This window comes from Schistocerca gregaria, chromosome 3 (genome assembly GCF_023897955.1).
Source record: "Schistocerca gregaria isolate iqSchGreg1 chromosome 3, iqSchGreg1.2, whole genome shotgun sequence".
Classification (NCBI taxonomy): domain Eukaryota; kingdom Metazoa; phylum Arthropoda; class Insecta; order Orthoptera; family Acrididae; genus Schistocerca; species Schistocerca gregaria.
The window spans coordinates 18,219,201-18,291,289 of NC_064922.1; the positions used below are offsets into that span (position 1 = coordinate 18,219,201).

General features: G+C 47.7%; 5 non-coding genes across 5 annotated transcripts; all 5 read left to right on the forward strand.

Moving 5' to 3' along the window:
- The first annotated feature begins 26,380 nt into the window (after nt 1-26,380).
- On the forward strand, nt 26,381-26,454 carry Trnas-aga (transfer RNA serine (anticodon AGA)). The gene has a single exon. It is a non-coding gene; the product is annotated as a tRNA-Ser (tRNA).
- A 4,667-nt stretch (nt 26,455-31,121) lies between these two features.
- Nucleotides 31,122-31,195, forward strand: Trnas-aga (transfer RNA serine (anticodon AGA)). Its single transcript has one exon. It is a non-coding gene; the product is annotated as a tRNA-Ser (tRNA).
- An 8,926-nt stretch (nt 31,196-40,121) lies between these two features.
- Trnaa-cgc (transfer RNA alanine (anticodon CGC)) lies at nt 40,122-40,194 on the forward strand. The gene has a single exon. It is a non-coding gene; the product is annotated as a tRNA-Ala (tRNA).
- A 19,898-nt stretch (nt 40,195-60,092) lies between these two features.
- Nucleotides 60,093-60,165, forward strand: Trnat-agu (transfer RNA threonine (anticodon AGU)). The gene has a single exon. It is a non-coding gene; the product is annotated as a tRNA-Thr (tRNA).
- Nucleotides 60,166-67,723: 7,558 nt separating this feature from the next.
- Nucleotides 67,724-67,796, forward strand: Trnaa-cgc (transfer RNA alanine (anticodon CGC)). Its single transcript has one exon. It is a non-coding gene; the product is annotated as a tRNA-Ala (tRNA).
- Nucleotides 67,797-72,089: the final 4,293 nt, after the last annotated feature.

Genomic DNA, 72,089 nt, shown 5'->3' on the forward strand with positions numbered 1-72,089 from the left:
ATCAATACCCAGTGCCTCCAGAATTTTTAACACACCTACATGCGCACCTTACCATGCAAGTGGAATAATTCTCAGCCTGCAGATGTGTCTAGGAAGATACAAGCGAATGATTAGCATCCAAAATTGGCAAACGTGCTGTTATTAGTGCGCGGGAAGCACCCTCCTCCCACGCCTACACTTTATTTAGAAACAGTACAAGTGTTCCCGTAAGATTCTCAAGCCTATGTCGGAAAGATCTGCCTTGCGCCGAGTTCACGTAATTCCCACTGCACATTCCTATTCTTTGCGTGCAGTCGGCTGCTACTGGTGTTGCTAGTTGTGACTGCTGATAACAGATGCCGTAGCAATCAATTCATGGAGTGAGTTGTATGTTTTGCGATAGTCTGTCTCTGACAAGCAAGCACAGGTGACATAGGTGCGAACACAGGAAGCTAGCAGACCCTCGCTGCCTGCAGACACCGAGCAGCCACACTAGGAGGGCGGCCTAAGCCGTAGGCGAAATGTGCTCATTCGCTTTGGCGCGACGTCGAACTATAAATAATGTTGTCACTAGCGTGAGCGTTGCGTGAGCGTCGTGGAAAGTCGGAAAAGTCGGCTGCGTGGGTGAGTGCCCAGTTTGGGGAGCGTTTTGTAGTATGCGCAGTGCAATGGAGACGCGAAACTTGTTGTGGCCTAGTGTTTTACAGTTGGACGACAAGATTGGTACACAGTGGTAAAGAGCGAGGCACTGAGTTGGCATGAATAATGGAGTGCACATTGGGGCTCGAGATGTGTTTGTTACCTCAGGTGCTGTATGATTGTCGACAAGGAGTGAAAACGGAGCAATTTGTGACGGCTCAATTTAAGACGTTAAAAACAGACGGAATTTGCATTTGTAATACCAGAGCATCGAAACTACTTGGAACTTTTGTGTATATGACCGGGTCCGCGCCTTTGTACTCTGCTCCCTTCACCGCTACAAACCAACCAACCATCGTGTCCGTGAGCATCAGAGTCGCAAAGAATAGGGAATATCGCAGTTTGGTCATGCATGTGGCGTAGCTCAGTTGGTAGAGCGTTCGCTTCGCATGTGAAAGGTGCAGGGTTCAAGCCGCGGCGCCTCCATTTTTTGTGGTCAGTGCATTGTAAGTGTTGGTCGCGGCGAACCTAAAGGCACGCAAGATGTTGCAAAGCCAGCGTCACAGACTGATATGATGTATACTGACGTAAGGAGAGCAAGATGTAAGTGTGGGGACCGGCTGTTATCGAGGTGTCATCGAGTGCAGATCTGTCTTAGGTATCACGGCTTAACCTCATTGAAGTCTAGAGGGTGGACAACACGTTCGTCTTACTCAGAGCGGTGTCCGAACTCTATTTTCAACGTTATACGTGCCACTTTCATTGTGGCCAACTACGATTCGATAGAGAATGCACGAAACCTGAAAGACACCCTAACGGATACATAGAGAGTAGTGTTTGTCTGCTGAATAATGGGAGTGCAAGGGTCTGTGTCGTCTATATTGCTGTATGTAGCACCATTAGTCTTCGGGGAGCGGGCGTAGCTCAGATGGTAGAGTGCTCGCTTAGAATGCGAGAGGTGCTGGGATCAGTGCCTCCAGAATTTTTTACACACCTACATGCGAACCTTGCCATGCAAGTGGAATAATTCTCAGCCTGCAGATGTGTCTAGGAGGATACAAGCGAATGATTAGCATCCAAAATTGGCAAGCGTGCTGTTATTAGTGCGCGGGAAGCACCCTCCTCCCACGCCTACACTTTATTTAGAAACAGTACAAGTGTTCCCGTAAGATTCTCAAGCCTATGTCGGAAAGATCTGCCTTGCGCCGAGTTCACGTAAATCCCACTGCACATTCCTATTCTTTGCGTGCAGTCGGCTGCTACTGGTGTTGCTAGTTGTGACTGCTGATAACAGATGCCGTAGCAATCAATTCATGGAGTGAGTTGTATGTTTTGCGATAGTCTGTCTCTGACAAGCAAGCACAGGTGACATAGGTGCGAACACAGGAAGCTAGCAGACCCTCGCTGCCTGCAGACACCGAGCAGCCACACTAGGAGGGCGGCCTAAGCCGTAGGCGAAATGTGCTCATTCGCTTTGGCGCGACGTCGAACTATAAATAATGTTGTCACTAGCGTGAGCGTTGCGTGAGCGTCGTGGAAAGTCGGAAAAGTCGGCTGCGTGGGTGAGTGCCAAGTTTGGGGAGCGTTTTGTAGTATGCGCAGTGCAATGGAGACGCGAAACTTGTTGTGGCCTAGTGTTTTACAGTTGGACGACAAGATTGGTACACAGTGGTAAAGAGCGAGGCACTGAGTTGGCATGAATAATGGAGTGCACAATGGGGCTCGAGATGTGTTTGTTACCTCAGGTGCTGTATGATTGTCGACAAGGAGTGAAAACGGAGCAATTTGTGACGGCTCTTTCAATTTAAGACGTTAAAAACAGACGGAATTTGCATTTGTAATACCAGAGCATCGAAACTACTTGGAACTTTTGTGTATATGACCGGGTCCGCGCCTTTGTACTCTGCTCCCTTCACCGCTACAAACCAACCAACCATCGTGTCCGTGAGCATCAGAGTCGCAAAGAATAGGGAATATCGCAGTTTGGTCATGCATGTGGCGTAGCTCAGTTGGTAGAGCGTTCGCTTCGCATGTGAAAGGTGCAGGGTTCAAGCCGCGGCGCCTCCATTTTTTGTGGTCAGTGCATTGTAAGTGTTGGTCGCGGCGAACCGAAAGGCACGCAAGATGTTGCAAAGCCAGCGTCACAGACTGATATGATGTATACTGACGTAAGGAGAGCAAGATGTAAGTGTGGGGACCGGCTGTTATCGAGGTGTCATCGAGTGCAGATCTGTCTTAGGTATCACGGCTTAACCTCATTGAAGTCTAGAGGGTGGACAACACGTTCGTCTTACTCAGAGCGGTGTCCGAACTCTATTTTCAACGTTATACGTGCCACTTTCATTGTGGCCAACTACGATTCGATAGAGAATGCACGAAACCTGAAAGACACCCTAACGGATACATAGAGAGTAGTGTTTGTCTGCTGAATAATGGGAGTGCAAGGGTCTGTGTCGTCTATATTGCTGTATGTAGCACCATTAGTCTTCGGGGAGCGGGCGTAGCTCAGATGGTAGAGTGCTCGCTTAGAATGCGAGAGGTGCTGGGATCAGTGCCTCCAGAATTTTTTACACACCTACATGCGAACCTTGCCATGCAAGTGGAATAATTCTCAGCCTGCAGATGTGTCTAGGAGGATACAAGCGAATGATTAGCATCCAAAATTGGCAAGCGTGCTGTTATTAGTGCGCGGGAAGCACCCTCCTCCCACGCCTACACTTTATTTAGAAACAGTACAAGTGTTCCCGTAAGATTCTCAAGCCTATGTCGGAAAGATCTGCCTTGCGCCGAGTTCACGTAAATCCCACTGCACATTCCTATTCTTTGCGTGCAGTCGGCTGCTACTGGTGTTGCTAGTTGTGACTGCTGATAACAGATGCCGTAGCAATCAATTCATGGAGTGAGTTGTATGTTTTGCGATAGTCTGTCTCTGACAAGCAAGCACAGGTGACATAGGTGCGAACACAGGAAGCTAGCAGACCCTCGCTGCCTGCAGACACCGAGCAGCCACACTAGGAGGGCGGCCTAAGCCGTAGGCGAAATGTGCTCATTCGCTTTAGCGTGACGTCGAACTATAAATAATGCTGTCACTAGCGTGAGCGTCGTGGAAAGTCGGAAAAGTCCGGTGCGTGGGTGAGTGCCAAGTTTGGGGAGCGTTTTGTAGTATGCGCAGTGCAATGGAGACGCGAAACTTGTTGTGGCCTAGTGTTTTGCAGTTGGACGACAAGATTGGTACACAGTGGTAAAGAGCGAGGCACTGAGTTGGCATGAATAATGGAGTGCACAATGGCGCTCGAGATGTGTTTGTTACCTCAGGTGCTGTATGATTGTCGACAAGGAGTGAAAACGGAGCAATTTGTGACGGCTCTTTCAATTTAAGACGTTAAAAACAGACGGAATTTGCATTTGTAATACCAGAGCATCGAAACTACTTGGAACTTTTGTGTATATGAACGTGTCCGCGCCTTTGTTCTCTGCTCCCTTCACCGCTACAAACCAACCAACCATCGTGTCCGTGAGCATCAGAGTCGCAAAGAATGGGGAAACTCGCAGTTTGGTCGTGCATGTGGCGTAGCTCAGTTGGTAGAGCGTTCGCTTCGCATGTGAAAGGTGCAGGGTTCAAGCCGCGGCGCCTCCATTTTTTGTGGTCAGTGCATTGTAAGTGTTGGTTGCGGCGAACCTAAAGGCACGCAAGATGTTGCAAAGCCAGCGTCACAGACTGATATGATGTATACTGACGTAAGGAGAGCAAGATGTAAGTGTGGGGACCGGCTGTTATCGAGGTGTCATCGAGTGCAGATCTGTCTTAGGTATCACGGCTTAACCTCATTGAAGTCTAGAGGGTGGACAACACGTTCGTCTTACTCAGAGCGGTGTCCGAACTCTATTTTCAACGTTATACGTGCCACTTTCATTGTGGCCAACTACGATTCGATACAGAATGCACGAAACCTGAAAGACACCCTAACGGATACATAGAGAGTAGTGTTTGTCTGCTGAATAATGGGAGTGCAAGGGTCTGTGTCGTCTATATTGCTGTATGTAGCACCATTAGTCTTCGGGGAGCGGGCGTAGCTCAGATGGTAGAGTGCTTGCTTAGAATGCGAGAGGTACTGGGATCAATACCCAGTGCCTCCAGAATTTTTAACACACCTACATGCGCACCTTACCATGCAAGTGGAATAATTCTCAGCCTGCAGATGTGTCTAGGAAGATACAAGCGAATGATTAGCATCCAAAATTGGCAAACGTGCTGTTATTAGTGCGCGGGAAGCACCCTCCTCCCACGCCTACACTTTATTTAGAAACAGTACAAGTGTTCCCGTAAGATTCTCAAGCCTATGTCGGAAAGATCTGCCTTGCGCCGAGTTCACGTAAATCCCACTGCACATTCCTATTCTTTGCGTGCAGTCGGCTGCTACTGGTGTTGCTAGTTGTGACTGCTGATAACAGATGCCGTAGCAATCAATTCATGGAGTGAGTTGTATGTTTTGCGATAGTCTGTCTCTGACAAGCAAGCACAGGTGACATAGGTGCGAACACAGGAAGCTAGCAGACCCTCGCTGCCTGCAGACACCGAGCAGCCACACTAGGAGGGCGGCCTAAGCCGTAGGCGAAATGTGCTCATTCGCTTTGGCGCGACGTCGAACTATAAATAATGCTGTCACTAGCGTGAGCGTCGTGGAAAGTCGGAAAAGTCCGGTGCGTGGGTGAGTGCCAAGTTTGGGGAGCGTTTTGTAGTATGCGCAGTGCAATGGAGACGCGAAACTTGTTGTGGCCTAGTGTTTTGCAGTTGGACTACAAGATTGGTACACAGTGGTAAAGAGCGAGGCACTGAGTTGGCATGAATAATGGAGTGCACAATGGCGCTCGAGATGTGTTTGTTACCTCAGGTGCTGTATGATTGTCGACAAGGAGTGAAAACGGAGCAATTTGTGACGGCTCTTTCAATTTAAGACGTTAAAAACAGACGGAATTTGCATTTGTAATACCAGAGCATCGAAACTACTTGGAACTTTTGTGTATATGAACGTGTCCGCGCCTTTGTTCTCTGCTCCCTTCACCGCTACAAACCAACCAACCATCGTGTCCGTGAGCATCAGAGTCGCAAAGAATGGGGAAACTCGCAGTTTGGTCGTGCATGTGGCGTAGCTCAGTTGGTAGAGCGTTCGCTTCGCATGTGAAAGGTGCAGGGTTCAAGCCGCGGCGCCTCCATTTTTTGTGGTCAGTGCATTGTAAGTGTTGGTTGCGGCGAACCTAATGGCACGCAAGATGTTGCAAAGCCAGCGTCACAGACTGATATGATGTATACTGACGTAAGGAGAGCAAGATGTAAGTGTGGGGACCGGCTGTTATCGAGGTGTCATCGAGTGCAGATCTGTCTTAGGTATCACGGCTTAACCTCATTGAAGTCTAGAGGGTGGACAACACGTTCGTCTTACTCAGAGCGGTGTCCGAACTCTATTTTCAACGTTATACGTGCCACTTTCATTGTGGCCAACTACGATTCGATACAGAATGCACGAAACCTGAAAGACACCCTAACGGATACATAGAGAGTAGTGTTTGTCTGCTGAATAATGGGAGTGCAAGGGTCTGTGTCGTCTATATTGCTGTATGTAGCACCATTAGTCTTCGGGGAGCGGGCGTAGCTCAGATGGTAGAGTGCTTGCTTAGAATGCGAGAGGTACTGGGATCAATACCCAGTGCCTCCAGAATTTTTAACACACCTACATGCGCACCTTACCATGCAAGTGGAATAATTCTCAGCCTGCAGATGTGTCTAGGAAGATACAAGCGAATGATTAGCATCCAAAATTGGCAAACGTGCTGTTATTAGTGCGCGGGAAGCACCCTCCTCCCACGCCTACACTTTATTTAGAAACAGTACAAGTGTTCCCGTAAGATTCTCAAGCCTATGTCGGAAAGATCTGCCTTGCGCCGAGTTCACGTAAATCCCACTGCACATTCCTATTCTTTGCGTGCAGTCGGCTGCTACTGGTGTTGCTAGTTGTGACTGCTGATAACAGATGCCGTAGCAATCAATTCATGGAGTGAGTTGTATGTTTTGCGATAGTCTGTCTCTGACAAGCAAGCACAGGTGACATAGGTGCGAACACAGGAAGCTAGCAGACCCTCGCTGCCTGCAGACACCGAGCAGCCACACTAGGAGGGCGGCCTAAGCCGTAGGCGAAATGTGCTCATTCGCTTTGGCGCGACGTCGAACTATAAATAATGTTGTCACTAGCGTGAGCGTTGCGTGAGCGTCGTGGAAAGTCGGAAAAGTCGGCTGCGTGGGTGAGTGCCCAGTTTGGGGAGCGTTTTGTAGTATGCGCAGTGCAATGGAGACGTGAAACTTGTTGTGGCCTAGTGTTTTACAGTTGGACGACAAGATTGGTACACAGTGGTAAAGAGCGAGGCACTGAGTTGGCATGAATAATGGAGTGCACAATGGGGCTCGAGATGTGTTTGTTACCTCAGGTGCTGTATGATTGTCGACAAGGAGTGAAAACGGAGCAATTTGTGACGGCTCTTTCAATTTAAGACGTTAAAAACAGACGGAATTTGCATTTGTAATACCAGAGCATCGAAACTACTTGGAACTTTTGTGTATATGACCGGGTCCGCGCCTTTGTATTCTGCTCCCTTCACCGCTACAAACCAACCAACCATCGTGTCCGTGAGCATCAGAGTCGCAAAGAATAGGGAATATCGCAGTTTGGTCATGCATGTGGCGTAGCTCAGTTGGTAGAGCGTTCGCTTCGCATGTGAAAGGTGCAGGGTTCAAGCCGCGGCGCCTTCATTTTTTGTGGTCAGTGCATTGTAAGTGTTGGTCGCGGCGAACCTAAAGGCACGCAAGATGTTGCAAAGCCAGCGTCACAGACTGATATGATGTATACTGACGTAAGGAGAGCAAGATGTAAGTGTGGGGACCGGCTGTTATCGAGGTGTCATCGAGTGCAGATCTGTCTTAGGTATCACGGCTTAACCTCATTGAAGTCTAGAGGGTGGACAACACGTTCGTCTTACTCAGAGCGGTGTCCGAACTCTATTTTCAACGTTATACGTGCCACTTTCATTGTGGCCAACTACGATTCGATAGAGAATGCACGAAACCTGAAAGACACCCTAACGGATACATAGAGAGTAGTGTTTGTCTGCTGAATAATGGGAGTGCAAGGGTCTGTGTCGTCTATATTGCTGTATGTAGCACCATTAGTCTTCGGGGAGCGGGCGTAGCTCAGATGGTAGAGTGCTCGCTTAGAATGCGAGAGGTGCTGGGATCAGTGCCTCCAGAATTTTTTACACACCTACATGCGAACCTTGCCATGCAAGTGGAATAATTCTCAGCCTGCAGATGTGTCTAGGAGGATACAAGCGAATGATTAGCATCCAAAATTGGCAAGCGTGCTGTTATTAGTGCGCGGGAAGCACCCTCCTCCCACGCCTACACTTTATTTAGAAACAGTACAAGTGTTCCCGTAAGATTCTCAAGCCTATGTCGGAAAGATCTGCCTTGCGCCGAGTTCACGTAAATCCCACTGCACATTCCTATTCTTTGCGTGCAGTCGGCTGCTACTGGTGTTGCTAGTTGTGACTGCTGATAACAGATGCCGTAGCAATCAATTCATGGAGTGAGTTGTATGTTTTGCGATAGTCTGTCTCTGACAAGCAAGCACAGGTGACATAGGTGCGAACACAGGAAGCTAGCAGACCCTCGCTGCCTGCAGACACCGAGCAGCCACACTAGGAGGGCGGCCTAAGCCGTAGGCGAAATGTGCTCATTCGCTTTGGCGCGACGTCGAACTATAAATAATGCTGTCACTAGCGTGAGCGTTGCGTGAGCGTCGTGGAAAGTCGGAAAAGTCGGCTGCGTGGGTGAGTGCCAAGTTTGGGGAGCGTTTTGTAGTATGCGCAGTGCAATGGAGACGCGAAACTTGTTGTGGCCTAGTGTTTTGCAGTTGGACGACAAGATTGGTACACAGTGGTAAAGAGCGAGGCACTGAGTTGGCATGAATAAAGGAGTGCACAATGGCGCTCGAGATGTGTTTGTTACCTCAGGTGCTGTATGATTGTCGACAAGGAGTGAAAACGGAGCAATTTGTGACGGCTCTTTCAATTTAAGACGTTAAAAACAGACGGAATTTGCATTTGTAATACCAGAGCATCGAAACTACTTGGAACTTTTGTGTATATGAACGTGTCCGCGCCTTTGTACTCTGCTCCCTTCACCGCTACAAACCAACCAACCATCGTGTCCGTGAGCATCAGAGTCGCAAAGAATGGGGAAACTCGCAGTTTGGTCGTGCATGTGGCGTAGCTCAGTTGGTAGAGCGTTCGCTTCGCATGTGAAAGGTGCAGGGTTCAAGCCGCGGCGCCTCCATTTTTTGTGGTCAGTGCATTGTAAGTGTTGGTCGCGGCGAACCTAAAGGCACGCAAGATGTTGCAAAGCCAGCGTCACAGACTGATATGATGTATACTGACGTAAGGAGAGCAAGATGTAAGTGTGGGGACCGGCTGTTATCGAGGTGTCATCGAGTGCAGATCTGTCTTAGGTATCACGGCTTAACCTCATTGAAGTCTAGAGGGTGGACAACACGTTCGTCTTACTCAGAGCGGTGTCCGAACTCTATTTTCAACGTTATACGTGCCACTTTCATTGTGGCCAACTACGATTTGATAGAGAATGCACGAAACCTGAAAGACACCCTAACGGATACATAGAGAGTAGTGTTTGTCTGCTGAATAATGGGAGTGCAAAGGTCTGTGTCGTCTATATTGCTGTATGTAGCACCATTAGTCTTCGGGGAGCGGGCGTAGCTCAGATGGTAGAGTGCTCGCTTAGAATGCGAGAGGTACTGGGATCAATACCCAGTGCCTCCAGAATTTTTAACACACCTACATGCGCACCTTGCCATGCAAGTGGAATAATTCTCAGCCTGCAGATGTGTCTAGGAAGATACAAGCGAATGATTAGCATCCAAAATTGGCAAACGTGCTGTTATTATTGCGCGGGAAGCACCCTCCTCCCACGCCTACACTTTATTTAGAAACAGTACAAGTGTTCCCGTAAGATTCTCAAGCCTATGTCGGAAAGATCTGCCTTGCGCCGAGTTCACGTAAATCCCACTGCACATTCCTATTCTTTGCGTGCAGTCGGCTACTACTGGTGTTGCTAGTTGTGACTGCTGATAACAGATGCCGTAGCAATCAATTCATGGAGTGAGTTGTATGTTTTGCGATAGTCTGTCTCTGACAAGCAAGCACAGGTGACATAGGTGCGAACACAGGAAGCTAGCAGACCCTCGCTGTCTGCAGACACCGAGCAGCCACACTAGGAGGGCGGCCTAAGCCGTAGGCGAAATGTGCTCATTCGCTTTGGCGCGACGTCGAACTATAAATAATGCTGTCACTAGCGTGAGCGTCGTGGAAAGTCGGAAAAGTCGGCTGCGTGGGTAAGTGCCAAGTTTGGGGAGCGTTTTGCAGTATGCGCAGTGCAATGGAGACGCGAAACTTGTTGTGGCCTAGTGTTTTGCAGTTGGACGACAAGATTGGTACACAGTGGTAAAGAGCGAGGCACTGAGTTGGCATGAATAATGGAGTGCACAATGGCGCTCGAGATGTGTTTGTTACCTCAGGTGCTGTATGATTGTCGACAAGGAGTGAAAACGGAGCAATTTGTGACGGCTCTTTCAATTTAAGACGTTAAAAACAGACGGAATTTGCATTTGTAATACCAGAGCATCGAAACTACTTGGAACTTTTGTGTATATGAACGTGTCCGCGCCTTTGCACTCTGCTCCCTTCACCGCTACAAACCAACCAACCATCGTGTCTGTGAGCATCAGAGTCGCAAAGAATGGGGAATCTCGCAGTTTGGTCGTGCATGTGGCGTAGCTCAGTTGGTAGAGCGTTCGCTTCGCATGTGAAAGGTGCAGGGTTCAAGCCGCGGCGCCTCCATTTTTTGTGGTCAGTGCATTGTAAGTGTTTGTCGCGGCGAACCTAAAGGCACGCAAGATGTTGCAAAGCCAGCGTCACAGACTGATATGATGTATACTGACGTAAGGAGAGCAAGATGTAAGTGTGGGGACCGGCTGTTATCGAGGTGTCATCGAGTGCAGATCTGTCTTAGGTATCACGGCTTAACCTCATTGAAGTCTAGAGGGTGGACAACACGTTCGTCTTACTCAGAGCGGTGTCCGAACTCTATTTTCAACGTTATACGTGCCACTTTCATTGTGGCCAACTACGATTCGATACAGAATGCACGAAACCTGAAAGACACCCTAACGGATACATAGAGAGTAGTGTTTGTCTGCTGAATAATGGGAGTGCAAGGGTCTGTGTCGTCTATATTGCTGTATGTAGCACCACTAGTCTTCGGGGGGGCGGGCGAAGCTCAGATGGTAGAGCGCTCGCTTAAAATGCGAGAGGTACTGGGATCAATTCCGAGTGCCTCCAGAATTTTTAACACACCTACATGCGCACCTTGCCATGCAAGTGGAATAATTCTCAGCCTGCAGATGTGTCTAGGAAGATACAAGCGAATGATTAGCATCCACAATTGGCAAGCGTGCTGTTATTAGAGCGCGGGAAGCACCCTCCTCCCACGCCTACACTTTATTTAGAAACAGTACAAGTGTTCCCGTAAGATTCTCAAGCCTATGTCGGAAAGATCTGCGTTGCGCCGAGTTCACGTAAATCCCACTGCACATTCTTATTCTTTGCGTGCAGTCGGCTGCTACTGGTGTTGCTAGTTGTGACTGCTGATAACAGATGCCGTAGCAATCAATTCATGGAGTGAGTTGTATGTTTTGCGATAGTCTGTCTCAGACAAGAGAGCACAGGTGACATAGGTGCGAACACAGGAAGCTAGCAGACCGTCGCTGCCTGCAGACACCGAGCAGCCACACTAGGAGGGCGGCCTAAGCCGTAGGCGAAATGTGCTCATTCGCTTTGGCGCGACGTCGAACTATAAATAATGCTGTCACTAGCGTGAGCGTCGTGGAAAGTCGGAAAAGTCGGCTGCGTGGGTAAGTGCCAAGTTTGGGGAGCGTTTTGCAGTATGCGCAGTGCAATGGAGACGCGAAACTTGTTGTGGCCTAGTGTTTTGCAGTTGGACGACACGATTGGTACACAGTGGTAAAGAGCGAGGCACTGAGTTGGCATGAATAATGGAGTTCACAATGGCGCTCGAGATGTGTTTGTTACCTCAGGTGCTGTATGATTGTCGACAAGGAGTGAAAACGGAGCAATTTGTGACGGCTCTTTCAATTTAAGACGTTAAAAACAGACGGAATTTGCATTTGTAATACCAGAGCATCGAAACTACTTGGAACTTTTGTGTATATGAACGTGTCCGCGCCTTTGCACTCTGCTCCCTTCACCGCTACAAACCAACCAACCATCGTGTCCGTGAGCATCAGAGTCGCAAAGAATGGGGAATCTCGCAGTTTGGTCGTGCATGTGGCGTAGCTCACATTCTGGCTCTAGCTGCCGACGCGTACGGACGTGTAACCGTTGCTGCGTGTAGTCAGTGTTTCGCCAGTGTTTACCTTTGCGTTTCGGTGTTTTTGAGTTTTGTGATTTTCTTCGTGTGTAACTCGTGTTTTTTCTGCCACCTTTGTTCTGTTTTTGTGTTTTCTACCGACGATTATTTGTTGTTTGTGGAGTTTTCGGTAATTACCGGAATCTCCCCTTGATTACTGCATACCATGGCTACAACTGTGAGGAAGAATACGCTGGTTTTTGCCTTCGCTAAGGAAACACGACGTGTTCAGCCGACTGCTCTGGAAATTCATGATTGGCTTGATCAGGTACTTGGCATTAATTCTGATATGGTGCATACCACTCAGCTAGATACTGACAACTACTGTGTTTTCGTAAAGTTTTTGGATCCCGTTTCGGTCGATAAAATTATTGGAAAATTCGGGTATCATGTCGAATTTTTGCATAGAGACGGCTCTACACGTAAAGTAGCTATCAGGAGAGCTGATGCTCTTTATAGATCTGTGCGGGTGTTAAATTTACCTATCGAGATAGATAATGAGAAAATCAAGGTTGCCCTGTCTCAATATGGTGAGGTAAAGGATATAGTTAACGAACGTTGGTCGAAGCAATTTAAAATTCAGAGCTTCAATGGTATTCGTTCGGTAGAGATGGAAGTAAAGACGAATATCCCGTCTCATATAACTGTTGACGGGCATAAAGCACACGTGATTTATACTGGTCAAACCCCTACGTGCCATATATGCAATGAATCGGGTCATTTAAGGCAGGACTGTCCCCGTCGTGTCTTTGTACTAAAAACAAATTTAGTCCAACGCCGCAAGATGACCTTGAGCGAAGTTTTGGCAACCGATAACACGGCCAAACAGGGTGAGGGTTCGGATCCTGTACTTAGTACTGGAACTATTGCTATTGAAGGCAGTGATTTTCCACCCCTGGTAACACGCTTCAATTGTGATTCCTCTGCCCGTGAGTTAGACGTACTAACCAAGAAACGACCACTTGAACATACAGATGATCATTCTGATGATGACACCTCCCGACAATCTCCTGCTGTACGTAAACAGAAAGCTGGCGATGTAAATCTGCATGTGCCCCAAGACGAAATGCAAGTAGATTTAATTGCAGTTTCTGATACATCTCGCTCACTGCCAGAAAATGCAACGGCAGCTGCCGACAGCGAGAAAGTAGAAGTCCCCCAAGCAGTGACAACTTGCCCAGCTGTAAACAGCGATAATCAGCTGTTTACCGACGGGAAGTTCGCGGAAGCGGTAGAACAACAACACCGCGACACCGCAACAGCACAGCAACCGGCACCAGAGTGTAAACAAGTGAAAGTGTTTACTCCTGAACCGGAAAATAAGCAAACACCGTCACAAGCGTCACATCAACCGAAGGTAGCATGTAAACAGCAGGCAGTGTTTACAAACCAGGTCTCTCTAGACACTGTTGCTGAAGCGGCCGCGTCGAGTGTTGCCACAACAAAATCAGGTCAGGGTTTTCAGGGCGTCCACCGCCGTACGCTAAAACCACAACCGAATCTTACTGTTTCTCGCACCCAAGCCAAACAAAAACCGGACAAGTCGGACGTAAAATCACAGAAAAATATACGATATGAAATTGTCAGAGAAGGTGCTCCAGATGAGCCTCCTGACACACTCAATGTAGAACAGCCCCTCAGTACTAAGGCGCGGGATGACAATGGCAGACAAACTAACGTTTAGCGATCGTGTTACTAGGACTGCTACCAAGTTCTGAATGACTGTAGTTCTAAACCGGATTTCAGCATACAAAAAGTAGAACAGTTTTTTTTTTTTGTTTTTTTTTTTACCAACTTTGTCCGTGGCCAATAGCAAGTTAGGGATGCAAGCATACTCTATCACAACGATCAATATAAATAAAATTCGAACCTCATTAAAGCTAGCTGCTCTCAAGGAATTTTTGTATGACTCTGGAACCGATATCGCTTTGCTACAGGAGGTTGTAACGACGGAATTTGTAATACCAGGATACACCGCAATTGTTAACGTATCTTGTGACACACATACAGGAACAGCGGTTCTGCTCAGGGAAGGGATTCCCGTATCTCAAGTAGAGCGGTTGGAATCTGGAAGGGCAATTAGTATTAACGTTTTAGGTACCACATTGATTAACTTATACGCGCCCTCAGGAAATAGTAATAGACAGGACAGGGCAGCATTTTATAAAGAGGAACTTATATATTTATTACGTCGAAACCCAAACAGTTTTATAATGGGCGGTGATTTTAACTGCGTGTTAAATCGTAAAGATCAACAACCGCATTTTAACGGTTCTTTAGAACTTAAACGCCTAGTAATCGACCTAAAACTAAAGGACGCATGGGAACTAAAATATCCAACGAAGGTTGAATATACGTATATAACACAGACTTCGCGCAGTAGAATAGACAGAATCTATGTTTCCCAAAACTTGGAAAGATGTCTACTAAATTCAGAAATCGTACCTGTATATTTTAGTGACCACTGCAGTATGAAGGCGTGCATTAATTTAGCTCCACAGCCGATTCAGATTTTTAGGAACCAGTGGCAGCTAAATGTCTCTCTCTTAAAAGAGCAAGATTTGGCAGACGCGGTATCGGATGCGTGGACCTTATGTCTGCGATCGATCGAGAGGCACCCCACAGTATTAGACTGGTGGCTTAAGGTTGCAAAGCCGAGACTGAGAAAAGTGTGTATCAGATACAGCAGAGAAAGAGCGTGGGAGTTAAAAAACAGTATGGAATTTTATTACAGTTTGTTGCGAGACCTCTATGAACAGGCAAACGTGTCAACCATTAGATTACAAGACATCAGACACACCAAAGCGAAATTACTCGCCATTAAACGACAACAGATGGAAGGTTTAAAACTGAAGTCAAAGGCGAAGTCGGTGGTAGATGATGAAACAACATCCTTATATCATCTGCTTCGGCATGCAAAGAATAGGCGACGCACTGTTATTAGTGAACTTAAAACCCCCAATGGGACAACACTGACGTCTCAGAAGGAGATTCTAAATGCAGTATACCAGTACTACTATGCATTATATTCCTCCAGCCCACCTCACGAGGGGTCTCTGCAAGAGTTTCTCAGTGTTTTATCCCCACAGTTGACAAGTTCTGAAAACGACGAAATCCTTTCTGAAGTCAGTAACGAAGAGGTTCGTGAGACAATAACCAAGTCCCCGATGAATAAATCTGCTGGACCCGACGGACTCCCTGTAGAATTTTACAGAAAGTTCTGGTTTTTAATTGGTGACACGTTTACATGCATTGTCAATGAGATTTTTAACGAGCAGACGATACCTGCAGATTTTAAAGACAGCAAAATTGTACTTCTACCGAAAAACAAAGGGACGAAAAGTTTAAACAATTACCGCCCTATTTCACTTTTAAACTCTGACTACAAAATAGTATGCAGGATTTTAAAAAAGAGACTTTCCCCTCTGACCGACAAATTAATTAGTCAACATCAGTCATGTGCAGCACATAGAAGTATTTTTAATACGATTTCTGAATATAGAGACATCATCGCCTTAGCATCGGTTTCTAATATCAAATGTGCTTTACTTTTTATAGATTTTACTAAGGCTTTCGACTCGGTGAATCACCGCTTCCTATTTGAGGTACTGACAAAAATGGGACTCGTCCACAAAACAGTTAATGTTATAAAAAACGTTGCTACTGGTCTGAACGCTAAATTAGCTGTCAACTGTCAGCTGACGCGGCAAATTCAAATAAACCGTGGCATCCCACAGGGAAGTCCATTATCTATGTTTTTGTTTGTTGTGTCGTTAGAGCCCTTTTTAAGAAGTGTTCATGAAAGGTTAAAGGGCATAACTATAACTGGCAGGAAAACTGTAGTGAGAGCCTATGCTGACGATGTTGGTGTCGTCATAAGAGGGCAAGATGATGTAATTCGACTAGGGGCCATTCTTCAAAACTACTGCCACGCATCGGGTGCGACAACAAACGAAAATAAAAGTACAATCCTGGGAATGCGGGGTGTTGAACGGATACAAATCGATTGGGCGAAGTCAGTTACCACACATAAAACCCTGGGGACAATCCTGACGGCATGTCCAATGAGGATGACAGCCCTCAATTGGAAAGAGGTTTTAACAAAGATTCAAGGGGGACTTATTGAGAACTCACAACGACTTATGAACCAGGTTCAGAGGGTCAGGTTCATTAACTTATGCATTCTCTCAAAGGCATTCTATATGGCACAAGTTTTTCCCTTGCCGAAGTTGATAGCTCAGAAAATAATGTCGAGGGTTGCAAATTTCTTATGGAAGGGGGAAATCTTCAGGGTTAACCTAAGAACTGCGACTTTACATCCTAGAAATGGAGGCCTCGGACTGGTGGACATACGCAATAAAGCTTCTGCGCTTTTCATAAAAAGGTCTTTAAACATATTTCACGCCAACCCCGGCAGTATTACTACACAATTGTTTAAATGTGTCCAACCAGAAAGCCTTCAACCACCGGCAGACGTACAAAAAATTAACCCCCGACTGCGATACGTTAGGATCTTATACACAGAATTGAGCTATGTTAACGAGAAACTCAGAACTTCACTGCACATTACAGCCAGAGATATCATGAGACAAAGACAACAATATGAAGGACAAAATAAAATTGCCACGAAATATATGAGTCACAACTGGGATGCAATTTGGGAGAATATTAGTTTTAACGGGCTCAATTCAGATGTGGTAACGGCATGGTACAAAGCCGTCAATAATATTGTCAGCACCAACGAGCGGCTTTATAAAATTGGGAAAGCTGAAACCCCCTTATGTCAGAAATGTAAACTAGTTGACACTGTGATTCATAGATTTACGTGTGCTGGAAATCTCTACAATTGGCATTGGCTCAGGAAAAGTCTTGCACTACTGCAACGAACGTCACCCAATTCCATTACTCCTATGGTGCTTTTCAGACCTGAAACTAAATATTACCCGAAAACCAAAAATAATGCAATACACTGGTTAATGGGACAGTTTGTCCATTACATTATCAATAAAATAGGTGGTGACGACGAAACGGAATTCAAGCTTTTTATGCAAATGGAGTACAGCAACATTCAGCAATATGCAGACCACAGGAAAATGTATGGAAACATGTTGATCATTTCATTCGAACGAATAGGTGTTGGTTAAAGCGCACAGTCTAACACTAAATGTACTATTTTAGGGGTAATGAAGAAGTGAAGTATAAATCTACGTTCAAGATGAAGGAAATGCCTCTATTTTTATCCATTCATGTTACGTCTGCCCCCAATAAGTGTCTCATAAATGCTCGCTGTATATTGCAGTATAATCACATGTTTCTTACTCGAATGTCTGTTGACTGAAAACTCGAATGACGGCTTTGCAATGGGATCTCACCCCCAGATGTCGTACAATCAGTGCTCCTTACCACAATAAAGAGAGCAGGCGAAAAATATACACGACTATACCCGCTTTTCTATAACAATTAAAATGCACTGAAGGAGCCATTCGGTGGGAGTGATGGTGGGGGCATCGTGGCCAGGCCTCGAGTTCTTTGACCCCTGCCCTCGTTGTCCCCGTCATGCGCCTCCTGATATGCATCCTTATAAAAAACAATAAAAAGCGGTCCAAGGCGCCAGACTAAAGGAAAAGTGGCTAGGATACCTGGCTTTAAAAAAATGAGAAACAAAAGTGGTTAAAAAAAAAGTTAAAAAAAAAAAAGTGGTTAAGGCGTTGGACTGCTAATCCAATGTGCTCTGCACGCGTGGGTTCGAATCCCATCCTCGTCAAAAAAAAAAAAAAAAAAAAAAGTTGGTAGAGCGTTCGTTTCGCATGTGAAATGTGCAGGGTTCAAGCCGCGGCGCCTCCATTTTTTGTGGTCAGTGCATTGTAAGTGTTGGTCGCGGCGAACCTAAAGGCACGCAAGATGTTGCAAAGCCAGCGTCACAGACTGATATGATGTATACTGACGTAAGGAGAGCAAGATGTAAGTGTGGGGACCGGCTGTTATTGAGGTGTCATCGAGTGCAGATCTGTCTTAGGTATCACGGCTTAACCTCATTGAAGTCTAGAGGGTGGACAACACGTTCGTCTTACTCAGAGCGGTGTCCGAACTCTATTTTCAACGTTATACGTGCCACTTTCATTGTGGCCAACTACGATTCGATACAGAATGCACGAAACCTGAAAGACACCCTAACGGATACATAGAGAGTAGTGTTTGTCTGCTGAATAATGGGAGTGCAAGGGTCTGTATCGTCTATATTGCTGTATGTAGCACCATTAGTCTTCGGGGGGGGGGGGGGGGGGGCGGGCGTAGCTCAGATGGTAGAGCGCTCGCTTAGAATGCGAGAGGTACTGGGATCAATACCCAGTGCCTCCAGAATTTTTAACACACCTACATGCGCACCTTGCCATGCAAGTGGAATAATTCTCAGCCTGCAGATGTGTCTAGGAAGATACAAGCGAATGATTAGCATCCACAATTGGCAAACGTGCTGTTATTAGTGCGCGGGAAGCACCCTCCTCCCACGCCTACACTTTATTTAGAAACAGTACAAGTGTTCCCGTAAGATTCTCAAGCGTATGTCGGAAAGATCTGCCTTGCGCCGAGTTCACGTAAATCCCACTGCACATTCCTATTCTTTGCGTGCAGTCGGCTGCTACTATTGTTGCTAGTTGTGACTGCTGATAACAGATGCCGTAGCAATCAATTCATGGAGAGAGTTGTACGTTTTGCGATAGTCTGTCTCTGACAAGCAAGCACAGGTGACATAGGTGCGAACACAGGAAGCTAGCAGACCGTCGCTGCCTGCAGACACCGAGCAGCCACACTAGGAGTGTGGCCTAAGCCGTAGGCGAAATGTGCTCATTCGCTTTGGCGCGACGTCGAACTATAAATAATGCTGTCACTAGCGTGAGCGTTGCGTGAGCGTCGTGGAAAGTTGGAAAAGTCGGCTGCGTGGGTGAGTGCCAAGTTTGGGGAGCGTTTTTTAGTATGCTCTGTGCAATGGAGACGCGAAACTTGTTGTGGCCTAGTGTTTTGCAGTTGGACGACAAGATTGGTACACAGTGGTATAGAGCGAGGCACTGAGTTGGCATGAATAATGGAGTGCACAATGGCGCTCGAGATGTGTTTGTTACCTCAGGTGCTGTATGATTGTCGACAAGGTGTGAAAACGGAGCAATTTGTGACGGCTCTTTCAATTTAAGACGTTAAAAACAGACGGAAATTGCATTTGTAATACCAGAGCATCGAAACTACTTGGAACTTTTGTGTATATGAACGTGTCCGCGCCTTTGTACTCTGCTCCCTTCACCGCTACAAACCAACCAACCATCGTGTCCGTGAGCATCAGAGTCGCAAAGAATGGGGAATATCGCAGTTTGGTCGTGCATGTGGCGTAGCTCAGTTGGTAGAGCGTTCGCTTCGCATGTGAAAGGAGCACGGTTCAAGCCGCGGCGCCTCCATTTTTTGTGGTCAGTGCATTGTAAGTGTTTGTCGCGGCGAACCTAAAGGCACGCAAGATGTTGCAAAGCCAGCGTCACAGACTGATATGATGTATACTGACGTAAGGAGAGCAAGATGTAAGTGTGGGGACCGGCTGTTATCGAGGTGTCATCGAGTGCAGATCTGTCTTAGGTATCACGGCTTAACCTCATTGAAGTCTAGAGGGTGGACAACACGTTCGTCTTACTCAGAGCGGTGTCCGAACTCTATTTTCGACGTTATACGTGCCACTTTCATTGTGGCCAACTACGATTCGATACAGAATGCACGAAACCTGAAAGACACCCTAACGGATACATAGAGAGTAGTGTTTGTCTGCTGAATAATGGGAGTGCAAGGGTCTGTGTCGTCTATATTGCTGTATGTAGCACCATTAGTCTTCGGGGAGCGGGCGTAGCTCAGATGGTAGAGTGCTCGCTTAGAATGCGAGAGGTACTGGGATCAATACCTAGTGCCTCCAGAATTTTTAACACACCTACATGCGCACCTTGCCATGCAAGTGGAATAATTCTCAGCCTGCAGATGTGTCTAGGAAGATACAAGCGAATGATTAGCATCCAAAATTGGCAAACGTGCTGTTATTAGTGCGCGGGAAGCACCCTCCTCCCACGCCTACACTTTATTTAGAAACAGTACAAGTGTTCCCGTAAGATTCTCAAGCCTATGTCGGAAAGATCTGCCTTGCGCCGAGTTCACGTAAATCCCACAGCACATTCCTATTCTTTGCGTGCAGTCGGCTGCTACTGGTGTTGCTAGTTGTGACTGCTGATAACAGATGCCGTAGCAATCAATTCATGGAGTGAGTTGTACGTTTTGCGATAGTCTGTCTCTGACAAGCAAGCACAGGTGACATAGGTGCGAACACAGGAAGCTAGCAGACCCTCGCTGCCTGCAGACACCGAGCAGCCACACTAGGAGGGCGGCCTAAGCCGTAGGCGAAATGTGCTCATTCGCTTTGGCGCGACGTCGAACTATAAATAATGCTGTCACTAGCGTGAGCGTTGCGTGAGCGTCGTGGAAAGTTGGAAAAGTCGGCTGCGTGGGTGAGTGCCAAGTTTGGGGAGCGTTTTTTAGTATGCGCAGTGCAATGGAGACGCGAAACTTGTTGTGGCCTAGTGTTTTGCAGTTGGACGACAAGATTGGTACACAGTGGTAAAGAGCGAGGCACTGAGTTGGCATGAATAATGGAGTGCACAATGGCGCTCGAGATGTGTTTGTTACCTCAGGTGCTGTATGATTGTCGACAAGGTGTGAAAACGGAGCAATTTGTGACGGCTCTTTCAATTTAAGACGTTAAAAACAGACGGAATTTGCATTTGTAATACCAGAGCATCGAAACTACTTGGAACTTTTGTGTATATGAACGGGTCCGCGCCTTTGTACTCTGCTCCCTTCACCGCTACAAACCAACCAACCATCGTGTCCGTGAGCATCAGAGACGCAAAGAATGGGGAATAGCGCAGTTTGGTCGTGCATGTGGCGTAGCTCAGTTGGTAGAGCGTTCGCTTCGCATGTGAAAGGTGCAGGGTTCAAGCCGCGGCGCCTCCATTTTTTGTGGTCAGTGCATTGTAAGTGTTGGTCGCGGCCAACCTAAAGGCACGCAAGATGTTGCAAAGCCAGCGTCACAGACTGATATGATGTATACTGACGTAAGGAGAGCAAGATGTAAGTGTGGGGACCGGCTGTTATCGAGGTGTCATCGAGTGCAGATCTGTCTTAGGTATCACGGCTTAACCTCATTGAAGTCTAGAGGGTGGACAACACGTTCGTCTTACTCAGAGCGGTGTCCGAACTCTATTTTCAACGTTATACGTGCCCCTTTCATTGTGGCCAACTACGATTCGATAGAGAATACACGAAACCTGAAAGACACCCTAACGGATACATAGAGAGTAGTGTTTGTCTGCTGAATAATGGGAGTGCAAGGGTCTGTGTCGTCTATATTGCTGTATGTAGCACCATTGGTCTTCGGGGAGCGGGCGTAGCTCAGATGGTAGAGTGCTCGCTTAGAATGCGAGAGGTACTGGGATCAATACCCAGTGCCTCCAGAATTTTTAACACACCTACATGCGCACCTTGCCATGCAAGTGGAATAATTCTCAGCCTGCAGATGTGTCTAGGAAGATACAAGCGAATGATTAGCATCCAAAATTGGCAAACGTGCTGTTATTAGTGCGCGGGAAGCACCCTCCTCCCACGCCTACACTTTATTTAGAAACAGTACAAGTGTTCCCGTAAGATTCTCAAGCCTATGTCGGAAAGATCTGCCTTGCGCCGAGTTCACGTAAATCCCACTGCACATTCCTATTCTTTGCGTGCAGTCGGCTGCTACTGGTGTTGCTAGTTGTGACTGCTGATAACAGATGCCGTAGCAATCAAATCATGGAGTGAGTTGTATGTTTTGCGATAGTCTGTCTCTGACAAGCAAGCACAGGTGACATAGGTGCGAACACAGGAAGCTAGCAGACCCTCGCTACCTGCAGACACCAAGCAGCCACACTAGGACCGCGGCCTAAGCCGTAGGCGTAATGTGCTCATTCGCTTTGGCGCGACGTCGAACTATAAATAATGCTGTCACTAGCGTGAGCGTTGCGTGAGCGTCGTGGAATGTCGGAAAAGTCGGCTGCGTGGGTGAGTGCCAAGTTTGGGGAGCGTTTTGTAGTATGCGCTGTGCAATGGAGACGCGAAACTTGTTGTGGCCTAGTGTTTTGCAGTTGGACGACAAGATTGGTACACAGTGGTAAAGAGCGAGGCACTGAGTTGGCATGAATAATGGAGTGCACAATGGCGCTCGAGATGTGTTTGTTACCTCAGGTGCTGTATGATTGTCGACAAGGAGTGAAAACGGAGCGAATTTGTGACGGCTCTTTCAATTTAAGACGTTAAAAACAGACGGAATTTGCATTTGTAATACCAGAGCATCGAAACTACTTGGAACTTTTGTGTATATGAACGGGTCCGCGCCTTTGTACTCTGCTCCCTTCACCGCTACAAACCAACCAACCATCGTGTCCGTGAGCATCAGAGTCGCAAAGAATGGGGAATATCGCAGTTTGGTCGTGCATGTGGCGTAGCTCAGTTGGTAGAGCGTTCGCTTCGCATGTGAAAGTTGCAGGGTTCAAGCCGCGGCGCCTCCATTTTTTGTGGTCAGTGCATTGTAAGTGTTTGTCGCGGCGAACCTAAAGGCACGCAAGATGTTGCAAAGCCAGCGTCACAGACTGATATGATGTATACTGACGTAAGGAGAGCAAGATGTAAGTGTGGGGACCGGCTGTTATCGAGGTGTCATCGAGTGCAGATCTGTCTTAGGTATCACGGCTTAACCTCATTGAAGTCTAGAGGGTGGACAACACGTTCGTCTTACTCAGAGCGGTGTCCGAACTCTATTTTCAACGTTATACGTGCCACTTTCATTGTGGCCAACTACGATTCGATACAGAATGCACGAAACCTGAAAGACACCCTAACGGATACATAGAGAGTAGTGTTTGTCTGCTGAATAATGGGAGTGCAAGGGTCTGTGTCGTCTATATTGCTGTATGTAGCACCATTAGTCTTCGGGGGGGCGGGCGTAGCTCAGATGGTAGAGTGCTCGCTTAGAATGCGAGAGGTACTGGGATCAATACCCAGTGCCTCCAGAATTTTTAACACACCTACATGCGCACCTTGCCATGCAAGTGGAATAATTCTCAGCCTGCAGATGTGTCTAGGAAGATACAAGCGAATGATTAGCATCCACAATTGGCAAGCGTGCTGTTATTAGTGCGCGGGAAGCACCCTCCTCCCACGCCTACACTTTATTTAGAAACAGTACAAGTGTTCCCGTAAGATTCTCAAGCGTATGTCGGAAAGATCTGCCTTGCGCCGAGTTCACGTAAATCCCACTGCACATTCCTATTCTTTGCGTGCAGTCGGCTGCTACTGGTGTTGCTAGTTGTGACTGCTGATAACAGATGCCGTAGCAATCAATTCATGGAGTGAATTGTATGTTTTGCGATAGTCTGTCTCTGACAAGCAAGCACAGGTGACATAGGTGCGAACACAGGAAGCTAGCAGACCGTCGCTGCCTGCAGACACCGAGCAGCCACACTAGGAGGGCGGCCTAAGCCGTAGGCGAAATGTGTTCATTCGCTTTGGCGCGACGTCGAACTATAAATAATGCTGTCACTAGCGTGAGCGTCGTGGAAAGTCGGAAAAGTCGGCTGCGTGGGTGAGTGCCAAGTTTGGGGACCGTTTTGTAGTATGCGCAGTGCAATGGAGACGCGGAAACTTGTTGTGGCCTAGTGTTTTGCAGTTGGACGACAAGATTGGTACACAGTGGTAAAGGGCGAGGCACTGAGTTGGCATGAATAATGGAGCGCACAATGGCGCTCGAGATGTGTTTGTTACCTCAGGTGCTGTGTGATTGTCGACAAGGAGTGAAAACGGAGCAATTTGTGACGGCTCTTTCAATTTAAGACGTTAAAAACAGACGGAATTTGCATTTGTAATACCAGAGCATCGAAACTACTTGGAACTTTTGTGTATATGAACGGGTCCGCGCCTTTGTACTCTGCTCCCTTCACCGCTACAAACCAACCAACCATCGTGTCCGTGAGCATCAGAGTCGCAAAGAATGGGGAATATCGCAGTTTGGTCGTGCATGTGGCGTAGCTCAGTTGGTAGAGCGTTCGCTTTGCATGTGAAAGGTGCAACGTTCAAGGCGCGGCGCCTCCATTTTTTGTGGTCAGTGCATTGTAAGTGTTTGTCGCGGCGAACCTAAAGGCACGCAAGATGTTGCAAAGCCAGCGTCACAGACTGATATGATGTATACTGACGTAAGGAGAGCAAGATGTAAGTGTGGGGACCGGCTGTTATCGAGGTGTCATCGAGTGCAGATCTGTCTTAGGTATCACGGCTTAACCTCATTGAAGTCTAGAGGATGGACAACACGTTCGTCTTACTCAGAGCGGTGTCCGAACTCTATTTTCAACGTTATACGTGCCACTTTCATTGTGGCCAACTACGATTCGATACAGAATGCACGAAACCTGAAAGACACCCTAACGGATACATAGAGAGTAGTGTTTGTCTGCTGAATAATGGGAGTGCAAGGGTCTGTGTCGTCTATATTGCTGTATGTAGCACCATTAGTCTTCGGGGGGGTGCGGGCGTAGCTCAGATGGTAGAGCGCTCGCTTAGAATGCGAGAGGTACTGGGATCAATACCCAGTGCCTCCAGAACTTTTAACACACCTACATGCGCACCTTGCCATGCAAGTGGAATAATTTTCAGCCTGCAGATGTGTCTAGGAAGATACAAGCGAATGATTAGCATCCACAATTGGCAAGCGTGCTGTTATTAGTGCGCGGGAAGCACCCTCCTCCCACGCCTACACTTTATTTAGAAACAGTACAAGTGTTCCCGTAAGATTCTCAAGCCTATGTCGGAAAGATCTGCCTTGCGCCGAGTTCACGTAAATCCCACTGCACATTCCTATTCTTTGCGTGCAGTCGGCTGCTACTGGTGTTGCTAGTTGTGACTGCTGATAACAGATGCCGTAGCAATCAATTCATGGAGTGAGTTGTATGTTTTGCGATAGTCTGTCTCTGACAAGCAAGCACAGGTGACATAGGTGCGAACACAGGAAGCTAGCAGACACTCGCTGCCTGCAGACACCGAGCAGCCACACTAGGAGGGCGGCCTAAGCCGTAGGCGAAATGTGCTCATTCGCTTTGGCGCGACGTCGAACTATACATAATGCTGTCACTAGCGTGAGCACGTGAGCGTCGTGGAAAGTCGGAAAAGTCGGCTGCGTGGGTGAGTGCCAAGTTTGGGGAGCGTTTTGTAGTATGCGCAGTGCAATGGAGACGCGGAAACTTGTTGTGGCCTAGTGTTTTGCAGTTGGACGACAAGATTGGTACACAGTGGTAAAGAGCGAGGCACTGAGTTGGCATGAATAATGGAGTGCACAATGGCGCTCGAGACGTGTTTGTTACCTCAGGTGCTGTATGATTGTCGACAAGGAGTGAAAACGGAGCAATTTGTGACGGCTCTTTCAATTTAAGACGTTAAAAACAGATGGAATTTGCATTTGTAATACCAGAGCATCGAAACTACTTGGAACTTTTGTGTATATGAACGGGTCCGCGCCTTTGTACTCTGCTCCCTTCACCGCTACATACCAACCAACCATCGTGTCCGTGAGCATCAGAGTCGCAATGAATGGGGAATATCGCAGTTTGGTCGTGCATGTGGCGTAGCTCAGTTGGTAGAGCGTTCGCTTTGCATGTGAAAGGTGCAGGTTTCAAGCCGCGGCGCCTCCATTTTATGTGGTCAGTGCATTGTAAGTGTTTGTCGCGGCGAACCTAAAGGCACGCAAGATGTTGCAAAGCCAGCGTCACAGACTGATATGATGTATACTGACGTAAGGAGAGCAAGATGTAAGTGTGGGGACCGGCTGTTATCGAGGTGTCATCGAGTGCAGATCTGTCTTAGGTATCACGGCTTAACCTCATTGAAGTCTAGAGGGTGGACAACACGTTCGTCTTACTCAGAGCGGTGTCCGAACTCTATTTTCAACGTTATACGTGCCACTTTCATTGTGGCCAACTACGATTCGATACAGAATGCACGAAACCTGAAAGACACCCTAACGGATACATAGAGAGTAGTGTTTGTCTGCTGAATAATGGGAGTGCAAGGGTCTGTGTCGTCTATATTGCTGTATGTAGCACCACTAGTCTTCGGGGCGGGCGTAGCTCAGATGGTAGAGCGCTCGCTTAGAAAGCGAGAGGTACTGGGATCAATACCCAGGGCCGCCAGAATTTTTAACACACCTACATGCGCACCTTGCCATGCAAGTGGAATAATTCTCAGCCTGCAGATGTGTCTAGGAAGGTACAAGCGAATGATTAGCATCCACAATTGGCAAGCGTGCTGTTATTAGTGCGCGGGAAGCACCCTCCTCCCACGCCTACACTTTATTTAGAAACAGTACAAGTGTTCCCGTAAGATTCTCAAGCGTATGTCGGAAAGATCTGCCTTGCGCCGAGTTCACGTAAATCCCACTGCACATTCCTATTCTTTGCGTGCAGTCGGCTGCTACTGGTGTTGCTAGTTGTGACTGCTGATAACAGATGCCGTAGCAATCAATTCATGGAGTGAGTTGTACGTTTTGCGATAGTCTGTCTCTGACAAGCAAGCACAGGTGACATAGGTGCGAACACAGGAAGCTAGCAGACCCTCGCTGCCTGCAGACACCGAGCAGCCACACTAGGAGGGCGGCCTAAGCCGTAGGCGAAATGTGCTCATTCGCTTTGGCGCGACGTCGAACTATAAATAATGCTGTCACTAGCGTGAGCGTCGTGGAAAGTTGGAAAAGTCGGCTGCGTGGGTGAGTGCCAAGTTTGGGGAGCGTTTTTTAGTATGCGCAGTGCAATGGAGACGCGAAACTTGTTGTGGCCTAGTGTTTTGCAGTTGGACGACAAGATTGGTACACAGTGGTAAAGAGCGAGGCACTGAGTTGGCATGAATAATGGAGTGCACAATGGCGCTCGAGATGTGTTTGTTACCTCAGGTGCTGTATGATTATCGACAAGGTGTGAAAACGGAGCAATTTGTGACGGCTCTTTCAATTTAAGACGTTAAAAACAGACGGAATTTGCATTTGTAATACCAGAGCATCGAAACTACTTGGAACTTTTGTGTATATGAACGGGTCCGCGCCTTTGTACTCTGCTCCCTTCACCGCTACAAACCAACCAACCATCGTGTCCGTGAGCATCAGAGACGCAAAGAATGGGGACTAGCGCAGTTTGGTCGTGCATGTGGCGTAGCTCAGTTGGTAGAGCGTTCGCTTCGCATGTGAAACGTGCAGGGTTCAAGCCGCGGCGCCTCCATTTTTTGTGGTCAGTGCATTGTAAGTGTTGGTCGCGGCCAACCTAAAGGCACGCAAGATGTTGCAAAGCCAGCGTCACAGACTGATATGATGTATACTGACGTAAGGAGAGCAAGATGTAAGTGTGGGGACCGGCTGTTATCGAGGTGTCATCGAGTGCAGATCTGTCTTAGGTATCACGGCTTAACCTCATTGAAGTCTAGAGGGTGGACAACACGTTCGTCTTACTCAGAGCGGTGTCCGAACTCTATTTTCAACGTTATACGTGCCCCTTTCATTGTGGCCAACTACGATTCGATACAGAATGCACGAAACCTGAAAGACACCCTAACGGATACATAGAGAGTAGTGTTTGTCTGCTGAATAATGGGAGTGCAAGGGTCTGTGTCGTCTATATTGCTGTATGTAGCACCATTAGTCTTCGGGGAGCGGGCGTAGCTCAGATGGTAGAGTGCTCGCTTAGAGTGCGAGAGGTACTGGGATCAATACCCAGTGCCTCCAGAATTTTTAACACACCTACATGCGCACCTTGCCATGCAAGTGGAATAATTCTCAGCCTGCAGATGTGTCTAGGAAGATACAAGCGAATGATTAGCATCCAAAATTGGCAAACGTGCTGTTATTAGTGCGCGGGAAGCACCCTCCTCCCACGCCTACACTTTATTTAGAAACAGTACAAGTGTTCCCGTAAGATTCTCAAGCCTATGTCGGAAAGATCTGCCTTGCGCCGAGTTCACGTAAATCCCACTGCACATTCCTATTCTTTGCGTGCAGTCGGCTGCTACTGGTGTTGCTAGTTGTGACTGCTGATAACAGATGCCGTAGCAATCAATTCATGGAGTGAGTTGTATGTTTTGCGATAGTCTGTCTCTGACAAGCAAGCACAGGTGACATAGGTGCGAACACAGGAAGCTAGCAGACCCTCGCTGCCTGCAGACACCAAGCAGCCACACTAGGACCGCGGCCTAAGCCGTAGGCGTAATGTGCTCATTCGCTTTGGCGCGACGTCGAACTATAAATAATGCTGTCACTAGCGTGAGCGTTGTGGAATGTCGGAAAAGTCGGCTGCGTGGGTGAGTGCCAAGTTTGGGGAGCGTTTTGGAGTATGCGCTGTGCAATGGAGACGCGAAACTTGTTGTGGCCTAGTGTTTTGCAGTTGGACGACAAGATTGGTACACAGTGGTAAAGAGCGAGGCACTGAGTTGGCATGAATAATGGAGTGCACAATGGCGCTCGAGATGTGTTTGTTACCTCAGGTGCTGTATGATTGTCGACAAGGAGTGAAAACGGAGCAATTTGTGACGGCTCTTTCAATTTAAGACGTTAAAAACAGACGGAATTTGCATTTGTAATACCAGAGCATCGAAACTACTTGGAACTTTTGTGTATATGAACGGGTCCGCGCCTTTGTACTCTGCTCCCTTCACCGCTACAAACCAACCAACCATCGTGTCCGTGAGCATCAGAGTCGCAAAGAATGGGGAATATCGCAGTTTGGTCGTGCATGTGGCGTAGCTCAGTTGGTAGAGCGTTCGCTTCGCATGTGAAAGGTGCAGGGTTCAAGCCGCGGCGCCTCCATTTTTTGTGGTCAGTGCATTGTAAGTGTTTGTCGCGGCGAACCTAAAGGCACGCAAGATGTTGCAAAGCCAGCGTCACAGACTGATATGATGTATACTGACGTAAGGAGAGCAAGATGTAAGTGTGGGGACCGGCTGTTATCGAGGTGTCATCGAGTGCAGATCTGTCTTAGGTATCACGGCTTAACCTCATTGAAGTCTAGAGGGTGGACAACACGTTCGTCTTACTCAGAGCGGTGTCCGAACTCTATTTTCAACGTTATACGTGCCACTTTCATTGTGGCCAACTACGATTCGATACAGAATGCACGAAACCTGAAAGACACCCTAACGGATACATAGAGAGTAGTGTTTGTCTGCTGAATAATGGGAGTGCAAGGGTCTGTGTCGTCTATATTGCTGTATGTAGCACCATTAGTCTTCGGGGGGGTGCGGGCGTAGCTCAGATGTTAGAGCGGTCGCTTAGAATGCGAGAGGTACTGGGATCAATACCCAGTGCCTCCAGAACTTTTAACACACCTACATGCGCACCTTGCCATGCAAGTGGAATAATTTTCAGCCTGCAGATGTGTCTAGGAAGATACAAGCGAATGATTAGCATCCACAATTGGCAAGCGTGCTGTTATTAGTGTGCGGGAAGCACCCTCCTCCCACGCCTACACTTTATTTAGAAACAGTACAAGTGTTCCCGTAAGATTCTCAAGCCTATGTCGGAAAGATCTGCCTTGCGCCGAGTTCACGTAAATCCCACTGCACATTCCTATTCTTTGCGTGCAGTCGGCTGCTACTGGTGTTGCTAGTTGTGACTGCTGATAACAGATGCCGTAGCAATCAATTCATGGAGTGAGTTGTATGTTTTGCGATAGTCTGTCTCTGACAAGCAAGCACAGGTGACATAGGTGCGAACACAGGAAGCTAGCAGACACTCGCTGCCTGCAGACACCGAGCAGCCACACTAGGAGGGCGGCCTAAGCCGTAGGCGAAATGTGCTCATTCGCTTTGGCGCGACGTCGAACTATACATAATGCTGTCACTAGCGTGAGCACGTGAGCGTCGTGGAAAGTCGGAAAAGTCGGCTGCGTGGGTGAGTGCCAAGTTTGGGGAGCGTTTTGTAGTATGCGCAGTGCAATGGAGACGCGGAAACTTGTTGTGGCCTAGTGTTTTGCAGTTGGACGACAAGATTGGTACACAGTGGTAAAGAGCGAGGCACTGAGTTGGCATGAATAATGGAGTGCACAATGGCGCTCGAGACGTGTTTGTTACCTCAGGTGCTGTATGATTGTCGACAAGGAGTGAAAACGGAGCAATTTGTGACGGCTCTTTCAATTTAAGACGTTAAAAACAGATGGAATTTGCATTTGTAATACCAGAGCATCGAAACTACTTGGAACTTTTTTGTATATGAACGGGTCCGCGCCTTTGTACTCTGCTCCCTTCACCGCTACAAACCAACCAACCATCGTGTCCGTGAGCATCAGAGTCGCAAAGAATGGGGAATATCGCAGTTTGGTCGTGCATGTGGCGTAGCTCAGTTGGTAGAGCGTTCGCTTTGCATGTGAAAGGTGCAGGTTTCAAGCCGCGGCGCCTCCATTTTTTGTGGTCAGTGCATTGTAAGTGTTGGTCGCGGCCAACCTAAAGGCACGCAAGATGTTGCAAAGCCAGCGTCACAGACTGATATGATGTATACTGACGTAAGGAGAGCAAGATGTAAGTGTGGGGACCGGCTGTTATCGAGGTGTCATCGAGTGCAGATCTGTCTTAGGTATCACGGCTTAACCTCATTGAAGTCTAGAGGGTGGACAACACGTTCGTCTTACTCAGAGCGGTGTCCGAACTCTATTTTCAACGTTATACGTGCCACTTTCATTGTGGCCAACTACGATTCGATACAGAATGCACGAAACCTGAAAGACACCCTAACGGATACATAGAGAGTAGTGTTTGTCTGCTGAATAATGGGAGTGCAAGGGTCTGTGTCGTCTATATTGCTGTATGTAGCACCATTAGTCTTCGGGGCGGGCGTAGCTCAGATGGTAGAGCGCTCGCTTAGAAAGCGAGAGGTACTGGGATCAATACCCAGGGCCGCCAGAATTTTTAACACACCTACATGCGCACCTTGCCATGCAAGTGGAATAATTCTCAGCCTGCAGATGTGTCTAGGAAGATACAAGCGAATGATTAGCATCCACAATTGGCAAGCGTGCTGTTATTAGTGCGCGGGAAGCACCCTCCTCCCACGCCTACACTTTATTTAGAAACAGTACAAGTGTTCTCGTAAGATTCTCAAGCCTATGTCGGAAAGATCTGCCTTGCGCCGAGTTCACGTAAATCCCACTGCACATTCCTATTCTTTGCGTGCAGTCGGCTGCTACTGGTGTTGCTAGTTGTGACTGCTGATAACAGATGCCGTAGCAATCAATTCATGGAGTGAGTTGTATGTTTTGCGATAGTCTGTCTCTGACAAGCAAGCACAGGTGACATAGGTGCGAACACAGGAAGCTAGCAGACCGTCGCTGCCTGCAGACACCGAGCAGCAACACTAGGAGGGCGGCCTAAGCCGTAGGCGAAATGTGCTCATTCGCTTTGGCGCGACGTCGAACTATAAATAATGCTGTCACTAGCGTGAGCGTTGCGTGAGCGTCGTGGAAAGTCGGAAAAGTCGGCTGCGTGGGTGAGTGCCAAGTTTGGGGAGCGTTTTGTAGTATGCGCAGTGCAATGGAGACGCGGAAACTTGTTGTGGCCTAGTGTTTTGCAGTTGGACGACAAGATTGGTACACAGAGGTAAAGAGCGAGGCACTGAGTTGGCATGAATAATGGAGTGCACAATTGGGCTCGAGATGTGTTTGTTACCTCAGGTGTTGTATGATTGTCGACAAGGAGTGAAAACGGAGCAATTTGTGACGGCTCTTTCAATTTAACACGTTAAAAAGAGATGGAATTTGCATTTGTAATACCAGAGCATCGAAACTACTTGGAACTTTTGTGTATATTTACGGGTCCGCGCCTTTGTACTCTGCTCCCTTCACCGCTACAAACCAACCAACCATCGTGACCGTGAGCATCAGAGTCGCAAAGAATGGGGACTAGCGCAGTTTGGTCACGCATGTGGCGTAGCTCAGTTGGTAGAGCGTTCGCTTCGCATGTGAAAGGTGCAGGTTTCAAGCCGCGGCGCCTCCATTTTTTGTGGTCAGTGCATTGTAAGTGTTTGTCGCGGCGAACCTAAAGGCACGCAAGATGTTGCAAAGCCAGCGTCACAGACTGATATGATGTATACTGACGTAAGGAGAGCAAGATGTAAGTGTGGGGACCGGCTGTTATCGAGGTGTCATCGAGTGCAGATCTGTCTTAGGTATCACGGCTTAACCTCATTGAAGTCTAGAGGGTGGACAACACGTTCGTCTTACTCAGACCGGTGTCCGAACTCTATTTTCAACGTTATACGTGCCACTTTCATTGTGGCCAACTACGATTCGATACAGAATGCACGAAACCTGAAAGACACCCTAACGGATACATAGAGAGTAGTGTTTGTCTGCTGAATAATGGGAGTGCAATGGTCTGTGTCGTCTATATGGCTGTATGTAGCACCATTAGTCTTCGTGGGGGCGGGCGTAGCTCAGATGGTAGAGCGCTCGCTTAGTATGCGAGAGGTACTGGGATCAATACCCAGTGCCTAAAGAATTTTTAACACACCTACATGCGCACCTTGCCATGCAAGTGGAATAATTCTCAGCCTGCAGATGTGTCAAGGAAGATACAAGCGAATGATTAGCATCCACAATTGGCAAGCGTGCTGTTATTAGTGCGCGGGAAGCACCCTCCTCCCACGCCTACACTTTATTTAGAAACAGTACAAGTGTTCCCGTAAGATTCTCAAGCCTATGTCGGAAAGATCTGCCTTGCGCCGAGTTCACGTAAATCCCACTGCTCATTCCTATTCTTTGCGTGCAGTCGGCTGCAACTGGTGTTGCTAGTTGTGACTGCTGATAACAGATGCCGTAGCAATCAATTCATGGAGTGAGTTGTATGTTTTTCGATAGTCTGTCTCTGACAAGCAAGCACAGGTGACACAGGTGCGAACACAGGAAGCTAGCAGACCGTCGCTGCCTGCAGACACCGAGCAGCCACACTAGGAGGGCGGCCTAAGCCGTAGGCGAAATGTGCTCATTCGGTTTGGCGCGACGTCGAACTATAAATAATGCTGTCACTAGCGTGAGCGTCGTCGAAAGTCGGAAAAGTCGGCTGCGTGGGTGAGTGCCAAGTTTGGGGAGCGTTTCGTAGTATGCGCAGTGCAATGGAGATGCTGAAACTTTTTGTGGCCCAGTGTTTTGCAGTTGGATGACAAGGTTAGTACACAATAGTAAAGAGCGAGGCACTGAGTTGGCATGAATAATGGAGTGCACAATGGGGCTCGAGATGTGTTTGTTACCTCAGGTGCTGTATGATTGTCGACAAGGAGTGAAAAAGGAGCAATTTGTGACGGCTCTTTCAATTTAAGACGTTAAAAACAGATGGAATTTGCATTTGTAATACCAGAGCATCGAAACTACTTGGAACTTTTGTGTATATGAACGTGTCCGCGCCTTTGTACTCTGCTCCCTTCACCGCTACAAACCAACCAACCATCGTGTCCGTGCGCATCAGAGTCGCAAAGAATGGGGAATAGCGCAGTTTGGTCGTGCATGTGGCGTAGGTAAGTTGGTAGAGCGTTCGCTTCGCATGAGAAAGGTGCAGGGTTCAACCAGCGGCGCCTCCATTTTTTGTGGTCAGTGCATGGTAAGTGTTGGTCGCGGCGAACCTAAAGGCACGCAAGATGTTGCAAAGCCAGCGTCACAGACTGATATGATGTATACTGACGTAAGGAGAGCAAGATGTAAGTGTGGGGACCGGCTGTTATCGAGGTGTCATCGAGTGCAGATCTGTCTTAGGTATCACGGCTTAACCTCATTGAAGTCTAGAGGGTGGACAACACGTTCGTCTTACTCAGAGCGGTGTCCGAACTCTATTTTCAACGTTATACGTGCCACTTTCATTGTGGCCAACTACGATTCGATACAGAATGCACGAAACCTGAAAGACACCCTAACGGATACATAGAGAGTAGTGTTTGTCTTCTGAATAATGGGAGTGCAAGGTTCTGTGTCGTCTATATGGCTGTATGAAGCACCATTAGCCTTCGGGGAGGCCGGTGTAGCCCAGATGTTAGAGCGCTCGCTTAGTATGCGAGAGGTACTGGGATCAATACCCAGTGCCTCCAGAATTTTTAACACACCTACATGCGCACCTTGCCATGTAAGTGGAATAATTCTCAGATTGCAGATGTGTCTAGGAAGATACAAGCGAATGATTAGCATCCACAATTGGCAAGCGTGCTGTTATTAGAGCGCGGGAAGCACCCTCCTCCCACGCCCACACTTTATTTAGAAACAGTACAAGTGTTCCCGTAAGATTCTCAAGCCTATGTCGGAAAGATCTGCCCTGCGCCGAGTTCACGTAAATCCCACTGCACATTCCTATTCTTTGCGTGCAGTCGGCTGCTACTGGTGTTGCTAGTTGTGACTGCTGATAACAGATGCCGTAGCAATCAATTCATGGAGTGAGTTGTATGTTTTGCGATAGTCTGTCTCTGACAAGCTAGCACAGGTGACATAGGTGCGAACACAGGAAGCTAGCAGACCCTCGCTGCCTGCAGACACCGAGCAGCCACACTACGAGGGCGGCCTAAGCCGTAGGCAAAATGTGCTCATTCGCTTTGGCGCGACGTCGAACTATAAATAATGCTGTCACTAGCGTGAGCGTCGTGGAAAGTCGGAAAAGTCGGCTGCGTGGGTGAGTGCCAAGTTTGGGGAGCGTTTTGTATTATGTGCAGTGCAATGGAGACGCGGAAACTTGTTGTGGCCTAGTGTGTTGCAGTTGGACGACAAGATTGGTAAACAGTGGTAAAGAGCGAGGCACTGAGTTGGCATGAATAATGGAGTGCACAATGGGGCTCGAGATGTGTTTGTTTCCTCAGGTGCTGTATGAGTGTCGAAAAGGAGTGAAAACGGAGCAATTTTTGACGGCTATTTCAATTTGAGACGTTAAAATCAGACGGAATTTGCATTTGTAATACCAGAGCATCGAAACTACTTGGAACTTTTGTGTATATTTACGGGTCCGCGCCTTTGTACTCTGCTCCCTTCACCGCTACAAACCAACCAACCATCGTGACCGTGAGCATCAGAGTCGCAAAGAATGGGGAATAGCGCAGTTTGGTCATGCATGTGGCGTAGCTCAGTTGGTAGAGCGTTCGCTTCGCATGTGAAAGGTGCAGGGTTCAAGCCGCGGCGCCTCCATTTTTTGTGGTCAGTGCATTGTAAGTGTTTGTCGCGGCGAACCTAAAGGCACGCAAGATGTTGCAAAGCCAGCGTCACAGACTGATATGATGTATACTGACGTAAGGAGAGCAAGATGTAAGTGTGGGGACCGGCTGTTATCGAGGTGTCATCGAGTGCAGATCTGTCTTAGGTATCACGGCTTAACCTCATTGAAGTGTAGAGGGTGGACAACACGTTCGTCTTACTCAGAGCGGTGTCCGAACACTATTTTCAACGTTATACGTGCCACTTTCATTGTGGCCAACTACGATTCGATACAGAATGCACGAAACCTGAAAGACACCCTAACGGATACATAGAGAGTAGTGTTTGTCTGCTGAATAATGGGAGTGCAAGGGTCTGAATCGTCTATATTGCTGTATGTAGCACCATTAGTCTTCGGGGGGGCGGGCGTAGCTCAGATGGTAGAGCGCTCGCTTAGAATAAGAGAGGTACTGGGATCAATACCCAGTGCCTCCAGAATTTTTAACACACCTACATGCGCACCTTGCCATGCAAGTGGAATGATTCTCAGCCTGCAGATGTGTCTAGGAAGATACAAGCGAATGATTAGCATCCACAATTGGCAAGCGTGCTGTTATTAGTGCGCGGGAAGCACCCTCCTCCCACGCCTACACTTAATTTAGAAACAGTACAAGTGTTCCCGTAAGATTCTCAAGCCTATGTCGGAAAGATCTGCCCTGCGCCGAGTTCACGTAAATCCCACTGCACATTCCTATTCTTTGCGTGCAGTCGGCTGCTACTGGTGTTGCTAGTTGTGACTGCTGATAACAGATGCCGTAGCAATCAATTCATGGAGTGAGTTGTATGTTTTGCGATAGTCTGTCTCTGACAAGCTAGCACAGGTGACATAGGTGCGAACACAGGAAGCTAGCAGACCCTCGCTGCCTGCAGACACCGAGCAGCCACACTACGAGGGCGGCCTAAGCCGTAGGCGAAATGTGCTCATTCGCTTTGGCGCGACGTCGAACTATAAATAATGCTGTCACTAGCGTGAGCGTCGTGGCAAGTCGGAAAAGTCGGCTGCGTGGGTGAGTGCCAAGTTTGGGGAGCGTTTTGTATTATGTGCAGTGCAATGGAGACGCGGAAACTTGTTGTGGCCTAGTGTGTTGCAGTTGGACGACAAGATTGGTAAACAGTGGTAAAGAGCGAGGCACTGAGTTGGCATGAATAATGGAGTGCACAATGGGGCTCGAGATGTGTTTGTTACCTCAGGTGCTGTATGATTGTCGAAAAGGAGTGAAAACGGAGCAATTTTTGACGGCTATTTCAATTTGAGACGTTAAAATCAGACGGAATTTGCATTTGTAATACCAGAGCATCGAAACTACTTGGAACTTTTGTGTATATGAACGGGTCCGCTCCTTTGTACTCTGCTCCCTTCACCGCTACAAACCAACCAACCATCGTGTCCGTGCGCATCAGAGTCGCAAAGAATGGGGAATAGCGCAGTTTGGTCGTGCATGTGGCGTAGCTCAGTTAGTAGAGCGTTCGCTTCGCATGAGAAAGGTGCAAGGTTCAAGCCGCGGCGCCTCCATTTTTTGTGGTCAGTGCATTGTAAGTGTAGGTCGCGGCGAACCTAAAGGCACGCAAGATGTTGCAAAGCCAGCGTCACAGACTGATATGATGTATACTGACGTAAGGAGAGCAAGATGTAAGTGTGGGGACCGGCTGTTATCGAGGTGTCATCGAGTGCAGATCTGTCTTAGGTATCACGGCTTAACCTCATTGAATTCTAGAGGGTGGACAACACGTTCGTCTTACTCAGAGCGGTGTCCGAACTCTATTTTCAACGTTATACGTGCCACTTTCATTGTGGCCAAATACGATTCGATACAGAATGCACGAAACCTGAAAGACACCCTAACGGATACATAGAGAGTAGTGTTTGTGTTCTGAATAATGGGAGTGCAAGGGTCTGTGTCGTCTATATGGCTGTATGTAGCACCATTAGTCTTCGGGGAGGCCGGTGTAGCTCAGATGGTAGAGCGCTCGCTTAGTATGCGAGAGGTACTGGGATCAATACCCAGTGCCTCCAGAATTTCTAACACACCTACATGCGCACCTTGCCATGTAAGTGAAATAATTCTCAGCCTGCAGATGTGTCTAGGAAGATACAAGCGAATGATTAGCATCCACAATTGGCAAGCGTGCTGTTATTAGAGCGCGGGAAGCACCCTCCTCCCACGCCTACACTTTATTTAGAAACAGTACAAGTGTTCCCCTAAGATTCTCAAGCCTATGTCGGAAAGATCTGCCTTGCGCCGAGTTCACGTAAATCCCACTGCACATTCCTATTCTTTGCGTGCAGTCGGCTGCTACTGGTGTTGCTAGTTGTGACTGCTGATAACAGATGCCGTAGCAATCAATTCATGGAGTGAGTTGTATGTTTTGCGATAGTCTGTCTCTGACAAGCTAGCACAGGTGACATAGGTGCGAACACAGGAAGCTAGCAGACCCACGCTGCCTGCAGACACCGAGCAGGCACACTAGGAGGGCGGCCTAAGCCGTAGGCGAAATGTGCTCATTCGCTTTGGCGCGACGTCGAACTATAAATAATGCTGTCACTAGCGTGAGCGTTGCGTGAGCGTCGTGGAAAGTCGGATAAGTCGGCTGCGTGGGTGAGTGCCAAGTTTGGGGAGCGTTTTGTAGTATGCGCAGTGCAATGGAGACGCGGAAACTTGTTGTGGCCCAGTGTTTTGCAGTTGGACGACAAGATTAGTACACAGTAGTAAAGAGCGAGGCACTGAGTTGGCATGAATAATGGAGTGCACAATGGGGCTCGAGATGTGTTTGTTACCTCAGGTGCTGTATGATTGTCGACAAGGAGTGAAAACGGAGCAATTTGTGACGGCTCTTTCAATTTAAGACGTTAAAAACAGTCGGAATTTGCATTTGTAATACCAGAGCATCGAAACTACTTGGAACTTTTGTGTATATGAACGTGTCCGCGCCTTTGTACTCTGCTCCCTTCACCGCTACAAACCAACCAACCATCGTGTCCGTGCGCATCAGAGTCGCAAAGAATGGGGAATAGCGCAGTTTGGTCATTCATGTGGCGTAGCTAAGTTGGTAGAGCGTTCGCTTCGCATGAGAAAGGTGCAGGGTTCAAGCAGCGGCGCCTCCATTTTTTGTGGTCAGTGCATGGTAAGTGTTGGTCGCGGCGAACCTAAAGGCACGCAAGATGTTGCAAAGCCAGCGTCACAGACTGATATGATGTATACTGACGTAAGGAGAGCAAGATGTAAGTGTGGGGACCGGCTGTTATCGAGGTGTCATCGAGTGCAGATCTGTCTTAGGTATCACGGCTTAACCTCATTGAAGTCTAGAGGGTGGACAACACGTTCGTCTTACTCAGACCGGTGTCCGAACTCTATTTTCAACGTTATACGTGCCACTTTCATTGTGGCCAACTACGATTCGATACAGAATGCACGAAACCTGAAATACACCCTAACGGATACATAGAGAGTAGTGTTTGTCTGCTGAATAATGGGAGTGCAAGGGTCTGTGTCGACTATATAGCTTTATGTAGCACCATTAGATTTCGGAGGGGCGGGCGTGCGTAGCTCAGATGGTAGAGCGCTCGCTTAGTATGCGGATGGTACTGGGATCAATACCCAGTGCCTAAAGAATTTTTAACACACCTACATGCGCACCTTGCCATGCAAGTGGAATAATTCTCAGCCTGCAGATGTGTCTAGGAAGATACAAGCTAATGATTAGCATCCACAATTGGCAAGCGTGCTGTTATTAGTGCGCGGGAAGCACCCTCCTCCCACGCCTACACTTTATTTAGAAACAGTACAAGTGTTCCCGTAAGATTCTCAAGCCTATGTCGGAAAGATCTGCCTTGCGCCGAGTTCACGTAAATCCCACTGCACATTCCTATTCTTTGCGTGCAGTCGGCTGCAACTGGTGTTGCTAGTTGTGACTGCTGATAACAGATGCCGTAGCAATCAATTCATGGAGTGAGTAGTATGTTTTGCGATAGTCTGTCTCTGACAAGCAAGCACAGGTGACACAGGTGCGAACACAGGAAGCTAGCAGACCCTCGCTGCCTGCAGACACCGAGCAGCCACACTAGGAGGGCGGCCTAAGCCGTAGGCGAAATGTGCTCATTCGCCTTGGTGCGACGTCGAACTATAAATAATGCTGTCACTAGCGTGAGCGTCGTGGAAAGTCGGAAAAGTCGGCTGCGTGGGTGAGTGCCAAGTTTGGGGAGCGTTTTGTAGTATGCGCAGTGCAATGGAGACGCGGAAACTTGTTGTGGCCCAGTGTTTTGAAGTTGGACGACAAGATTGGTACACAGTAGTAAAGAGCGAGGCACTGAGTTGGCATGAATAATGGAGTGCACAATGGGGCTCGAGATGTGTTTGTTACCTCAGGTGCTGTATGATTGTCGACAAGGAGTGAAAACGGAGCAATTTGTGACGGCTCTTTCAATTTAAGACGTTAAAAACAGGCGGAATTTGCATTTGTAATACCAGAGCATCGAAACTACTTGGAACTTTTATGTATATGAACGTGTCCGCGCCTTTGTACTCTGCTCCCTTCACCGCTACAAACCAACCAACAATCGTGTCCGTGCGCATCAGAGTCGCAAAGAATGGGGAATAGCGCAGTTTGGTCGTGCCTGGGGCGTAGCTCAGTTGGTAGAGCGTTCGCTTCGCATGTGAAAGGTGCTGGGTTCAAGCCGCGGCGCCTCAATTTTTTGTGGTCAGTGCATTGTAAGTGTTGGTCGCGGCGAACCTAAAGGCACGCAAGATGTTGCAAAGCCAGCGTCACAGACTGATATGATGTATACTGACGTAAGGAGAGCAAGATGTAAGTGTGGGGACCGGCTGTTATCGAGGTGTCATCGAGTGCAGATCTGTCTTAGGTATCACGGCTTAACCTCATTGAAGTCTAGAGGGTGGACAACACGTTCGTCTTACTCAGAGCGGGGTCCGAACTCTATTTTCAACGTTATACGTGCCACTTTCATTGTGGCCAACTACGATTCGATACAGAATGCACGAAACCTGAGATACACCCTAACGGATACATAGAGAGTAGTGTTTGTCTGTTGAATAATGGGAGTGCAAGGGTCTGTGTCGTCTATATGGCTGTATGTAGCACCATTAGTCTTCGTGGGGGTCGGGCGTAGATCAGATGGTAAAGCGCTCACTTATTATGCGAGAGGTGCTGGGATCAATACCCAGTGCCTCCAGAATTTATAACACACCTACATGCGCACCTTGCCATGCAAGTGGAATAATTCACAGCCAGCAGATGTGTCTAGGAAGATACAAGCGAATGATTAGCATCCACAATTGGCAAGCGTGCTGTTATTAGTGCGCGGGAAGCACCCTCCTCCCACGCCTACACTTTATTTAGAAACCGTACAAGTGTTCCCGTAAAATTCTCAAGCCTATGTCGGAAAGATCTGCCTTGCGCCGAGTTCACGTAAATCCCACTGCACATTCCTATTCTTTGCGTGCAGTCGGCTGCTACTGGTGTTGCTGGTTGTGACTGCTGATAACAGATGCCGTAGCAATCAATTCATGGAGTGAGTTGTATGATTTGCGATAGTCTGTCTCTGACAAGCAAGCACAGGTGACATAGGTGCGAACACAGGAAGCTAGCAGACCCTCACTGCCTGCAGACACCGAGCAGCCACACTAGGAGGGCGGCCTAAGCCGTAGGCAAAATGTGCTCATTCGCTTTGGCGCGACGTCGAACTATAAATAATGCTGTCACTAGCGTGAGCGTTGCGTGAGCGTCGTGGAAAGTCGGAAAAGTCGGCTGCGTGTGTGAGTGCCAAGTTTGGGGAGCGTTTTGTAGTATGCGCAGTGCAATGGAGACGCGGAAACTTGTTGTGGCCCAGTGTTTTGCAGTTGGACGACAGGATTGGTACACAGTAGTAAAGAGCGAGGCACTGAGTTGGCATGAATAATGGAGTGCACAATGGGGCTCGAGATGTGTTTGTTACCTCAGGTGCTGTGTGATTGTCGACAAGGAGTGAAAACGGAGCAATTTGTGACGGCTCTTTCAATTTAAGACGTTAAAAACAGACGGAATTTGCATTTGTAATACCAGAGCATCGAAACTACTTGGAACTTTTGTGTATATGAACGTGTCCGTGCCTTTGTACTCTGCTCCCTTCACCGCTACAAACCAACCAACCATCGTGTCCGTGCGCATCAGAGTCGCAAAGAATGGGGAATAGCGCAGTTTGGTCGCTCATGTGGCGTAGGTAAGTTGGTAGAGCGTTCGCTTCGCATGAGAAAGGTGCAGGGTTCAACCAGCGGCGCGTCCATTTTTTGTGGTCAGTGCATGGTAAGTGTTGGTCGCGGCGAACCTAAAGGCACGCAAGATGTTGCAAAGCCAGCGTCACAGACTGATATGATGTATACTGACGTAAGGAGAGCAAGATGTAAGTGTGGGGACCGGCTGTTATCGAGGTGTCATCGAGTGCAGATCTGTCTTAGGTATCACGGCTTAACCTCATTGAAGTCTAGAGGGTGGACAACACGTTCGTCTTACTCAGAGCGGTGTCCGAACTCTATTTTCAACGTTATACGTGCCACTTTCATTGTGGCCAACTACGATTCGATACAGAATGCGCGAAACCTGAAAGACACCCTAACGGATACATAGAGAGTAGTGTTTGTCTTCTGAATAATGGGAGTGCAAGGGTCTGTGTCGTCTATATGGCTGTATGAACCACCATTAGCCTTCGGGGAGGCCGGTGTAGCCCAGATGTTAGAGCGCTCGCTTAGTATGCGAGAGGTACTGGGATCAATACCCAGTGCCTCCAGAATTTTTAACACACCTACATGCGCACCTTGCCATGTAAGTGGAATAATTCTCAGCCTGCAGATGGTTCTAGGAAGATACAAGCTAATGATTAGCATCCACAATTGGCAAGCGTGCTGTTATTAGTGCGCGGGAAGCACCCTCCTCCCACGCCTACACTTTATTTAGAAACAGTACAAGTGTTCCCGTAAGATTCTCAAGCCTATGTCGGAAAGATCTGCCTTGCGCCGAGTTCACGTAAATCCCACTGCACATTCCTATTCTTTGCGTGCAGTCGGCTGCAACTGGTGTTGCTAGTTGTGACTGCTGATAACAGATGCCGTAGCAATCAATTCATGGAGTGAGTTGTATGTTTTGCGATAGTCTGTCTCTGACAAGCAAGCACAGGTGACACAGGTGCGAACACAGGAAGCTAGCAGACCCTCGCTGCCTGCAGACACCGAGCAGCCACACTAGGAGGGCGGCCTAAGCCGTAGGCGAAATGTGCTCATTCGCCTTGGTGCGACGTCGAACTATAAATAATGCTGTCACTAGCGTGAGCGTCGTGGAAAGTCGGAAAAGTTGGCTGCGTGGGTGAGTGCCAAGTTTGGGGAGCGTTTTGTAGTATGCGCAGTGCAATGGAGACGCGGAAACTTGTTGTGGCCCAGTGTTTTGAAGTTGGACGACAAGATTGGTACACAGTAGTAAAGAGCGAGGCACTGAGTTGGCATGAATAATGGAGTGCACAATGGGGCTCGAGATGTGTTTGTTACCTCAGGTGCTGTATGATTGTCGACAAGGAGTGAAAACGGAGCAATTTGTGACGGCTCTTTCAATTTAAGACGTTAAAAACAGGCGGAATTTGCATTTGTAATACCAGAGCATCGAAACTACTTGGAACTTTTGTGTATATGAACGTGTCCGCGCCTTTGTACTCTGCTCCCTTCACCGCTACAAACCAACCAACAATCGTGTCCGTGCGCATCAGAGTCGCAAAGAATGGGGAATAGCGCAGTTTGGTCGTGCCTGGGGCGTAGCTCATTTGGTAGAGCGTTCGCTTCTCATGTGAAAGGTGCTGGGTTCAAGCCGCGGCGCCTCAATTTTTTGTGGTCAGTGCATTGTAAGTGTTGGTCGCGGCGAACCTAAAGGCACGCAAGATGTTGCAAAGCCAGCGTCACAGACTGATATGATGTATACTGACGTAAGGAGAGCAAGATGTAAGTGTGGGGACCGGCTGTTATCGAGGTGTCATCGAGTGCAGATCTGTCTTAGGTATCACGGCTTAACCTCATTGAAGTCTAGAGGGTGGACAACACGTTCGTCTTACTCAGAGCGGGGTCCGAACTCTATTTTCAACGTTATACGTGCCACTTTCATTGTGGCCAACTACGATTCGATACAGAATGCACGAAACCTGAAATACACCCTAACGGATACATAGAGAGTAGTGTTTGTCTGTTGAATAATGGGAGTGCAAGGGTCTGTGTCGTCTATATGGCTGTATGTAGCACCATTAGTCTTCGTGGGGGTCGGGCGTAGATCAGATGGTAGAGCGCTCACTTATTATGCGAGAGGTGCTGGGATCAATACCCAGTGCCTCCAGAATTTTTAACACACCTACATGCGCACCTTGCCATGCAAGTGGAATAATTCACAGCCAGCAGATGTGTCTAGGAAGATACAAGCGAATGATTAGCATCCACAATTGGCAAGCGTGCTGTTATTAGTGCGCGGGAAGCACCCTCCTCCCACGCCTACACTTTATTTAGAAACCGTACAAGTGTTCCCGTAAAATTCTCAAGCCTATGTCGGAAAGGTCTGCCTTGCGCCGAGTTCACGTAAATCCCACTGCACATTCCTATTCTTTGCGTGCAGTCGGCTGCTACTGGTGTTGCTGGTTGTGACTGCTGATAACAGATGCCGTAGCAATCAATTCATGGAGTGAGTTGTATGATTTGCGATAGTCTGTCTCTGACAAGCAAGCACAGGTGACATAGGTGCGAACACAGGAAGCTAGCAGACCCTCACTGCCTGCAGACACCGAGCAGCCACACTAGGAGGGCGGCCTAAGCCGTAGGCAAAATGTGCTCATTCGCTTTGGCGCGACGTCGAACTATAAATAATGCTGTCACTAGCGTGAGCGTTGCGTGAGCGTCGTGGAAAGTCGGAAAAGTCGGCTGCGTGTGTGAGTGCCAAGTTTGGGGAGCGTTTTGTAGTATGCGCAGTGCAATGGAGACGCGGAAACTTGTTGTGGCCCAGTGTTTTGCAGTTGGACGACAGGATTGGTACGCAGTAGTAAAGAGCGAGGCACTGAGTTGGCATGAATAATGGAGTGCACAATGGGGCTCGAGATGTGTTTGTTACCTCAGGTGCTGTGTGATTGTCGACAAGGAGTGAAAACGGAGCAATTTGTGACGGCTCTTTCAATTTAAGACGTTAAAAACAGACGGAATTTGCATTTGTAATACCAGAGCATCGAAACTACTTGGAACTTTTGTGTATATGAACGTGTCCGCGCCTTTGTACTCTGCTCCCTTCACCGCTACAAACCAACCAACCATCGTGTCCGTGCGCATCAGAGTCGCAAAGAATGGGGAATAGCGCAGTTTGGTCGTGCATGTGGCGTAGCTCAGTTGGTAGAGCGTTCTCTTCGCATGAGAAAGGTGCAGGGTTCAAGCCGCGGCGCCTCCATTTTTTGTGGTCAGTGCATGGTAAGTGTTGGTCGCGGCGAACCTAAAGGCACGCAAGATGTTGCAAAGCCAGCGTCACAGACTGATATGATGTATACTGACGTAAGGAGAGCAAGATGTAAGTGTGGGGACCGGCTGTTATCGAGGTGTCATCGAGTGCAGATCTGTCTTAGGTATCACGGCTTAACCTCATTGAAGTCTAGAGGGTGGACAACACGTTCGTCTTACTCAGAGCGGTGTCCGAACTCTATTTTCAACGTTATACGTGCCACTTTCATTGTGGCCAACTACGATTCGATACAGAATGCGCGAAACCTGAAAGACACCCTAACGGATACATAGAGAGTAGTGTTTGTCTTCTGAATAATGGGAGTGCAAGGGTCTGTGTCGTCTATATGGCTGTATGAAGCACCATTAGCCTTCGGGGAGGCCGGTGTAGCCCAGATGTTAGAGCGCTCGCTTAGTATGCGAGAGGTACTGGGATCAATACCCAGTGCCTCCAGAATTTCTAACACACATACATGCGCACCTTGCCATGCAATTGGAATAATTCTCAGCCTGCAGATGTGTCTAGGAAGATACAAGCTAATGATTAGCATCCACAATTGGCAAGCGTGCTGTTATTAGTGCGCGGGAAGCACCCTCCTCCCACGCCTACACTTTATTTAGAAACAGTACAAGTGTTCCCGTAAGATTCTCAAGCCTATGTCGGAAAGATCTGCCTTGCGCCGAGTTCACGTAAATCCCACTGCACATTCCTATTCTTTGCGTGCAGTCGGCTGCAACTGGTGTTGCTAGTTGTGACTGCTGATAACAGATGCCGTAGCAATCAATTCATGGAGTGAGTTGTATGTTTTGCGATAGTCTGTCTCTGACAAGCAAGCACAGGTGACACAGGTGCGAACACAGGAAGCTAGCAGACCCTCGCTGCCTGCAGACACCGAGCAGCCACACTAGGAGGGCGGCCTAAGCCGTAGGCGAAATGTGCTCATTCGCCTTGGTGCGACGTCGAACTATAAATAATGCTGTCACTAGCGTGAGCGTCGTGGAAAGTCGGAAAAGTCGGCTGCGTGGGTGAGTGCCAAGTTTGGGGAGCGTTTTGTAGTATGCGCAGTGCAATGGAGACGCGGAAACTTGTTGTGGCCCAGTGTTTTGAAGTTGGACGACAAGATTGGTACACAGTAGTAAAGAGCGAGGCACTGAGTTGGCATGAATAATGGAGTGCACAATGGGGCTCGAGATGTGTTTGTTACCTCAGGTGCTGTATGATTGTCGACAAGGAGTGAAAACGGAGCAATTTGTGACGGCTCTTTCAATTTAAGACGTTAAAAACAGGCGGAATTTGCATTTGTAATACCAGAGCATCGAAACTACTTGGAACTTTTGTGTATATGAACGTGTCCGCGCCTTTGTACTCTGCTCCCTTCACCGCTACAAACCAACCAACAATCGTGTCCGTGCGCATCAGAGTCGCAAAGAATGGGGAATAGCGCAGTTTGGTCGTGCCTGGGGCGTAGCTCATTTGGTAGAGCGTTCGCTTCGCATGTGAAAGGTGCTGGGTTCAAGCCGCAGCGCCTCAATTTTTTGTGGTCAGTGCATTGTAAGTGTTGGTCGCGGCGAACCTAAAGGCACGCAAGATGTTGCAAAGCCAGCGTCACAGACTGATATGATGTATACTGACGTAAGGAGAGCAAGATGTAAGTGTGGGGACCGGCTGTTATCGAGGTGTCATCGAGTGCAGATCTGTCTTAGGTATCACGGCTTAACCTCATTGAAGTCTAGAGGGTGGACAACACGTTCGTCTTACTCAGAGCGGGGTCCGAACTCTATTTTCAACGTTATACGTGCCACTTTCATTGTGGCCAACTACGATTCGATACAGAATGCACGAAACCTGAAATACACCCTAACGGATACATAGAGAGTAGTGTTTGTCTGTTGAATAATGGGAGTGCAAGGGTCTGTGTCGTCTATATGGCTGTATGTAGCACCATTAGTCTTCGTGGGGGTCGGGCGTAGATCAGATGGTAGAGCGCTCACTTATTATGCGAGAGGTGCTGGGATCAATACCCAGTGCCTCCAGAATTTTTAACACACCTACATGCGCACCTTGCCATGCAAGTGGAATAATTCACAGCCAGCAGATGTGTCTAGGAAGATACAAGCGAATGATTAGCATCCACAATTGGCAAGCGTGCTGTTATTAGTGCGCGGGAAGCACCCTCCTCCCACGCCTACACTTTATTTAGAAACCGTACAAGTGTTCCCGTAAAATTCTCAAGCCTATGTCGGAAAGGTCTGCCTTGCGCCGAGTTCACGTAAATCCCACTGCACATTCCTATTCTTTGCGTGCAGTCGGCTGCTACTGGTGTTGCTGGTTGTGACTGCTGATAACAGATGCCGTAGCAATCAATTCATGGAGTGTGTTGTATGATTTGCGATAGTCTGTCTCTGACAAGCAAGCACAGGTGACATAGGTGCGAACACAGGAAGCTAGCAGACCCTCACTGCCTGCAGACACCGAGCAGCCACACTAGGAGGGCGGCCTAAGCCGTAGGCAAAATGTGCTCATTCGCTTTGGCGCGACGTCGAACTATAAATAATGCTGTCACTAGCGTGAGCGTTGCGTGAGCGTCGTGGAAAGTCGGAAAAGTCGGCTGCGTGTGTGAGTGCCAAGTTTGGGGAGCGTTTTGTAGTATGCGCAGTGCAATGGAGACGCGGAAACTTGTTGTGGCCCAGTGTTTTGCAGTTGGACGACAAGATTAGTACACAGTAGTAAAGAGCGAGGCACTGAGTTGGCATGAATAATGGAGTGCACAATGGGGCTCGAGATGTGTTTGTTACCTCAGGTGCTGTGTGATTGTCGACAAGGAGTGAAAACGGAGCAATTTGTGACGGCTCTTTCAATTTAAGACGTTAAAAACAGACGGAATTTGCATTTGTAATACCAGAGCATCGAAACTACTTGGAACTTTTGTGTATATGAACGTGTCCGCGCCTTTGTACTCTGCTCCCTTCACCGCTACAAACCAACCAACCATCGTGTCCGTGCGCATCAGAGTCGCAAAGAATGGGGAATAGCGCAGTTTGGTCGTGCATGTGGCGTAGGTAAGTTGGTAGAGCGTTCGCTTCGCATGAGAAAGGTGCAGGGTTCAACCAGCGGCGCCTCCATTTTTTGTGGTCAGTGCATGGTAAGTGTTGGTCGCGGCGAACCTAAAGGCATGCAAGATGTTGCAAAGCCAGCGTCACAGACTGATATGATGTATACTGACGTAAGGAGAGCAAGATGTAAGTGTGGGGACCGGCTGTTATCGAGGTGTCATCGAGTGCAGATCTGTCTTAGGTATCACGGCTTAACCTCATTGAAGTCTAGAGGGTGGACAACACGTTCGTCTTACTCAGAGCGGTGTCCGAACTCTATTTTCAACGTTATACGTGCCACTTTCATTGTGGCCAACTACGATTCGATACAGAATGCACGAAACCTGAAAGACACCCTAACGGATACATAGAGAGTAGTGTTTGTCTTCTGAATAATGGGAGTGCAAGGGTCTGTGTCGTCTATATGGCTGTATGAAGCACCGTTAGCCTTCGGGGAGGCCGGTGTAGCCCAGATGTAGTTGCGAGTCAGCCGCCGAGCGGGACGGACGTGTGGCGGAGCTGGACGTCTGGCTGTAGTAAACATAGGCTGAGTCGCTGCGTTTGAGGTTAGTGGTGCTGCTAAGCCGCTATTCGTGTTGCACTTGTATTCATGAAGTTCTAGAATGAATAGGTCGAATTATTTGAGGAAAGACACAATCAAGTTTACTTTCGATCGAAATTTCGTTCGACCTAAAGCATTTGAAATTAAAGCATGGTTTATCGAAAAAGTATTGATTAACGGTGATGATGTTGTCGGAGTTTATCTCTCGTTTGTGACAAATGCTGTGTATCTGAAGATGAAAAGTCCAGAATTATGTAGTTCCATTGTGGATCGTTGCGGAGGTAGCGTGAAGTTTAATCATTCTGATGGGAATGTGAGTGACGTTGCTGTTAGTCATGCTGGGTACGGGATTCGTACGATCAGAGTGTTTGAGCTCCCTTTTGAAATTCCGCCCGAAGAACTTAATGTTGCCCTTCGGCCTTATGGCAGAATTATTTCCAATGTGGCAGAAAGGTGGTCTGAAGCTCATATGTTTCCTGTCTTGAACGGCGTAAGGCAAATTAAGATTGAATTACAGAAGCATGTCCCCTCTTATCTTAATATTTGTGGGTATCGTGCTTTGATTATCTATGATGGGCAACCGCGGACTTGCGCTTTATGCAATTCCACGGAACACATTCGTGCAGAACGTTCACGGAGGCGTGTCCCGCAGTTACCGCGTGACGAGATGCCGAGCTCCGGCCCTGTTGTTGGTATGAAGTTGTCATACGCTGCCGCTGCTGACTTCCGCAGCCGAGGCGAGTCGGTGCCGCCTGTGCGCGGGGAGCCTGCTGCCTCGCGGGCGGTTGTCGATGATACTCCGGCTTCAAGCTCTAGATTTGCGGATGGTCTGCCGATCAGCTCCGCGCCCCTCGAATCTATGCCGACGCCAACTTTTTCCAACTCTCCCACTGTGGTTGCTCGTTCTTCCGCGGACTCGGCCGAAGATCCCCAAATACCCGCAACGGAGGTTTCCTTGCGTCGTCAGGATTCCCACCAACGTGAGGATATTGCCACTAGCTTCCGAGGAGTGGACGCTCCAGGCATCCACTCTGCGGGAACTATGAACGAAGATAGCAATCTGGACATTGGTTTCACGTTGGCGCCCACAGAAGACACTTGCGTCAAGGAAACCACAACGAGCGATAGTGTAGAATTGGAGACTGGGTTGCTACCAGTGGGAGCCATGGAAAAAGATGCGCCTCCTTCTGCCGTTGTGGAATGCGATACGCGGACTTTTGTCCGAAAAAAGGAACAGGCGACGTCAGACGTATCATCCGGTACTTCTCCTGACAGGTCGCAAACTTCATCTCCTGCTAGATCGCCGAAGAGATCTTCGAAGAAAGGCAAGAAGAGGAGATTGGCACACAAAGCAGCAGAGAGTTTAGCTCCTGCATTGCGGGAAAAGTTAAAACATTTAAGGGATAATGAACGACTACGAGAACAATGCTCAGTAGCACGAGTTAACGAGTGTACTGAAGCGGAGATGAGTCGTGCCGATGCAGATGATCTTCAACAACAACCTCGCGCACCGCTTGGCGTCGCAGGTTTGCAGACCGGCACTACTATGGATTTAGACCGAACTGTCTCAGGAAAAGGACTTGATTGGGCCGATGCCCAAGAAGATCGCACCGACCACGGAATGGAGATGGACCTGACACATGCTAGTGGCATTTAATTTTTTTTTTTTTGAATGTCTATTTTTCTTTCTGACAGACAGAATGGAATGGTACAGACGTGACTCTGCATGGGGTATACTTTATTAGCCAATTTCTTTTACCTGCACCTATGCCAACGGAACTGACATATAATGTGACCACGATCAATATAAATCGGATTCGCAGTGAAACGAAAGTCGCTTCTTTAAAAGATTTCCTTTACCAGTCGGATACTGATATAGTCCTCCTACAGGAATTTAATGTCCACAACTTTTATGTCCCAGGTTTTCAAGAGATTTTAAATATTGCACCGGAAGCCACATGTGGGACTGCGATCCTTGTCAAAGATGGTATTGATGTGAAGGATATCTGTCTGTTAGAAAATGGGAGGGGCATCAGTTGTAAAATTTTTACTACTACTGTTTTAAATGTATATGTCCCCTCTGGTAACAACGCTAGAGATGATAGGGCTAATTTTTTTAAGAACGATATGGTCTATTTACTTAAGGGGAATCCGGCGGAAGCTTTAATCGGTGGTGACTTTAATTGTGTACTTCACAAAAAGGATCAGCGACCAAATTTTAACTTCTCCAGGGAACTGGCGGCTTTGGTGACAAACATGAAGTGGACAGACGTGTGGGAAAGCAAATACCCCACGTTAGTCAAATTTACGTACATCAGTAGTCGCTCGCAAAGCAGAATAGACAGAATATACGTCACAGCAAACCTGGAAAATAAAATCAGTAGTATCGAAGTAATTCCCACTACCTTTTCGGACCATCTCGCAGTGAAATGCAGCATTCGGTTTCAGAAGCAAGGAACGTATTGGGGTCGCCCCTTATGGAAGCTGAATACCCATATGTTGTTCGAGGGTGCCCTATCAAGAACAGTAGCGGAGGTATGGCAGGCTGCTCTACGTATGCGCCATAAATACAGCTCTCGCCTTGCGTGGTGGACATCATGTGCTAAAAAGAAATTGAGATCATCCCTAATAGCTTACGGGAGGGAGCGAGCGATGTGGTCTCGCAATACCGTTGAATTTTACTATACATGCTTAAGGGAACTATCAGCTCAGCAGATGACTGATGAGGTTTTCATTGAAATAAAGAAGATCAAGGCTCACCTCATAAGTCTCAAGCGACAACAGCTGGAGGGTTTAAAAATTAAATCTCGTGTCCCGACAACGGTGGAGGACGAAAACGCATCGCTGTACCACTTACTCGAACATGAAAGAAATAGAAGACGAGCGTTTATTGCTTGTCTTAGAGTGGGCGATAACCGGGTGCTGACGGAACACTCTGACATTTTAAATGCAGTTTATGGATTTTATCGTACGTTATATACTGATACCCGGTATAATCTAGACTGTGCGAACGATTTGCTACGAACTACAGGTATCGACAACGTTATCAATGACGAGGACAATGTGTCCCTTACCACTGCGATCACATGTGAGGAGGTGTTTGATATACTTAAATATTCGCCTACCCGTAAGTCCCCAGGGCCTGATGGCTTGCCTGTAGAGTTTTATTGTAAATTTTGGCCTCTCATCGGTAATCAATTCACAGAAGTGATAAATGAAGTGTTGCAAGGTGTTACTGTTCCACGCGAGTTCAAAGAAAGCGTAACTGTGCTAATACCAAAGGGAAGGAACGCGACAGTTAAAGATCTCAATCAATTGAGACCAATATGTTTGATGAACTCGGATTATAAAATAATTGCACGTGTACTGAAGGAAAGACTGAGACCTCTAATGGAGAAGATCATAGGTGACCACCAAACCTGTCTCTCGGGGCGGAATATTTTTAAAACTGTTTGTGAATATAGGGATGTCTCTGCAATTTTTGCAACGTCATCCTCACCAGGAGGTCTTGCCTTTATCGACTTCTCAAAGGCTTTTGACAGGGTCAACCACTTATTTTTGTTCAGAACGTTGACCTATGTGGGTTTTAGTCAACATTTTGTGCAAGTTTTAATTAACATTGTTGAAGGCATCCAAACACAAGTGTCTGTAAATGGGCATTTCACTCCACCCATTGAAATTCGCAACGGCGTCCCGCAGGGAAGTCCTTTGTCAATGCTCCTGTATGTTGTTGCACTGGAGCCTTTACTAAGGAGACTCGATGTCGATCTTGAGGGCATCACGATATCTGGCGTTAACAACGTCACCAATGCATATGCTGATGACGTTGGAGTGGTTATTCGTAGTAACGAAGATTTAGAGAAATTAACTACGAATATTCAGATCTTTTGTGAAGCTACAGGCGCTAGGGTTAACGAGGTGAAGAGTTCGTTTTTAAATCTTAAAGGTCTTCAAGATGTCCGTTTGGAATGGGCACGCTCCGTCGATCGTCACACCGCTCTGGGTGTCACCTTTTACCGATGTCCGCTTCAGACCATGACCTACAATTGGAAGAAAGTACTGGATACAATCAGAGGAGCCACAATACTCAATCAGACCAGACATCTGAACATTAAACAACGAATCAGAATAATTAATTGTTCCATTTTATCAAAAGCTATATATATAGGTCAAATATTGCCAGTTTCGAAACCCATTGCCAAACGTATAATGAGTATAATTTGCCGATTTATATGGACAGGGAATATTTTTAGAGTAGCAGTCGATACAGTTACGTTACCTTCCGCTGAAGGTGGCCTAGGTTTAACAGATATATGGCGGAAGACTACGGCGTTATATATAAAGAGGACCCTACAAATTATAGAAAAACATCCACATAGTATTACAGCCAGGCTGTATCGACTCCTACAGCCAGAAAATTTACGTCCACCCATAAATATATGCGGAATTAATTATAAATTGAAATATATTCGCCAGTTCTTTTTAGAGATTAGCTACATGGACAGTATTGTCACGAATCCACAATCAAGGAATTGCAGGAAATTAATGGAACTCTTAACAACGAAAGAACATGTCAACAAAATGGAGTGCAGATATCCCGACAAAGACTGGAAAAGAATTTGGAAAAATATTAGTAATCGTGAACTGTCTTCCGACATTCAGGCAACCTGGTACCGAGTTGTTAATAACGTAGTTTCCACTAACGAAAAGTTGCACTCCATTGGTCTTAGTGACACGATTGTGTGCACCCGATGTGACGCAGTTGACACATTGATCCACCGCTTTCTCTGTGGCGGATACGCCGAAATATGGAGGGGACTCCAACGGCGGGTAGCCTTTATAACCAGAACTGTTAGTACTGAGATCAATGTTGAAAAATTACTCTTCCCCGATGGTGTTTTCTTCCCTGTCCAGAAAACCAATGCTGTGTTGTGGTTGTTTGGCAATTATGTACATTACGTTATATCTGAACACGGAAATGACCGTGTTTTAGAATACGAATTATACGAACGAGCAAAATATTATCAGATATGTACGCACAGGGACCACAAAAAAACTTTTGGTAACATGTTACACATTCTGTTTCAGAGACAAGGGATTGGATAAACATCTTAATAGCCCTCGTCTACGAAAAATGTAGTCACAGGCCAAAGTAGGGGATCGCTGTTGAGGGTGAAGTACGGTGGGGACTTCGTGTGCCCCAGGGCCGCTACGGTAGCCGTGAAGGCCTCGGACAGAACCCCGAAACGGCACTGCGGCTTCACACTTACTGCTGGATGAACCCCATATCTCCAGCAACTACTTTCATCTATGATGATTTTCCAGGATCTCGGTAATATCGAAAGGTGGTTTCGTTGCACACAATGCAGTGGAAGCTTCTTGCACGTGTTCCTCAGTTACAATCTTTCTATTTTTGTTTAATTTTTTCAGTATGAAGCAAGAGTGACAATTTATTAATTCCCAAGAAGCCTTAATTTTTCAATTTTCAGTTCTACGGAGGAGAAGCCTCACATGGCGAAGAAGCCAAACATCATTTCATTTCCCTAACTGTCACAGTAAATTTGAAAAAAAATCAGTCGATATAGCATAGAAGCTAAAAAAAAAAAAATAAAAAAATAAAAAAAAAAGATGTTAGAGCGCTCGCTTAGTATGCGAGAGGTACTGGGATCAATACCCAGTGCCTCCAGAATTTTTAACACACCTACATGCGCACCTTGCCATGTAAGTGGAATAATTCTCAGCCTGCAGATGTGTCTAGGAAGATACAAGCGAATGATTAGCATCCACAATTGGCAAGCGTGCTGTTATTAGAGCGCGGGAAGCACCCTCCTCCCACGCCTACACTTTATTTAGAAACAGTACAAGTGTTCCCGTAAGATTCTCAAGCCTATGTCGGAAAGATCTGCCCTGCGCCGAGTTCACGTAAATCCCACTGCACATTCCTATTCTTTGCGTGCAGTCGGCTGCTACTGGTGTTGCTAGTTGTGACTGCTGATAACAGATGCCGTAGCAATCAATTCATGGAGTGAGTTGTATGTTTTGCGATAGTCTGTCTCTGACAAGCTAGCACAGGTGACATAGGTGCGAACACAGGAAGCTAGCAGACCCTCGCTGCCTGCAGACACCGAGCAGCCACACTACGAGGGCGGCCTAAGCCGTAGGCGAAATGTGCTCATTCGCTTTGGCGCGACGTCGAACTATAAATAATGCTGTCACTAGCGTGAGCGTCGTGGAAAGTCGGAAAAGTCGGCTGCGTGGGTGAGTGCCAAGTTTGGGGAGCGTTTTGTATTATGTGCAGTGCAATGGAGACGCAGAAACTTGTTGTGGCCTAGTGTGTTGCAGTTGGACGACAAGATTGGTAAACAGTGGTAAAGAGCGAGGCACTGAGTTGGCATGAATAATGGAGTGCACAATGGGGCTCGAGATGTGTTTGTTACCTCAGGTGCTGTATGATTGTCGAAAAGGAGTGAAAACGGAGCAATTTTTGACGGCTATTTCAATTTGAGACGTTAAAATCAGACGGAATTTGCATTTGTAATACCAGAGCATCGAAACTACTTGGAACTTTTGTGTATATGAACGGGTCCGCGCCTTTGTACTCTTCTCCCTTCACCGCTACAAACCAACCAACCATCGTGTCCGTGCGCATCAGAGTCGCAAAGAATGGGGAATAGCGCAGTTTGGTCGTGCATGTGGCGTAGCTCAGTTAGTAGAGCGTTCGCTTCGCATGAGAAAGGTGCAAGGTTCAAGCCGCGGCGCCTCCATTTTTTGTGGTCAGTGCATTGTAAGTGTAGGTCGCGGCGAACCTAAAGGCACGCAAGATGTTGCAAAGCCAGCGTCACAGACTGATATGATGTATACTGACGTAAGGAGAGCAAGATGTAAGTGTGGGGACCGGCTGTTATCGAGGTGTCATCGAGTGCAGATCTGTCTTAGGTATCACGGCTTAACCTCATTGAATTCTAGAGGGTGGACAACACGTTCGTCTTACTCAGAGCGGTGTGCGAACTCTATTTTCAACGTTATACGTGCCACTTTCATTGTGGCCAACTACGATTCGATACAGAATGCACGAAACCTGAAAGACACCCTAACGGATACATAGAGAGTAGTGTTTGTCTTCTGAATAATGGGAGTGCAAGGGTCTGTGTCGTCTATATGGCTGTATGTAGCACCATTAGTCTTCGGGGAGGCCGGTGTAGCTCAGATGGTAGAGCGCTCGCTTAGTATGCGAGAGATACTGGGATCAATACCCAGTGCCTCCAGAATTTTTAACACACCTACATGCGCACCTTGCCATGTAAGTGGAATAATTCTCAGCCTGCAGATGTGTCTAGGAAGATACAAGCGAATGATTAGCATCCACAATTGGCAAGCGTGCTGTTATTAGAGCGCGGGAAGCACCCTCCTCCCACGCCTACACTTTATTTAGAAACAGTACAAGTGTTCCCGTAAGATTCTCAAGCCTATGTCGGAAAGATCTGCCTTGCGCCGAGTTCACGTAAATCCCACTGCACATTCCTATTCTTTGCGTGCAGTCGGCTGCTACTGGTGTTGCTAGTTGTGACTGCTGATAACAGATGCCGTAGCAATCAATTCATGGAGTGAGTTGTATGTTTTGCGATAGTCTGTCTCTGACAAGCTAGCACAGGTGACATAGGTGCGAACACAGGAAGCTAGCAGACCCTCGCTGCCTGCAGACACCGAGCAGCCACACTAGGAGGGCGGCCTAAGCCGTAGGCGAAATGTGCTCATTCGCTTTGGCGCGACGTCGAACTATAAATAATGCTGTCACTAGCGTGAGCGTTGCGTGAGCGTCGTGGAAAGTCGGATAAGTCGGCTGCGTGGGTGAGTGCCAAGTTTGGGGAGCGTTTTGTAGTATGCGCAGTGCAATGGAGACGCGGAAACTTGTTGTGGCCCAGTGTTTTGCAGTTGGACGACAAGATTAGTACACAGTAGTAAAGAGCGAGGCACTGAGTTGGCATGAATAATGGAGTGCACAATGGGGCTCGAGATGTGTTTGTTACCTCAGGTGCTGTATGATTGTCGACAAGGAGTGAAAACGGAGCAATTTGTGACGGCTCTTTCAATTTAAGACGTTAAAAACAGTCGGAATTTGCATTTGTAATACCAGAGCATCGAAACTACTTGGAACTTTTGTGTATATGAACGTGTCCGCGCCTTTGTACTCTGCTCCCTTCACCGCTACAAACCAACCAACCATCGTGTCCGTGCGCATCAGAGTCGCAATGAATGGGGAATAGCGCAGTTTGGTCGTGCATGTGGCGTAGCTCAGATGGTAGAGCGCTCGCTTAGTATGCGAGAGGTACTGGGATCAATACCCAGTGCCTCCAGAATTTTTAACACACCTACATGCGCACCTTGCCATGCAATTGGAATAATTCTCAGCCTGCAGATGTGTCTAGGAAGATACAAGCGAATGATTAGCATCCACAATTGGCAAGCGTGCTGTTATCAGTGCGCGGGAAGCACCCTCCTCCCACGCCTACACTTAATTTAGTAACAGTACAAGTGTTCCTGTAAGATTCTCAAGCCTATGTCGGAAAGATCTGCCTTGCGCCGAGTTCACGTAAATCCCACTGCACATTCCCATTCTTTGCATGCAGTCGGCTGCTACTGGTGTTGCTAGTTGTGACTGCTGATAACAGATGCCGTAGCAATCAATTCATGGAGTGAGTTGTATGTTTTGCGATAGTCTGTCTCTGACAAGCAAGCACAGGTGACATAGGTGCGAACACAGGAAGCTAGCAGACCCTCGCTGCCTGCAGACACCGAGCAGCCACACTAGGAGGGCGGCCTAAGCGGTAGGCGAAATGTGCTCATTCGCTTTGGCGCGACGTCGAACTATAAATAATGCTGTCACTAGCGTGAGCGTTGTGGAAAGTCGGAAAAGTCGGCTGCGTGGGTGAGTGCCAAGTTTGGGGAGCGTTTTGTAGCATGCGCAGTGCAATGGAGACGCGGAAACTTGTTGTGGCCCAGTGTTTTGCAGTTGGACGACAAGATTGGTACACAGTAGTAAAGAGCGAGGCACTGAGTTGGCATGAATAATGGAGTGCACAATGGGGCTCGAGATGTGTTTGTTACCACAGGTGCCGTGTGATTGTCGACAAGGAGTGAAAACGGAGCAATTTGTGACGGCTCTTTCAATTTAAGACGTTAAAAATAGACGGAATTTGCATTTGTAATACCAGAGCATCGAAACTACTTGGAACCTTTGTGTATATGAACGTGTCCGCACCTTTGTACTCTGCTCCCTTCACCGCTACAAACCAGCCAACCATCGTGTCCGTGCGCATCAGAGTCGCAAAGAATGGGGAATAGCGCAGTTTGGTCGTGCATGTGGCGTAGCTCAGTTGGTAGAGCGTTCGCTTCGCATGTGAAATGTGCAGGGTTCAAGCCGCGGCGCCTCCATTTTTTGTGGTCAGTGCATGGTAAGTGTTGGTCGCGGCGAACCTAAAGGCACGCAAGATGTTGCAAAGCCAGCGTCACAGACTGATATGATGTATACTGACGTAAGGAGAGCAAGATGTAAGTGTGGGGACCGGCTGTTATCGAGGTGTCATCGAGTGCAGATCTGTCTTAGGTATCACGGCTTAACCTCATTGAAGTCTAGAGGGTGGACAACACGTTCGTCTTACTCAGAGCGGTGTCCGAACTCTATTTTCAACGTTATACGTGCCACTTTCATTGTGGCCAACTACGATTCGATACAGAATGCACGAAACCTGAAAGACACCCTAACGGATACATAGAGAGTAGTGTTTGTCTGCTGAATAATGGGAGTGCAAGGGTCTGTGTCGTCTATATGGCTGTATGTAGCACCATTAGTCTTCAGGGTGGCGGGCGTAGCTCAGATGGTAGAGCGCTCGCTTAGTATGCGAGAGGTGCTGGGATCAATACCCAGTGCCTCCAGAATTTTTAACACACCTACATGCGCACCTTGCCATGCAAGTGGAATAATTCTCAGCCTGCAGATGTGTCTAGGAAGATACAAGCGAATGATTAGCATCCACAATTGCCATCGTGCTTTTTTAGTGCGCGGGGAGCACCCTCCTCCCACGCCTACACTTAATTTAGAAACAGTACAAGTGTTCCCGTAAGATTCTCAAGCCTATGTCGGAAAGATCTGCCTTGTGCCGAGTTCACGTAAATCCCACTGCACATTCCTATTCTTTGCGTGCAGTCGGCTGCTACTGGTGTTGCTAGTTGTGACTGCTGATAACAGATGCCGTAGCAATCAATTCATGGAGTGAGTTGTATGTTTTGCGATAGTCTGTCTCTGACAAGCAAGCACAGGTGACATAGGTGCGAACACAGGAAGCTAGCAGACCCTCGCTGCCTGCAGACACCGAGCAGCCACACTAGGAGGGCGGCCTAAGCCGTAGGCGAGATGTGCTCATTCGCCTTGGTGCGACGTCGAACTATAAATAATGCTGTCACTAGCGTGAGCGTCATGGAAAGTCGGAAAAGTCGGCTGCGTGGGTGAGTGCCAAGTTTGGGGAGCGTTTTGTAGTATGCGCAGTGCAATGGAGACGCGGAAACTTGTTGTGGCCCAGTGTTTTGCAGTTGGACGACAAGATTGGTACACAGTAGTAAAGAGCGAGGCACTGAGTTGGCATGAATAATGGAGTGCACAATGGGGCTTGAGATGTGTTTGTTACCTCAGGTGCTGTATGATTGTCGACAAGGAGTGAAAACGGAGCAATTTGTGACTGCTCTTTCAATTTAAGACGCAAAAACAGACGGAATTTGCATTTGTAATACCAGAGCATCGAAACTACTTGGAACTTTTGTGTATATGAACGTGTCCGCACCTTTGTACTCTGCTCCCTTCACCGCTACAAACCAAACAACCATCGTGTCCGTGCGCATCAGAGTCGCAAAGAATGGGGAATAGCGCAGTTTGGTCGTGCATGTGGCGTAGCTCAGTTGGTAGAGCGTTCGCTTCGCATGTGAAAGGTGCAGGGTTCAAGCCGCGGCGCCTCAATTTTTTGTGGTCAGTGCATGGTAAGTGTTGGTCGCGGCGAACCTAAAGGCACACAAGATGTTGCAAAGCCAGCGTCACAGACTGATATGTTGTATACTGACGTAAGGAGAGCAAGATGTAAGTGTGGGGACCGGCTGTTATCGAGGTGTCTTCGAGTGCAGATCTGTCTTAGGTATCACGGCTTAACCTCATTGAAGTCTAGAGGGTGGACAACACGTTCGTCTTACTCAGAGCGGTGTCCGTACTCTATTTTCAAAGTTATACGTGCCACTTTCATTGTGGCCAACTACGATTCGATACAGAATGCACGAAACCTGAAAGACACCCTAACGGATACATAGAGAGTAGTGTTTGTCTGCTGAATAATGGGAGTGCAAGGTCTGTGTCGTCTATATGGCTTTATGTAGCACCAATAGTCTTCGGGGAGGGGGGCATAGCTCAGATGGTAGAGCGCTCGCTTAGTATGCAAGAGGTGCTGGGATCAATACCCAGTGCCTCCAGAATTTTTAACACACCTACATGCGCACCTTGCCATGCAAGTGGAATAATTCTCAGCCTGCAGATGTGTCTAGGAAGATACAAGCGAATGATTAGCATCCACAATTGCCATCGTGCTTTTTTAGTGCGCGGGGAGCACCCTCCTCCCACGCCTACACTTAATTTAGAAACAGTACAAGTGTTCCCGTAAGATTCTCAAGCCTATGTCGGAAAGATCTGCCTTGTGCCGAGTTCACGTAAATCCCACTGCACATTCCTATTCTTTGCGTGCAGTCGGCTGCTACTGGTGTTGCTAGTTGTGACTGCTGATAACAAATGCCGTAGCAATCAATTCATGGAGTGAGTTGTATGTTTTGCGATAGTCTGTCTCTGACAAGCAAGCACAGGTGACATAGGTGCGAACACAGGAAGCTAGCAGACCCTCGCTGCCTGCAGACACCGAGCAGCCACACTAGGAGGGCGGCCTAAGCGGTAGGCGAGATGTGCTCATTCGCTTTGGCGCGACGTCGAACTATAAATAATGCTGTCACTAGCGTGAGCGTTGCGTGAGCGTCGTGGAAAGTCGGAAAACTCGGCTGCGTGGGTGAGTGCCAAGTTTGGGGAGCGTTTTGTAGTATGCGCAGTGCAATGGAGACGCGGAAACTTGTTGTGGCCCAGTGTTTTGCAGTTGGACGACAAGATTGGTACACAGTAGTAAAGAGCGAGGCACTGAGTTGGCATGAATAATGGAGTGCACAATGGGGCTCGAGATGTGTTTGTTACCTCAGGTGCTGTATGATTGTCGACAAGGAGTGAAAACGGAGCAATTTGTGACGGCTCTTTCAATTTAAGACGTTAAAAACAGACGGAATTTGCATTTGTAATACCAGAGCATCGAAACTACTTCGAACTTTTGTGTATATGAACGTGTCCGCGCCTTTGTACTCTGCTCCCTTCACCGCTACAAACCAACCAACCATCGTGTCCGTGCGCATCAGAGTCGCAAAGAATGGGGAATAGCGCAGTTTGGTCGTGCATGTGGCGTAGCTCAGTTGGTAGAGCGTTCGCTTCGCATGTGAAATGTGCAGGGTTCAAGCCGCGGCGCCTCCATTTTTTGTGGTCAGTGCATGGTAAGTGTTGGTCGCGGCGAACCTAAATTCACGCAAGATGTTGCAAAGCCAGCGTCACAGACTGATATGATGTATACTGACGTAAGGAGAGCAATATGTAAGTGTGGGGACCGGCTGTTATCGAGGTGTCATCGAGTGCAGATCTGTCTTAGGTATCACGGCTTAACCTCATTGAAGTCTAGAGGGTGGACAACACGTTCGTGTTACTCAGAGCGGTGTCCGAACTCTATTTTCAACGTTATACGTGCCACTTTCATTGTGGCCAACTACGATTCGATACAGAATGCACGAAACCTGAAAGACACCCTAACGGATACTTAGAGAGTAGTGTTTGTCTGCTGAATAATGGGAGTGCAAGGGTCTGTGTCGTCTATATGGCTGTATGTAGCACCATTAGTCTTCGGGGGGGCGGGCGTAGCTCAGATGGTTCTCGTGTCCCGACAACGGTGGAGGACGAAAACGCATCGCTGTACCACTTACTCGAACATGAAAGAAATAGAAGACGAGCGTTTATTGCTTGTCTTAGAGTGGGCGATAACCGGGTGCTGACGGAACACTCTGACATTTTAAATGCAGATTATTGATTTTATCGTACGTTATATACTGATATCCGGTATAATCTAGACTGTGCGAACGATTTGCTACGAACTACAGGTATCGACAACGTTATCAATGACGAGGACAATGTGTCCCTTACCACTGCGATCACATGTGAGGAGGTGTTTGATATACTTAAATATTCGCCTATCCGTAAGTCCCCAGGGCCTGATGGCTTGCCTGTAGAGTTTTATTGTAAATTTTGGCCTCTCATCGATAATCAATTCACAGAAGTGATAAATGAAGTGTTGCAAGGTGTTACTGTTCCACGCGAGTTCAAAGAAAGCGTAACTGTGCTAATACCAAAGGGAAGGAACGCGACAGTTAAAGATCTCAATCAATTGAGACCAATATGTTTGATGAACTCGGATTATAAAATAATTGCCCGTGTACTGAAGGAAAGACTGAGACCTCTAATGGAGAAGATCATAGGTGACCACCAAACCTGTCTCTCGGGGCGGAATATTTTTAAAACTGTTTGTGAATATAGGGATGTCTCTGCAATTTTTGGAACGTCCTCCTCACCAGGAGGCCTTGCCTTTATCGACTTCTCAAAGGCTTTTGACAGGGTCAACCACTTATTTTTGTTCAGAACGTTGACCTATGTGGGTTTTAGTCAACATTTTGTGCAAGTTTTAATTAACATTGTTGAAGGCATCCAAACACAAGTGTCTGTAAATGGGCATTTCACTCCACCCATTGAAATTCGCAACGGCGTCCCGCAGGGAAGTCCTTTGTCAATGCTCCTGTATGTTGTTGCACTGGGGCCTTTACTAAGGAGACTCGATGTCGATCTTGAGGGCATCACGATATCTGGCGTTAACAACGTCACCAATGCATATGCTGATGACGTTGGAGTGGTTATTCGTAGTAACGAAGATTTAGAGAAATTAACTACGAATATTCAGATCTTTTGTGATGCTACAGGCGCTAGGGTTAACGAGGTGAAGAGTTCGTTTTTAAATCTTAAAGGTCTTCAAGATGTCCGTTTGGAATGGGCACGCTCCGTCGATCGTCACACCGCTCTGGGTGTCACCTTTTACCGATGTCCGCTTCAGACCATGACCTACAATTGGAAGAAAGTACTGGATACAATCAGAGGAGCCACAATACTCAATCAGACCAGACATCTGAACATTAAACAACGAATCAGAATAATTAATTGGTCCATTTTATCAAAAGCTATATATATAGGTCAAATATTGCCAGTTTCGAAACCCATTGCCAAACGTATAATGAGTATCATTTGCCGATTTATATGGACAGGGAATATTTTTAGAGTAGCAGTCGGTACAGTTACGTTACCTTCCGCTGAAGGTGGCCTAGGTTTAACAGATATATGGCGGAAGACTACGGCGTTATATATAAAGAGGACCCTACAAATTATAGAAAAACATCCACATAGTATTACAGCCAGGCTGTATCGACTCCTACAGCCAGAAAATTTACGTCCACCCATAAATATAGGCGGAATTAATTATAAATTGAAATATATTCGCCAGTTCTTTTTAGAGATTAGCTACATGGACAGTATTGTCACGAATCCACAATAAAGGAATTGCAGGAAATTAATGGAACTCTTAACAACGAAAGAACATGTCAACAAAATGGAGTGCAGATATCCCGACAAAGACTGGAAAAGAATTTGGAAAAATATTAGTAATCGTGAACTGTCTTCCGACATTCAGGCAACCTGGTACCGAGTTGTTAATAACGTAGTTTCCACTAACGAAAAGTTGCACTCCATTGGTCTTAGTGACACGATTGTGTGCACCCGATGTGACGCAGTTGACACATTGATCCACCGCTTTCTCTGTGGCGGATACGCCGAAATATGGAGGGGACTCCAACGGCGGGTAGCCTTTATAACCAGAACTGTTAGTACTGAGATCAATGTTGAAAAATTACTCTTCCCCGATGGTGTTTTCTTCCCTGTCCAGAAAACCAATGCTGTGTTGTGGTTGTTTGGCAATTATGTACATTACGTTATATCTGAACACGGCAATGACCGTGTTTTAGAATACGAATTATACGAACGAGCAAAATATTATCAGATATGTACGCGCAGGGACCACAAAAAAACTTTTGGTAACATGTTACACATTCTGTTTCAGAGACAAGGGATTGGATAAACATCTTAATAGCCTCGTCTACGAAAAATGTAGTCACAGGCCAAAGTAGGGGATCGCTGTTGAGGGTGAAGTACGGTGGGGACTTCGTGTGCCCCAGGGCCGCTACGGTAGCCTTGAAGGCCTCGGACAGAACCCCGAAACGGCACTGCGGCTTCACACTTACTGCTGGATGAACCCCATATCTCCAGCAACTACTTTCATTAATGATGATTTTCCAGAATCTCGGTAATATCGGAAGGAGGTTTCGTTGCACACAATGCAGTGGAAGCTTCTTGCACGTGTTCCTCAGTTACAATCTTTCAATTTTTGTTTAATTTTTTTCAGTATGAAGCAAGAGTGACAATTTATTAATTCCCAAGAAGCCTTAATTTTTCAATTTTCAGTTCTACGGAGGAGAAGCCTCACATGGCGAAGAAGCCAAACATCATTTCATTTCCCTAACTGTCACAGTAAATTTGAAAAAAAATCAGTCGATATAGCATAGAAGCTCGCCGAAGAAGGCATAAAAGGAGAGCGAATGGATGGGCTGTGTGGGGAGAAGGGAGGCCCAACAAAAAAAAAAAAAAAAAAAAAAAGTTGGTAGAGCGTTCGCTTCGCATGAGAAAGGTGCAGGGTTCAAGCCGCGGCGCCTCCATTTTTTGTGGTCAGTGCATTGTAAGTGTTGGTGGCGGCGAACGTAAAGTCGCGCAAGATGTTGCAAAGCCAGCGTCACAGACTGATATGATGTATACTGACATAAGGAGAGCAAGATGTAAGTGTGGGGACCGGCTGTTATCGAGGTGTCATCGAGTGCAGATCTGTCTTAGGTATCACGGCTTAACCTCATTGAAGTCTAGAGGGTGGACAACACATTCGTCTTACTCAGAGCTGTGTCCGAACTCTATTTTCGACGTTATACGTGCCACTTTCATTGTGGCCAACTACGATTCGATACAGAATGCACGGAACCTGAAATACACCCTAACGGATACATAGAGAGTAGTGTTTGTCTGCTGAATAATGGGAGTGCAAGGGTCTGTGTCGTCTATATGGCTGTATGTAGCACCATTAGTCTTCGTGGGGGGCGGGCGTAGCTCAGATGGTAGAGCGCTCGCTTAGTATGCGAGAGGTACTGGGATCAATACCCAGTGCCTCCAGAATTTTTAACACACCTACATGCGCACCTTGCCATGCAAGTGGAATAATTCTCAGCCTGCAGATGTGTCTAGGAAGATACAAGCGAATGATTGGCATCCACAATTGGCAAGCGTGCTGTTATTAGTGCGCGGGAAGCACCCTCCTCCCACGCCTACACTTTATTTAGAAACAGTACAAGTGTTCCCGTAAGATTCTCAAGCCTATGTCGGAAAGATCTGCCTTGCGCCGAGTTCACGTAAATCCCACTGCACATTCCTATTCTTTGCGTGCAGTCGGCTGCTACTGGTGTTGCTAGTTGTGACTGCTGATAACAGATGCCGTAGCAATCAATTCATGGAGTGAGTTGTATGTTTTGCGATAGTCTGTCTCTGACAAGCAAGCACAGGTGACATAGGTGCGAACACAGGAAGCTAGCAGACCCTCGCTGCCTGCAGACACCGAGCAGCCACACTAGGAGGGCGGCCTAAGCCGTAGGCGAAATGTGCTCAATCGCTTTGGCGCGACGTCGAACTATAAATAATGCTGTCACTAGCGTGAGCGTCGTGGAAAGTCGGAAAAGTCGGCTGCGTGGGTGAGTGCCAAGTTTGGGGAGCGTTTTGTAGTATGCGCAGTGCAATGGAGACGCGGAAACTTGTTGTGGCCCAGTGTTTTGCAGTTGGACGACAAGATTAGTACACATTAGTAAAGAGCGCGGCACTGAGTTGGCATGAATAATGGAGTGTACAATGGGGCTCGAGATTTGTTTGTTACCTCAGGTGCTGTATGATTGTCGACAAGGAGTTAAAACGGAGCAATTTGTGACGGCTCTTTCAATTTAAGACGTTAAAAACAGACGGAATTTGCATTTGTAATACCAGAGCATCGAAAACTACTTGGAACTTTTGTGTATATGAACGTGTCCGCGCCTTTGTACTCTGCTCCCTTCACCGCTACAAACCAACCAACCATCGTGTCCGTGCGCATCAGAGTCGCAAAGAATGGGGAATAGCGCAGTTTGGTCGTGCATGTGGCGTAGCTCAGTTGGTAGAGCGTTCGCTTCGCATGAGAAAGGTGCAGGGTTCAAGCCGCGGCGCCTCCATTTTTTGTGGTCAGTGCATGGTAAGTGTTGGTCGCGGCGAACCTAAAAGCACGCAAGATGTTGCAAAGCCAACGTCACAGACTGATATGATGTATACTCACGTAAGGAGAGCAAGATGTAAGTGTGGGGACCGGCTGTTATCGAGGTGTCATCGAGTGCAGATCTGTCTTAGGTATCACGGCTTAACCTCATTGAAGTCTAGAGGGTGGACAACACATTCGTCTTACTCAGAGCTGTGTCCGAACTCTATTTTCGACGTTATACGTGCCACTTTCATTGTGGCGAACTACGATTCGATACAGAATGCACGGAACCTGAAATACACCCTAACGGATACGTAGAGAGTAGTGTTTGTCTGCTGAATAATGGGAGTGCAAGGGTCTGTGTCGTCTATATGGCTGGATGTAGCACCATTAGTCTTCGTGGGGGGCGGGCGTAGCTCAGATGGTAGAGCGCTCGCTTAGTATGCGAGAGGTACTGGGATCAATACCCAGTGCCTCCAGAATTTTTAACACACCTACATGCGCACCTTGCCATGCAAGTGGAATAATTCTCAGCCTGCAGATGTGTCTAGGAAGATACAAGCGAATGATTGGCATCCACAATTGGCAAGCGTGCTGTTATTAGTGCGCGGGAAGCACCCTCCTCCCACGCCTACACTTTATTTAGAAACAGTACAAGTGTTCCCGTAAGATTCTCAAGCCTATGTCGGAAAGATCTGCCTTGCGCCGAGTTCACGTAAATCCCACTGCACATTCCTATTCTTTGCGTGCAGTCGACTGCTACTGGTGTTGCTAGTTGTGACTGCTGATAACAGATGCCGTAGCAATCAATTCATGGAGTGAGTTGTATGTTTTGCGATAGTCTGTCTCTGACAAGCAAGCACAGGTGACATAGGTGCGAACACAGGAAGCTAGCAGACCCTCGCTGCCTGCAGACACCGAGCAACCACACTAGGAGGGCGGCCTAAGCGGTAGGCGAAATGTGCTCATTCGCTTTGGCGCGACGTCGAACTATAAATAATGCTGTCACTAGCGTGAGCGTCGTGGAAAGTCGGAAAAGTCGGCTGCGTGGGTGAGTGCCAAGTTTGGGGAGCGTTTTGTAGTATGCGCAGTGCAATGGAGACGCGGAAACTTGTTGTGGCCCAGTGTTTTGCAGTTGGAGGACAAGATTAGTACACAGTAGTAAAGAGCGAGGCACTGAGTTGGCATGAATAATGGAGTGCACAATGGGGCTCGAGATGTGTTTGTTACCTCAGGTGCTGTATGATTGTCGACAAGGAGTGAAAACGGAGCAATTTGTGACGGCTCTTTCAATTTAAGACGTTAAAAACAGACGGAATTTGCATTTCTAATACCAGAGCATCGAAACTACTTGGAACTTTTGTGTATATGAACGTGTCCGCGCCTTTGTACTCTGCTCCCTTCACCGCTAAAAACCAACCAACCATTGTGTCCGTGCGCATCAGAGTCGCAAAGAATGGGGAATAGCGCAGTTTGGTCGTGCCTGGGGCGTAGCTCAGTTGGTAGAGCGTTCGCTTCGCATGTGAAAGGTGCAGCGTTCAAGCCGCGGTGCCTCAATTTTTTGTGGTCAGTGCATTGTAAGTGTTGGTCGCGGCGAACCTAAAGGCACGCAATATGTTGCAAAGCCAGCGTCACAGACTGATATGATGTATACTGACGTAAGGAGAGCAAGATGTAAGTGAGGGGACCGGCTGTTATCGAGGTGTCATCGAGTGCAGATCGGTCTTAGGTATCACGGCTTAACCTCATTGAAGTCTATAGGGTGGACAACACGTTCGTCTTACTCAGAGCGGTGTCCGAACTATATTTTCGACGTTGTACGTGCCACTTTCATTGTGGCCAACTACGATTCGATACAGAATGCACGAAACCTGAAAGACACCCTAACGGATACATAGAGAGTAGTGTTTGTCTGCTGAATAATGGGAGTGCAAGGGTCTGTGTCGTCTATATGGCTGTTTGTAGCACCATTAGTCTTTGGGATGGCGGGCGTAGCTCAGATGGTAGAGCGCTCGTTTAGTATGCGAGAGGTACTGGGATCAATACCCAGTGCCTCCAGAATTTTTAACACACCTACATGCGCACCTTGCCATGCAAGTGGAATAATTCACAGCCAGCAGATGTGTCTAGGAAGATACAAGCGAATGATTAGCATCCACAATTGGCAAGCGTGCTGTTATTAGTGCGCGGGAAGCACCCTCCTCCCACGCCTACACTTTATTTAGAAACAGTACAAGTGTTCCCGTAAGATTCTCAAGCCTATGTCGGAAAGATCTGCGTTGCGCCGAGTTCACGTAAATCCCACTGCACATTCCTATTCTTTGCGTGCAGTCGGCTGCTACTGGTGTTGCTAGTTGTGACTGCTGATAACAGATGCCGTAGCAATCAATTCATGGAATGAGTTGTATGTTTTGCGATAGTCTGTCTCTGACAAGCAAGCACAGGTGACATAGGTGCGAACACAGGAAGCTAGCAGACCCTCGCTGCCTGCAGACACCGAGCAGCCACACTAGGAGGGCGGCCTAAGCCGTAGGCGAAATGTGCTCATTCGCTATGGCGCGACGTCGAACTATAAATAATGCTGTCACTAGCGTGAGCGTCGTGGAAAGTCGGAAAAGTCGGCTGCGTGGGTGAGTGCCAAGTTTGGGGAGCGTTTTGTTGTATGCGCAGTGCAATGGAGACGCGGAAACTTGTTGTGGCCCAGTGTTTTGCAGTTGGAGGACAAGATTATTACACAGTAGTAAAGAGCGAGGCACTGAGTTGGCATGAATAATGGAGTGCACAATGGGGCTCAAGATGTGTTTGTTACCTCAGGTGCTGTATGATTGTCGTCAAGGAGTGAAAACGGAGCAATTTGTGACGGCTCTTTCAATTTAAGACGTTAAAAACAGACGGAATTTGCATTTCTAATACCAGAGCATCGAAACTACTTGGAACTTTTGTGTATATGAACGTGTCCGCGCCTTTGTACTCTGCTCCCTTCACCGCTACAAACCAACCAACCATCGTGTCCGTGCGCATCAGAGTCGCAAAGAATGCGGAATAGCGCAGTTTGGTCGTGCCTGGGGCGTAGCTCAGTTGGTAGAGCGTTCGCTTCGCATGTGAAAGGTGCAGCGTTCAAGCCGCGGCGCCTCCATTTTTTGTGGTCAGTGCATTGTAAGTGTTGGTCGCGGCGAACCTAAAGGCACGCAAGATGTTGCAAAGCCAGCGTCACAGACTGTTATGATGTATACTGACGTAAGGAGAGCAAGATGTAAGTGAGGGGACCGGCTGTTATCGAGGTGTCATCGAGTGCAGATCGGTCTTAGGTATCACGGCTTAACCTCATTGAAGTCTAGAGGGTGGACAACACGTTCGTCTTACTCAGAGCGGTGTCCGAACTCTATTTTCGACGTTGTACGTGCCACTTTCATTGTGGCCAACTACGATTCGATACAGAATGCACGAAACCTGAAAGACACCCTAACGGATACATAGAGAATAGTGTTTGTCTGCTGAATAATGGTAGTGCAAGGGTCTGTGTCGTCTATATGGGTGTATGTAGCACCATTCGTCTTCGGGGGGGCGGGCGTAGCTCAGATGGTAGAGCGCTCGCTTAGTATGCGAGAGGTACTGGGATCAATACCCAGTTCCTCCAGAAATTTTAACACACCTACATGCGCACCTTGCCAAGCAAGTGGAATAATTCTCAGCCTGCAGATGTGTCTAGGAAGATACAAGCGAATGATTAGCATCCACAATTGGCAAGCGTGCTGTTATTAGTGCGCGGGAAGCACACTCCTCCCACGCCTACACTTTATTTAGAAACAGTACAAGTGTTCCCGTAAGATTCTCAATCCTATGTCGGAAAGATCTGCCTTGCGCCGAGTTCACGTAAATCCCACTGCACATTCCTATTCTTTGCGTGCAGTCGGCTGCTACTGGTGTTGCTAGTTGTGACTGCTGATAACAGATGCCGTAGCAATCAATTCATGGAGTGAGTTGTATGTTTTGCGATAGTCTGTCTCTGACAAGCAAGCACAGGTGACATAGGTGCGAACACAGGAAGCTAGCAGACCCTCGCTGCCTGCGGACACCGAGCAGCCACACTAGGAGGGCGGCCTAAGCCGTAGGCGAAATGTGCTCATTCGCTTTGGCGCGACGTCGAACTATAAATAATGCTGTCACTAGCGTGAGCGTCGTGGAAAGTCGGAAAAGTCGGCTGCGTGGGTGAGTGCCAAGTTTGGGGAGCGTTTTGTAGTATGCGCAGTGCAATGGCGACGCGGAAACTTGTTGTGGCCCAGTGTTTTGCAGCTGGACGACAAGATTAGTACACAGTAGTAAAGAGCGAGGCACTGAGTTGGCATGAATAATGGAGTGCACAATGGGGCTCGAGATGTGTTTGTTACCTCAGGTGCTGTATGATTGACGACAAGGAGTGAAAACGGAGCAATTTGTGACGGCTCTTTCAATTTAAGACGTTAAAAACAGACGGAATTTGCATTTGTAATACCAGAGCATCGAAACTACTTGGAAATTTTCTGTATATGAACGTGTCCGCGCCTTTGTACTCTGCTCCCTTCACCGCTACAAACCAACCAACCATCGTGTCCGTGCGCATCAGGGTCGCAAAGAATGGGGAATAGCGCAGTTTGGTGGTGCCTGGGGCGTAGCTCAGTTGGTAGAGCGTTCGCTTCGCATGTGAAAGGTGCAGCGTTCAAGCCGCGGCGCCTCCATTTCTTGTGGTCAGTGCATTGTAAGTGTTGGTCGCGGCGAACCTAAAGGCACGCAAGATGTTGCAAAGCCATCGTCACAGACTGATATGATGTATACTGACGTAAGGAGAGCAAGATGTAAGTGTGGGGACCGGCTGTTATCGAGGTGTCATCGAGTGCAGATCTGTCTTAGGTATCACGGCTTAACCTCATTGAAGTCTAGAGGGTGGACAACACGTTCGTCTTACTCAGAGTGGTGTCCGAACTCTATTTTCGACGTTATACGTGCCACTTTCATTGTGGCCAACTACGATTCGATACAGAATGCACGAAACCTGAAAGACACCCTAACGGATACATAGAGAGTAATGTTTGTCTGCTGAATAATGGGAGTGCAAGGGTCTGTGTCGTCTATATGGCTGTATGTAGCATCATTAGTCTTCGGGGGGGCGGGCGTAGCTCAGATGGTAGAGCGCTCGCTTAGTATGCGAGAGGTACTGGGATCAATACCCAGTTCCTCCAGAATTTTTAACACACCTACATGCGCACCTTGCCATGCAAGTGGAATAATTCTCAGCCTGCAGATGTGTCTAGGAAGATACAAGCGAATGATTAGCATCCACAATTGGCAAGCGTGCTGTTATTAGTGCGCGGGAAGCACACTCCTCCCACGCCTACACTTTATTTAGAAACAGTACAAGTGTTCCCGTAAGATTCTCAAGCCTATGTCGGAAAGATCTGCGTTGCGCCGAGTTCACGTAAATCCCACTGCACATTCCTATTCTTTGCGTGCAGTCGGCTGCTACTGGTGTTGCTAGTTGTGACTGCTGATAACAGATGCCGTAGCAATCAATTCATGGAGTGAGTTGTATGTTTTGCGATAGTCTGTCTCTGACAAGCAAGCACAGGTGACATAGGTGCGAACACAGGAAGCTAGCAGACCCTCGCTGCCTGCAGACACCGAGCAGCCACACTAGGAGGGCGGCCTAAGCCGTAGTCGAAATGTGCTCATTCGCTTTGGCGCGACGTCGAACTATAAATAATGCTGTCACTAGCGTGAGCGTTGCGTGAGCGTCGTGGAAAGTCGGAAAAGTCGGCTGCGTGGGTGAGTGCCAAGTTTGGGGAGCGTTTTGTAGTATGCGCAGTGCAATGGAGA